General features: G+C 43.1%; 1 protein-coding gene across 2 annotated transcripts; it reads right to left on the bottom strand.

Moving 5' to 3' along the window:
- Window positions 1-16,289: 16,289 nt before the first annotated feature.
- LOC110536021 (anthrax toxin receptor 1) lies at window positions 16,290-67,278 on the bottom strand. Of its 2 annotated transcripts, none has more exons than XM_090190620.1 (18): window positions 66,683-67,278; window positions 53,771-53,842; window positions 51,405-51,476; window positions 50,366-50,447; window positions 50,155-50,188; window positions 49,921-50,000; window positions 49,066-49,134; window positions 48,849-48,929; window positions 46,036-46,096; window positions 45,295-45,393; window positions 39,396-39,465; window positions 39,199-39,277; window positions 38,912-39,007; window positions 37,560-37,601; window positions 35,760-35,855; window positions 34,560-34,727; window positions 33,250-33,330; window positions 16,290-19,546 (listed from the first exon to the last, which is right to left on the bottom strand). In XM_090190620.1, exons 1-18 carry the CDS (start codon window positions 66,841-66,843, stop codon window positions 19,133-19,135), a joined length of 1,857 nt encoding a protein of 618 aa, XP_090046746.1. In that variant the 5' UTR covers window positions 66,844-67,278; the 3' UTR covers window positions 16,290-19,132. The 2 variants fall into 2 exon arrangements, with proteins under 2 accessions (XP_090046746.1, XP_036791750.1); XM_036935855.2 differs by lacking the exon at window positions 66,683-67,278 and adding an exon at window positions 65,845-66,242.
- Between the last annotated feature and the right edge of the window lie 4,718 nt (window positions 67,279-71,996).

Below are 71,996 nucleotides of genomic sequence, written 5' to 3'. Positions count from 1 at the left end.
GTCGGAACGTAACTATGATGTAGGAAACCGCGAACTGCTCGCCATCCGCTTAGCCCTAGGCGAATGGCGACAGTGGTTGGAGGGGGCGACCGTTCCTTTTGTCGTTTGGACTGACCATAGGAACCTTGAGTACATCCGTTCTGCCAAACGACTTAATGCGCGTCAGGCGCGCTGGGCGCTGTTTTTCGCTCGTTTCGAGTTCGTGATTTCTTATCGTCCGGGCTCTAAGAACACCAAGCCTGATGCTTTATCTCGTCTCTTCAGTTCTTCAGTAGCCTCCACTGACCCCGAGGGGATTCTCCCTGAGGGGCGTGTTGTCGGGTTGACTGTCTGGGGAATTGAGAGGCAGGTAAAGCAAGCACTCACTCAAACTCCGTCGCCGCGCGCTTGTCCTAGGAACCTTCTTTTCGTTCCCGTTCCTACTCGTCTGGCCGTTCTTCAGTGGGCTCACTCTGCCAAGTTAGCCGGCCACCCTGGCGTTCGGGGTACGCTTGCTTCCATTCGCCAGCGTTTTTGGTGGCCCACCCGGGAGCATGACACGCGTCGCTTCGTGGCTGCTTGTTCGGTCTGCGCGCAGACTAAGTCCGGTAACTCTCCTCCTGCCGGCCGTCTCAGGCCGCTTCCCATTCCCTCTCGACCGTGGTCTCACATCGCCTTAGATTTTGTCACCGGACTGCCTTCGTCAGCGGGGAAGACTGTTATTCTTATGGTTGTCGACAGGTTCTCTAAGGCGGCTCATTTTATTCCCCTTGCTAAGCTTCCTTCTGCTAAAGAGACGGCACAAATCATCATCGAGAATGTTTTCAGAATTCATGGCCTTCCGTCAGACGTCGTTTCGGACAGAGGTCCGCAATTCACGTCTCAATTTTGGAGGGAGTTTTGCCGTTTGATTGGGGCTTCCGTCAGTCTCTCTTCCGGCTTTCACCCCCAGTCTAACGGTCAAGCAGAACGGGCCAATCAGACTATTGGTCGCATCTTACGCAGTCTTTCTTTTCGCAACCCTGCGTCTTGGTCAGAACAGCTCCCCTGGGCAGAATACGCCCACAACTCGCTTCCTTCGTCTGCGACCGGGCTATCTCCTTTTCAGAGTAGCCTCGGGTACCAGCCTCCGCTGTTCTCATCTCAGTTCGCCGAGTCCAGCGTCCCCTCCGCTCAGGCTTTTGTCCAACGTTGCGAGCGCACCTGGAAGAGGGTCAGGTCTGCACTTTGCCGTTATAGGGCGCAGACTGTGAGAGCTGCTAATAAGCGTAGAACTAAGAGTCCTAGATATTGTCGCGGTCAGAGAGTTTGGCTCTCCACTCAGAACCTTCCCCTTAAGACCGCTTCTCGCAAGTTGACCCCGCGGTTCATTGGTCCGTTCCGTATTTCTCGGATCATTAATCCTGTCGCAGTGCGACTTCTTCTTCCGCGATATCTTCGTCGCGTCCACCCGGTCTTCCATGTCTCCTGTGTCAAGCCCGTTCTTCGCGCCCCCGCTCGTCTTCCCCCCCCCCCCCCCATCCTTGTCGAGGGCGCACCCATCTACAGGGTCCGTAGGATTTTGGACATGCGTCCTCGGGGCCGTGGTCATCAGTACCTAGTAGATTGGGAGGGGTACGGTCCTGAGGAGAGGAGTTGGGTTCCCTCTCGGGACGTGCTGGACCGTGCGCTGATCGATGATTTCCTCCGTTGCCGCCAGGTTTCCTCGAGTGCGCCAGGAGGCGCTCGGTGAGTGGGGGGGTACTGTCATGTATTGTCATGTTGTGTCTTGTTTCTGTCCTTTCCCTTCACCCTGTCTCCCTCTGCTGGTCGTTATTAGGTTACCTTTTCTCCCCCTCTTTCCCCCCAGCTGTTCCTTGTCTCCTCCTAACTACCTCGTCACCCCTTTTCCCACCTGTTCCCTTTTTCCCTCTGATTAGTCCTCTATATCTCTCTCTGTTTTTGTTTCTGTCTTTGTCGGATTCTTGTTTGTGTTAGTCATGCCTGAACCAGACTATCGTCATGTTTGCTGCAACCTTGTCCTGTCCTGTCGGAATCTGCCGGTCCATCTGAGCCTACCTTTGTTTGGTTATTAAAGAAGCTCTGTTTACATTAATTCGCTTTTGGGTCCTCATTCACGCACCGTAACAGGATGGTGCACAACAACAAAAAACTTTTATCACAGCAACTGGTTTGATACATTCACCTCTAAAGATAAATAATGTACTTACATTCAGTAATCTTGTTCTGATTTGTCATCCTGAGTGTCCCAGAGATGAAATGTAGCATAGTTTTGTTTGATAAAATACATTTTTATATTCAAATGTAGGAGCTGGGTTCTACAGTTTGAACCCCTGCTGTCTTTGGCTCCACACTCACCCTGCCCGGCCATCTAGATGTGTAAAAGTTAGCGTATAAGCTTATGATCCATCATGTATGACATTCCTGGGAATGTGTAAACGTACAAAAATGATATGGTAATAAAATATGTATGTTCTTTATAGTTATGTGCTTGAAAATGTATCAATTGACCAATTCGGCACATTTGGGCTGACTTAATATAAAAACAATATTGTCCAGTATTGCAATGCTTCACTGGATCAATCTGGAACTTTGCACACACAGTGCAAAACAACGCCCCCTGACAGGCACTCCAGGTGAGGGAGAAGCTGACCACCTACTTCTCATCCCCAGCAGGTTAAGTCCCATGGCAGTGTGCCGTGGAGTGAAACGGCTCTTTTAAGACATGGCCATAAAGAAAGAGTGGGTGGGGCACTGGAGATCTGAGGTGCAGAGAGGAGTGGAGGAGGAGTGTGTGTCTGAAAAAACTAAAAGTTCATGTGTAGCCAACATTTAGGTCAACACAAATTTCACCTTTAGTTTCATAAAATAACAACAAGAGTATCTGAATTCTCCGGTGTGTGAGTTTTAATTCAGTCAATTTTCATGCAATCGATGTTCAAGTAATAATGATTGCTATCCTAAGTATTGAGTAACTATTTACGTTATTTTATACTCAAAAAGCCTACTAACAAGGACATAGGTAAGGTTTAAGGTAAGGTAAGTTGGAAAATCTCAATTGAGGTCATTTAGAAAATCTCAGTTGCATTTCCTTGATTCCTCGGGTTCTCTCCTCACCTCCCGCTCAAAACCCATTGGAGGAGGTCAGTATGAATGAACCTGACATTCCCTCTCTCTAAGCCTTCCTCCAATGGTCTTTGAGAAGGAGGCGAGGAGAAAGAGGACATGAGGAGTCAAGGAAATACAGTTTGTATTACTCTCTCTCCAAAGGAGAATCTAGACAGTCAACACACCCCATCACCAGTCTGCCTGCCTTCTACCCTCTACCTGCATCTGCTCCATCCCTATGGTTAGCCACCACCATTCATCTCAACAGCTACCTCAGGCAGAGGGAGATAAAAGGGAGGGGCACTGAAAATGTGAGGTGCCTCGAGGAGAAGAGCAGTGTGCGTGTGTGTCTCTGTCTCTGAAAAAAAATAAAGAATGTGTAGCCATAACACAGCTAAACAAACAAATGGCCCCTGGACGTCATGGACCAGTCGATGGAATGAATTCTCAGGTGTGTGTGTTTAAATTCAGTCAATTCAGAAATCTATGTAACATTAATAATGAATGCTATCTTAAGAATTTAGTAACAATTTACTTTATGAATTGAAACGGAATTGACTCATGTGTGAAAGGAAAGGGAGGGTGATCAAAACATAAACCTGACAACTCCTCTCCTCTTGTCCTTCCTGTGAGCTGGTCGGCTAATTTGACTCCATCTCTGGAATGGAAAAGAAAAACAACACATTCACGCATTACATAATATAACACCATAGAAGGTGAGATTTGTGTTGACAAATACTGCTTGTATAGTGTAGTTAGTGGCATAAATATTGGAGCAGTGTAGTAAAGTTGGGAACTCTTGCTGTTTACTCATGGAATTTGTATTTCAGATTAAAAAATATGATAGGCAAATATTTAGACAGCAAATTGTTGTTTCAGGGTATTTTCTAATCCAGAAACAACAGCTATAAACTTGCCTCATATTATTCCTTTGTACAGTGCATTCAGAAAGTATTCAGACCACTTTCCCTTTTCCACATTTTGTTATGTTACAGCCTTAATCTAAAATGGATGAAATAAAACATTTTCCTTATCAGTCTACAAACAATATCCCATCATGACAAAGTGAAAACAGGTTTTTAGACATTTTTGCAAATGTATTAAAAATAAAAAACAGAAATACCTTATTTACGTAAGTATTCAGGCGTTTTAATATGAGACTCGAAATTGAGCTCAGGTGCATCCTGTTTCCATTAATCATCCTTGAGATGTTTCTACAACTTGATTGCCTGTGGTAAATTCAATTGATTGGACATGATTTGGAAAGGCACAGTCGTCATCTATATAAGGTCCCACAGTTGACAGTGCATGTCAGAGCAAAAACCAAGCCATGAGGTTGAAGGAACTGTCCATAGAGTTCCGAGACAGGATTGTGTCCAGGCACAGATCTGGGGAAGGGTACCAAAAGATGTCTGCAGCATTGAAGTTCCCCAAGAATAAAGTGGCCTCCATCACTCTTAAATGGAAGAAGTTTAGAACCACCAAGACACTTCCCAGAGCTGGCCGCCCTGCCAAACTGTTAAATCGGGGGAGAAGGTCCTTGATCAGGGAGGTGACCAAGAACTCGATGGTCACTGACAGAGCTCCAGAATTCCTCTGTGGAGATGGGAGAACCTTCCAGAAGGACAACCATCTCTGCAGCACTCCACCAATCAGGCCGTTATGGCAGAGTGGCCAGACGGATGCCACTCCTCAGTAAAAGGAACATGATTGCCTGCTTGGAGTTTGCCAAAAGGCAACTAAAGGACTCTAAGATTATGGGAAACAAGATTCTCTGGTCTGATGAAACCACGATTGAAGTATTTGGCCTGAATACAAAGTGCCACGTCTGGAGGAAACCTGGCCCCATCCCTACGATGAAGCATGGTGGTGGCAGCATCATGAGGTGGAGATGTTTTATTGTGGCAGGGACTGGGAGACGAGATGAACAGAGAAAAGTACAGAGATATCCTTCATGAAAACCTGCTCCAGAGTGCTGTGGACCTCAGAATGGGGGGAATGTTCAACTTCCAACAGGACAATGACCCTAATCACACAGCCAAGACAACCCAGGAGTGGCTTCGGGACAAATCTCTGAATGTCCTTGAGTGGCCCAGCCAAAGCCCAGTCTTGAACCCGATAGAACATCTCTGGAGAGACCTGAAAATAACTGTGCACCCCATCCAACCTGACAGAGCTTGAGAGGATCTGCAGAGAAGAATGGGAGAAATCCCCAAATACAGTTGTGCCGAACTTGTACCACCCAAGAAGACTCGAGGCTGTAATCGCTGCCAAAGGTGCTTCAACAAAGTACTGAGTAAAGGGTCTAAATACTTATGTAAATGTAATATTCCAGTATGTAATTTTTTATAATTGTGCAAAAATGTCTAAAAACCTGTTTTTGCTTTGTCGTTATGGGGTGTAGATTGATGGGAGGAAAAAAACTATTTAATCATTTTTAGAGTAAGGCTGTAACGGAACAAACTCTGGAAAAAGTCAAGAGATCTGAATACATTCCCCAATGCCCTGTATACTTCTAAAATGACCCACTTAACTGTCGCATTACCAATCACACTACCTGTGTTGTGGAAAAAAAAGACCATTGAATGACCAGCTGAGGAATTTTAACCTTGACCGCTGCTTTTCTTGCTGAGACAGCCTCTTCAGGGTTGGCACCAGGCTCATGGCAAAAATTGGTCTCTACCATCCTCCTTCCTGTGAGGATCAGATCCGGCTGCATCTCTCTCAATGGCTTGGAGGAGCCTCTGCTGAAATGAGTTGAGTTGATCTTGGGGCTGGTACATCTGATGATGCCTGGTGGGACGTTGTTCCTCTTCATTTCTCTCCATGGCCACATTCTGTTCAACAAGGTCCTCAGTGGTCACTTCCGTGAGGGCCATAATACTCTAACCAGGTCCTAGATCTAGAGGTGCTTCCTCCATTTATTCTACATAGAGATGAACATGATAAGCCAAATCATCACCTAGCATAACTAAAGTCATTAGATAGCTATCATGGACATGTCACCTACGGTACACACAGACACACACACACAGTTATCTGACCAAATGATCAGGGGTAGTTTCTACCATAATTTCTATTACTATATATCTGTCTTAAACACACACACACACTTCATTGGCTAGGTTAGCAAGCTAGCTAGCTAGCCACATCTACAACAAGCTCATTACTGAACTGATCTGGCAATCCTATTATCGTGGACACTTGTCACCAAGCAGCATTTTTTGTGTTTATGTCCCTGTAGCTGTCAGCAGTTGTGTCAAAATGACACGGTTTTGAGGATACTTTTGAGGTATCTACACATGTGTGTAGATACCTGCATTCAGTATAGTTGCATAGCTGCGCAAAATGTCATGCAGCATTGATGCAATGACACTGTCTTTGTGATCACGGCATTAGGCTGCGGGACCTAGAATGAGTGAACATGGGAAGATCATGAAACACACCGGGCCCGCAGTTTGCAATACATGCTAGTGTTGTCTGATAATGTTTTTAATGTAAGGAGTGTATGAGGTACAGCACACCACAGAAATGTATTACTTTTTTTCTTATTGCATTTGCCTTGTAATGTGTCACACTGGTCCATAGCCCGGACCTGCTGTGGAGTAACCTCTGTGATGGAAATCCAATAACTATTTATTTGCTTCCATGATAAAATCCTAATTTCAAGTGCAGATGCGTCTGATGTGTAAGAATTGGTTGTATTGCAAGGCCCTCTTCAAAGAGCCAGAGTGGTAGCTTGATGCGTGAAGGAGGCTGTTTTTATCCTTCGGTTTGACATAGAGGGTAGTGTGAAACGAATTGTCAAAAATTGCATGTGTCTAGAAAATGTATCTCGGCAGGGTCCCATTCCAAACTGAAGTTAATAGAATCAAACAATCAAACAATAGAATCAATAGAATCAAACAATAGAATCAAGCCCTATCATTCTTGTTCAGCTTTAGTTCTGATAACTGATGAAATTACCTGTGTTTCTTAGGTAGGTAGATGTCTGATGTGGAAATCAATTAAATTAGACAAATGTTCGGATAGAAAGTCATTAATTGCCACAATTGGATGTCCAGGGGGAAACTCCTGGTAATCCTTTTGTGCTTTTGGTAAAACATTTATAATGGCCGTGGTGGGCTGCTTGTTGGTGAGGTAACCCCACTCCCTGTCAGTCAGATAGCCTGCCTCATGAGCTCTGCTGAGAAAAAAATTAATGTTGGTTTTATACACACAGGTAGGGTCACCTTTGAGTTTGCGGTAAGAGTAAGTGACAAACAATTGTCTATGGATTTCTCCATCATAATAAGATCTATTAATGATTGCCAATCCACCTCCTTTATCACAGCCCTTGAAGATAAGGTTGGGATTTTTAGAGCTGGAATGAAGCATTTCGCTTTGTATCTTGCTGCAGTTGGAAACATATTTTGTATTTTCATTAGCAACAAATAATTTAACAGCATCTCTCTCCACAAGTTGGCAAAACATATCAATAGCCAAGTTATTTACAGGGTGGTCGAATGTGCTCTTTGATCTGAATACTGGATGGTTATTGTCATTAGCATTTCAGACCTCAAGAGGTAATTCAGCTTAATGGAATAAAAAAAACTTGAAAAGTTCTACCTTGGTTTGAAAGGTGTTGGTTCTCTGTGTAGGGACAAAGGAAAGTCCCTTGCTAAACATAGTCTCTTCATCTTCACTGAGAGTATCAACAGATAGGTTGACTAGTAGTGGGTCTGGACCCTGTTCGCGCCGTGCTGGTTGCGTCTGCGTGGTGCCCTTGCCTCTTTTCCTTCTCCTCCTGTGTTTTTTGAGCCCCTGGTCTGGTAGCGATGGTAAAGTTTGGTCAAGTAGAGAGATCAAAAAATAATGATCTGCATCAGATTGAGGGCAATTCTTATGCACTAGATTCAAAGGTTTGGATGTCTTATCTAAAACGGATCTGTTTAGACAGGGAGGAAGTTTTAGGTTTCTGTCTGGGTACCAGTAAGTTCCTTCTGTGTGAGGTCAATGACAAGGACAGTTAGGTCCAGAGAAGCCGTATTAAGGATCTCCCACCATTTAGTGCAATACTACAACAGTGGGTTGTGTCGGACCACTGTAGGCTCTTTCTGTTTTCAGAGTCCTCTCTGTATTATTTTAGTGCGCACATACTAACTAAGAGTGGAACCATGAAGAAATTGCCTTGACTTCTTTTGGGACAGAAACTTGAGTTTGCAGGTGATATCATCAGTAGTCACAGATGGAGTATCGAGGGTCCCATCGCACGGAAAAAGGATTGTAACAATGTCTTCTTTTGTAAAAGTACACTATATATGTGTAACAGTGCCTCTTCAACCTCAGGAGGCTGAATAATTTTGGCTTGACACCTAAAACCCTCACAAAAGTTTACAGATGCACAATTGAGAGCATCCAAGCTGTATCACCTTTTGGTATGGCAACTGCACCTCCCGCAACCGCAAGATTCTCCGGAGGGTGGTGCGGTCTGCCCAATGCATCACCTGGGAAAAACTAACTACCCTCCAGGACACCTACAGCACCCGATGTCATAGGAAGGCCAAAAAGATAATCAAGGACAACAACCACCCGAGCCACTGCCTGTTCACCCCACTATTACCCAGAAGGTGAGGTCACTAAAGGTGTATCAAAGCTGAGACCGAGACACAGAAAAACAGCTTCTATCTCAAGGCCATTAGACTGTTAAATAGCAATCACTAGCACTTTAGAGGCTGCTGCCCTATATACATAGACTTGAAATCACTGGCCAATTTAATAATGGAACACTAGTCACTTTAGTAATGTTTACATATTTTACATTACTCATATCATATGTACGTATTCTATTCTATTCTACTGTATTTTAGTCTATGCCCCTCGGACATTGCTCGTCCAAATATTTAGATATTCTTAATTCCATTCCTTCACTTTAGATTTGTGTCTATTGTTGTGAAATTGTTACATATTACTTGTTAGATACTACTGCACTGTTGGAGCTATAAACAATAATTTCGCTACACCCGTAATAACATCTGCTAAACATGTGTATGTGACCAATACAATTTGATTTGATTTGTGGACACCCCTTCAAAGAGGTGGATTCGGCTATTTCAGCCACACCCTTTGCAAAAATCAAGGATACAGCCATGCAATCTCCATAGACAAAAATTGGCAGTAGAATGGCCTTACTGAGCTCAGTGACTTTCAACGTGGCACCGTCATAGGATGCCACCTTTCCAAGTCAGGTCGTTAAATTTATGCCATGCTAAAGCTGCCCCGGTCAACTGTAAGTGCTGTTAGTGTGGAAATGTCTAGGAGCAACAACGTCTCAGGCGCAAAGTGGTAGGCCACACAAGCTCACAGAACGGAACCGCCGAGTGCTGAAAATTGTCTGTCCTCGGTTGCAACACTCACTACTGTCATGACGTTGGCCTCTTTTCTTATAGCAAGCCCCATCCCCCTCTCCCTGCCTCCCCCTTGCCTCCTTCAACTAGGTTGCTGTGGTCAGAGAGGTCGGAATTTCTGAGGATCTCCTTATGGACACAGTATAGAGAGAGTAGATTTTCATGGAGAACAAAGGAAATCCTTCCACCTCACAGAACTTGAGGTACGAACAAATTTCATGTTCCGAAGAAAGTATAAAAGATCGGTGAAGAATCCAGCTACGAATTGGTCCGTTTGTCACAACTTGGGGAAGCTCATGGGAGACGGTGTGGCCACATTACCATAACGCTGTTTATATAATAGCCTCAGGTATGAGGTTGAATGAGTGAGGATGATACTGTTTGTATAATTGTGTAATATGATTGTGGACTGTTTAATGAAGAAAAATACAATTCCCTTTTGATTTGAACTAAATCAGAGGACCGCCCCTGAGCCCAGTTAGGGTCAGGCCTCCTGGGACAGCCCTTTTTCAGCCCTTCCGAATAAAACCCTAACTCGGGTTTTCAATCAGCAGACCGAGCTTACCTCAATTACGAGATGGCTAAAGGTTGCAGACCATATTTTTCTCCGTTAGGGGAAACAAAGGTTGTAGACAATTGCTGAATCTTTTAACCATACCACGTGGTTAAACTCTTAGACTATCGATACCGACAGAATAGAATAAGAAATGAATGAATGTCACTCTGAACCATCACTATAACCACGACAGAGAGAGAGAGGGAGAGAGACGGACAATTCTACAAAATAAATGAACTTTTCACCAGCGATCAAGATGACACACTGAGCGTAAATATATATATATATATTGATTGCAGTTGTTCCCGAATGAGTGAGCGTTCATGTGCAAAGGATTAACATTTCAATTGTTATAATTATCACTCTGTAGTGACTTCTTAGTCGACCCCCACTTCTCCTTTTGTCTAACAAGCAGCCATGCCGGTTTAGCCCACTAAGGCACATTCTCATTTCATGTAACCACATTTACCATATTTAATGTTTGTTTATGCATTTCTGTGAATTACTTAGTTAGTAATAAATAAATGATTTAAGACAATTGATGTATGGATGACTCATAGTGAAGACTGAGTTCGAGCAGATTTACCTAACGTGAGGTAAAGTAAATAATTAATTAATCAGAAGAAAAGTTATTTTAGGAAATTATTACTTTGTAATCTGAATATTTTTCCTTGGTGCCCCGACTTCCTAGTAATTACGGTTACATGATTAATCGGTCTAATCGCGTAATAACTCATTGCAGAGAATCTTTGATAAAAACTATCAGTCTTCAGTTAATGATAGCAAAGACACGACACTTCCGAGTTCCAAAGGTACAGGGGGGCAGGCAGGCTCGAGGTCTGAGGAGACCTCTAAACAATTCAGATCAAGTCTGAGAAATGTAAGTTTGTAATGTTGTCTACCCGGCCAAAAACGGAGTCTGCAAGAGCAGGCCACTGCAAGCCCGTGCCCTCTCCTGATTTACCCCCGCCACTGGATGATGCGGCAAATGTCGGCCCCACGGGGACACTGACTGTGTAGCTGCTATAATCCATGATGAGCACCCTCTATACCAATCTCAGGTCAGAAATATCAATGGTCAAAGACAAGCTTAAAAATCTATTGAGAACATACAGAATAAGCTTGACGCACACGGAAAGGCCTTATCGGAGCTCGAGCGCGGTGCTACAGACCACAGCACTCGCATTAGCGAGTTAGAGGCTAACGTTGGCTCATTAACAACTAGGGTCGCATACCTCGACAATAGATGGAAAGTAGAATGCGGAGGAACAACATTCGTCTTCTGGGAATACCGGAGGGAGTGGAGGGCCCAAGACCGACAGAGTTCATGGCCCAGCTGCTTCAGGAGCTGCTCGGCCTGGCTGAGAAGCCGCTGCTAGACAGGGTCCACCACACCCTGCATAGCCGACCCCGGGATGGAGAACCCCCGTGACCATTTGTCATCGGGGTGCATTTCTTTCATATCCGCATCTCCTCTCCTCTACAAGGGTAAAAGAGTCTTGATATTTGCGGACTACACCACGGCTGTGGCTAAGAAGCGGGTTAGCTTCGGAGCTGTGAAGCACCAGCTATGTGCCTGCCCGGGCGGGAAGTTCAGCCTCATCTACCCTACCCTTCTGAGACTGATTTTACCGGACGGCTCCACGCACAGATTCGAGGACCCGGCTCTAGCAGCCGATTTCATCAACAAGAACGTGAAAGCGGCTGTTGTACCGCATGTTGTGTAACAAATGGTTGGTTAGCTGGTCTTGTTAGCAGGCTAGTTAGCAGGCCAGCTGGCAGACTGGTTATGATAGCGTAACCAACTTTTCTGGGTTCATTGACACTTGAATGTCGTTATTTTTTCTTTTCATTACCAACCCATGTTGGTGAGTATACAGTTGCCTCCCCACTATAATGTGATACAATGCAGATATGCATATATTTATATATATATATATATATATATATATATATATATATATTCTTTATTCCACTCACTTTATTGCTTGTTATTTGTATCATTACTATTTTACTTTGTTCTAAGCCGCCTCAAATGCCAATATCTGGCTGTTTTCATGGTTCAGTTGCAGTTTTTCCACTTTTATTGCTCTTAAATCACTCTTAACCGAGGTTAGTTTTCCTTAGACTCTATGCATGGCTGGTTTACTCTTGTTAATTGGTCACAAATCTCAGGTAGCACGGTGTAAGAGTTATCATGCTTTACTCAAAACTTTTTTTTGCATTTAGGGTTTTGCTAGCATCTCAGTTGGGGAGATGCTTTGGCAAGGGAGGTTGTGAGGGAAGTGGTTTTTCCCTCTTTATTTGTATATAGTTTTTATATGTTTTTTGCGCTTTGTTGCTTGTCTTTGTTTTTTAAATTTGCTCTATTAGGGTCAACTAGACTTGCAGCTGTAATTGCTGCAAAAGGTGTCTCTACAAAGTATTGACTTTCGGGGTGAATAGTTATGCAGTCTCTAGTTTTAATTTTTTTGTCTTGTTTCTTGTTTGTTTCACAATAAAAACATTTGCATCTTCAAAGTGGTAGGCATGTTGTGTAAATCAAATGATACAACCCCTCAAAAAAATCTATTTTAATTCCAGGTTGTAAAGGCAACAAAATAGGAAAAATGCCCAGGGGTGAATACTTTTGCAAGCCACTGTAGTTCCATCAAGTGTGTTTACGTAAGACTCATTATCTCCTACTGGCAAGAGGAAGTGTTACATAATACCACTGGTGCATTAAATCTTTTGGCCCATAGACTGCCTAAGACTTACATGCTGACCACACCGCTCACGTTGTGTGTGCGAGCATTGCAATATAAATGAACACATACAGGTTATTCAATCATTGCACCCACACTGCTTGCACGCGTCAACGAGTGTGTGCGTAACCAGGAACTTGGTTCTATTTGTGACGCTTGACACGCTGCAAGTTCTGCCTCTCCCATCTCCTCATTGGTTTTTATGTACAAATCTCTCCAGGATCTTTGATGGTATACTGAGGATAGATGCAGGCCTATAATTCCCAGGGTCAGACTTTATCCCCTTATACAGAGGTATAACTTTAGCTTGTTTCGTCCCACGTGGGTGATTGAAAGATGAACTGAGGTCCACATTCCAGTCCAGTTGGTGGTGGTAATACACCTTAAAGTTGATTGCCAACCACCATATAAAGTCCAAAGAAGGAAAATAAGCCTGAAGGAGGAGAGATTGAGTTTATTATTTGAGTTTGTTTTATTTTTACAGGGACAGTGCACATTAATCAACGTTTCAGTAAAAGTGCCGGTTTTAGCCAGCCGGCTAATTTTCAACCGCAGTCCCTGGGCAGGTGGACCTCAGTTCATCTTTCAAATAAACCCTTTTATCTGTGGATTAATTGTCAGAGTAGAGAAACTTCAGGTCAAATAACAACCCAATGATTATATCCCAGGATAAATTCGCTAGCAACAGCAAGCTACAGTGCCTTGCGAAAGTATTCGGCCCCCTTGAACTTTGCGACCTTTTGCCACATTTCAGGCTTCAAACATAAAGATATAAAACTGTATTTTTTTGTGAAGAATCAACATCAAGTGGGACACAATCATGAAGTGGAACGACATTTATTGGATATTTCAAACTTTTTTAACAAATCAAAAACTGAAAAATTGGGCGTGCAAAATTATTCAGCCCCTTTACTTTCAGTGCAGCAAACTCTCTCCAGAAGTTCAGTGAGGATCTCTGAATGATCCAATGTTGACCTAAATGACTAATGATGATAAATACAATCCACCTTTGTGTAATCAAGTCTCCGTATAAATGCACCTGCACTGTGATATTCTCAGAGGTCCGTTAAAAGCGCAGAGAGCATCATGAAGAACAAGGAACACACCAAGCAGGTCCGAGATACTGTTGTGAAGAAGTTTAAAGCCGGATTTGGATACAAAAAGATTTCCCAAGCTTTAAACATCCCAAGGAGCACTGTGCAAGCGATAATATTGAAATGGAAGGAGTATCAGACCAGATCAGACCCCATGATCACTCTGGATGAACTGCAGAGATCTACAGCTGAGGTGGGAGACTCTGTCCTTAGGACAACAATCAGTTGTATATTGCACAAATCTGGCCTTTATGGAAGAGTGGCAAGAAGAAAGCCATTTCTTAAAGATATCCATAAAAAGTGTCGTTTAAAGTTTGCCACAAGCCACCTGGGAGACACACCAAACATGTGGAAGAAGGTGCTCTGGTCAGATGAAACCAAAATTGAACTTTTTGGCAACAATGCAAAACGTTATGTTTGGCGTAAAAGCAACACAGCTGAACACACCATCCCCACTGTCAAACATGGTGGTGGCAGCATCATGGTTTGGGCCTGCTTTTCTTCATCAGGGACAGGGAAGATGGTTAAAATTGATGGGAAGATGGATGGAGCCAAATACAGGACCATTCTGGAAGAAAACCTGATGGAGTCTGCAAAAGACCTGAGACTGGGACGGAGATTTGTCTTCCAACAAGACAATGATCCAAAACATAAAGCAAAATCTACAATGGAATGGTTCAAAAATAAACATATCCAGGTGTTAGAATGGCCAAGTCAAAGTCCAGACCTGAATCCAATCGAGAATCTGTGGAAAGAACTGAAAACTGCTGTTCACAAATGCTCTCCATCCAACCTCACTGAGCTCGAGCTGTTTTGCAAGGAGGAATGGGAAAAAATGTCTCTCGATGTGCAAAACTGATAGAGACATACCCCAAGCGACTTACAGCTGTAATCGCAGCAAAAGGTGGCGCTACAAAGTATTAACTTAAGGGGGCTGAATAATTTTGCACGCCCAATTTTTCAGTTTTTGATTTGTTAAAAAAGTTTGAAATATCCAATAAATGTCGTTCCACTTCATGATTGTGTCCCACTTGTTGTTGATTCTTCACAAAAAAATACAGTTTTATATCTTTATGTTTGAAGCCTGAAATGTGGCAAAAGGTCGCAAAGTTCAAGGGGGCCGAATACTTTCACAAGGCACTGTATTTAGCTAAATTGCAATACTTTTTTAATGCTTTTTGACCTGTCCCCAAATTAATGTAGTTGGTTCAGAGTTCGTTTTGATATTTCAACCTGCGTGTTCTGATCAGGTGTGAGTGGACAAAATCATCAGGCGCACGATGGCGCGAGCGGTCTAGTCAGCATGTTAGTATCAATGGGTGAAGTCGTCATAGCCTGGTTTAGAGGCTTACCTTCAATACACTATGGTCTTTTTGGTCAAGAAATTGTAAGGAGCAACAATGACAAAATACCATGTGAACCCTGAAAGGCACAGCTTGAAGAATCTACTGTAAGGCCAAGGATATGTTTGTCAGCAATTTTATTGATTCAATTTACACTACCAAAGGTATGTGGACACCTGCTCTTCGAACATCTCATTCCTAAATCATGGAGATTAATATGGAGTTGGTCGTCTAGAATGGCATTGTATGCTATAGCATTAAGATTTCCCTTCACTGGAACTAAGAGGCCTAGCCCGAACCATGAAACAGCCCCAGACCATTATTACTCCTTCACCAAACATTACAGTTGACACTATGCATTAGGGCAGGTAGCGTATTTGTCCGTCAGACTGCCAGATGGTGAAGCATGATCCATCACTCTAGAGAATCTCATTTCCACTGCTCCAGAGTCCAATAGCAGCAAGCTTTACACCACTCCAGCCGATGCTTGCATTGATGCTGCTCAGCCATGGAAACCCATGGAAACCCATTTAATGAAGCTCCCGATGAGCAGTTCTTGTGCTTATGTTTCTTCCAGATGCAGTTTGGAACTCTTTAGTGAGTTTTGCAACTCAGTAGTAGGTGTTGCATCCATGGACAGACAATTTTTTACACGCTTCAGCACTTGGTGGCCCCATTCTGTGAGCTTGTGTGGCCTACCACTTCGTGGCTGAGCTGTTGTTGCTCCTAGACCTTTCCACTTCACAATAACAGCACTTACAGTTGACCAGGGAAACTCTAGCGGGGCAGAAATTTGACTGACTTGTTAAGGTGACATCCTATGACGATGCCACGTTGAAAGTCACTGAGCTCTTCAGTAAGGCCATTCTCCTGCCAATGTTTGTCTATCAAGATTGCATGGCTGTGTGCACGATTTTATACATCTGTTAGCAACGGGTGTGGCTGAAATATCCATATCCACTCATTTGAAGGGGTGTCCACAAACTTTTGTATATATAGCGTATACAAAATGAAACCCAACTATGTCACATTAACCATTGATACTGCTGACAGGAATTTCATATAATTGTGAGGACTTGTTTGCACACATTTACGTTCATTTATTTGCAATAATGAATTTGTTCACTGTGACTACCATACTCCAATGCTGAGTGAACAATACAAAGACACAGACATTTGTACACAATGTATAAAAAAAAAATGTTATGAATGATAAACTAACAAACACCCATTAATTAATCACACACTGTTACATGCATTAACAAATTACTTAAACCACGGGAATGTAATTGCTCTCAGATAACATTGTGTTTTTAATTAAAGCCCCCATGCAGTCTTTTGAATTTTATATCATCAATGTATGTCTAATAAATCACTGTGTGTTTATTGAAAATAACTCCAAATATACAGTACCAGTCAAACGTTTGGAAATACCTACATACACTATTCAAGGGTTTCTCTTTATTTTTACTATTTTCTACATTGTAGAATAATAGCAAAAACATCAAACTATGAAATAACACATATGGAATCATGTAGTAACCAAAAAAAAATAATTAAACAAATAAAAATATATTTGAAATTCCTAAAAAAGTAGCCAGACTTTACCTTAATGACATCTTTGCACACTCTTGGCATTCTCTGAACCAGCTTCACATGGAATGCTTTTACAAACCTCTTGAAGGAGTTCCCACATATGCTGAGCACTTGTTGGCTGCTTTTCCTTCACTCTGCAGTCCAACTCATCCCAAACCATCTCAATTGGGTTGAGGTCAGGTGATTGTGCAGGCCAGGTCATCTGATGCAGCACTCCATCACTCTCCTTCTTGGTCAAATAGCCCTTACACAGCCTGGAGGTGTGTTGGGTCATTGTCCTGTTCAAAAACAAACAATAGTCCCACTAAGTGCAAATCAGAAGGGATGGCATATGGCTGCAGAATGCTGTGGTAGCCATGCTGGTTATGTGTGCCTTGAGTTCTAAAAAAAATCGCTGACAGTGTCACCAACAAAGCACCCCCACACAATCACGCCTCTTCCATGCTTCACCGTGGGAACCACACATGCAGAGATCATCCATTCACCTACTCTGCGTCTCATAAAGACACGGAGGTTGGAACCAAAAATCTAAAATTTGGACTCATCAGACCAAAGAACAGATTTCCACCAGTCTAATGTCCATTGCTTGTGTTTCTTGGCCCAAGCAAGTCTCGTCTTCTTGTTCAGTAGTGGTTTCTTTGCAGCAATTCGACCATGAAGGTCTTATTCACGCAGTCTCCTCTTAACAGTTGATGTTGAGATCTGTCTGTTACTTGAACTCTGTGATGCATTTATTTGGTCTGCGATCTGAGGTGCAATTAACTCTAATGAACTTATCCTCTGCAGCAGAGGTGACTCTGGGTCTTCCTTTCCTCTGGCGTCCCCATGAGAGCCAGTTTCATCATAACCCTTGATGGTTTTTGCGACTGCACTTGAGGAACCTTTCAAAGTTCTTAATTTTTCACATTGACTTAAAGTAATGACGGACTGGCGTTTCTCTTTGCTTATTTTAGCTGTTCTTGCCGTAATATGGACTTGGCCTTTTACGAAATAGGGCTATCTTCTGTATTCCACCCCTACCTTGTCACAACACAACTGATTGGCACAAACGCATTAAGGAAAGTAATTCCACAAATTAACAAGGCACATCTGTTAATTGAAATGCATTGCATGTGACTACATCATGAAGCTGGTTGAGAGAATGCCTTTGACAGCTTTGCACTCTTGGCAAAGGGTGGCTACTTTGAAGAATCTCAAATATATTTTGATTTGTTTAACACTTTTTTTGGTTACTACATGATTCCATGTGTTATTTAATAGTTTTGATGTCTTCACTATTATTCTACAATGTAGAAAATAGTAAACAAAGAAAAACCCTGGAATAACTAGGTGTGTCCAAGCTTTTGACTGGTACTGTATGTTCTATCATGTATTTCCCTGAGCCTCCTTTTGCCATTGAAATGCTCAGACTGATCGTGTGGGTGTGTAGATAAAAAAAAAAAAAAGGTTTATCAGTTCTTACACAAAAAGGACATTATAATCATTTCAGAGTGTACTTTCGACATTAGTGTAGAATACTAAAAATACAAAAAAAACCTGGAAAAATCACATTAACTACACTGCCCATTTTTAAAGGCTCAATAAGGCACTAAATCATCCTCTATGCTGACATTATGCATACCTGCCATTGACTTGACAATTGTGCAGTGCAGCAGGGTGATTGGCACTGGGACGTTGGGATTCATTGAGATATTACATTTACTGGATTTAGTTTGGCTAATCTCTAAAGAAAACTACCACTGGCAAAAAATCATTCCGCTGCTCATAATAACTCATTTGTCTGTGAGAAACAAATATTAAATGTATAAAATTCAGACTGATACATTATTGGAATGTCATTTGGAGACATCTCTCCATTCTTTTCTGAATATAATACCTAATATAATACCAACTCTCTAGAACCTTAATTTTTTTGAAAAAGAGGCAAACATCCAACACTTGGCTTTGCTTTGTCACGATGATATCCATCCATTCTTGTTGGTTCTAGAATGGAAGAGATGAGCTTAGCCCTCATGACCTTGACAAGGTAACAGACCTGGCCATCTATGGACAACATAGACGTATTTCTATGAGGAAAGCTGTCCATCAGGAGACGTCTGTAGAACCTTAAGTACAACTTATCTTTGTACTGTTGACCTAGATGTGTACATGGGCCACTGTAGACAAATAGTTGACAGGTCATCAGCTGGTTGTTTGTGGTGTGAGCCACACAGATATCCTGACTGGCAGTGGAATGAGGGGACAGTCAAAGACTTAGGGGAGACAGGACAAATTCCTGTTGATCTTCCTTGTCCTAGTCATCCCGTGTCCCTCTCTCTTCCAATCACTACTGAGGATCTACAGATGGGCATGGTGGTGGGCGGGTAGGAGGTGGTGGCAGGGAGCCTCGTCCTGGTGGAGGGGGTAGAGCGCCGGTTGGGGATGCAGGTGGTGGAGGGGAGGGGGGGCACATAGGAGGAGGGGATATATACAGAGTGGTTGGAGGAAGGGCTCGAGTTGGAGGAGGAGTGTAAGGTGGAGGTGTAATGGTAAAAAAAGGAGGGGGTGTTGAGGGCAGTGTGGAGGTGGAGGATGGTGAAGGGGATGCTGGGGGGCTGTTGGGGGGAGGGGGGAGCATGCCTTGGGGAGGCGGTGGACTAGATCCTCTTGGAGGTGTGTAGATGGGGGCTGAGTGATGGTTGTAGTGGGGGTAGCGAGGAGAAGGATTGAATTTGACCCGGGTGAAGTTCATGCATCGGCCCTGAAACGTAAGACAGAGACAAGGTGAGAAAAACGCAATGTACTACTTCTGAATCCACTGGTCTGTTGTAGCGGTGGTGTGCTTCATAGTAAAAGGCATTAAAAAGGTATGCATTATCCAGTCTCCATACATATCTAAAGCCCTGTTTATATCTGCCGCTAACATGAGTCCTTCATCTTGCCCATTTATACTTATAAGATCTGATCAAAATCAGTTCCCAATGTGTCTTTTAACTACACCTGACAAAAATTGTGGGCACATCAGAATGAGGACAAGATCAGGGCAAATGACGCATGTTAGAACCAGGTATAAAAGTGGCTTGAGAGACAGAGCTCAGGATTAAAATTAGGAAAGTCAGTCACATTGATGTTCCACAGACACCAGTGACAAGACACATCACAGGAGGTTGGTAAAACCTTAAATTGGGAAGGACGGGCTCGTGGTAATGGCTGGAGCGGAATCAGTAGAATGGTATCAAATACGTCAAGCACGTTTGCTGCCATTCCATTCGCGCCGTTCCAGCCATTATTATGAGCTGTCCTCCCCTCAGCAGCCTCCACTGACACACTTTTATTTTATTGCTTTGTCAGGTGAGCTGGTCAGTTGAATTTGCTGTTAAATAAAATAAATCTGGAGGCATAACAACGTGGAATGGACTGATTGCTACACTAGATGTTCCTACATTATGGCAACCAACCATGTACATTGTCCGTCGTCTACACTTCTGTTTCATATCGCTGGGTTGGGGAGACAAACACACATTCTCTGATTCCCCTCATGATTCATGTCTGCATAGTGTCAGCGCTAAATCCAAAGAAATATCCTTGCTGCAAAAAAAAATTCTAAAAAGAAGATATTTGTGATGCTATCCCATGCTAAACAATGTCAAAGTCCTAATCCTTAAAAGGACAAAGATCAGAGAGTACCTATGATTTAATATTCATGCATTTATATTCTAAACAATAGCCAGTGGTTTGGAACATTAGGAAACGGCAACATAAAAGTGTCTTAATAGGGTGTTGCGTCACCACAAGCCAGAACAGCTTCAATGCACCTTGGGATAGATTCTACACGTTTCTGGAACGCTATTAGGATGTCTACTGCTGACTACCAGAATTATGGTATCTTATAAGGATTGTATGTAATTATCACAAGACATCTAGTGTTTAGTTTATTAATTCAAACATTTTAAAAAACAGGCACATACAAAACTTAAAGCCATAAATGCACATAAGTAAAATCATTGAGGATAAAGTCTGGGACTTATTTCCATTGTGGTCTTCTTGAGACAAGATGGCTAGGCAAGATCCAACATTGTTGAACACAGTATGACAGCGAGATGATTATAAAACAAAAACAAAGCAGAAGAACATATCTTATCATTACAATTACATCGTATGGTACATTCTAAATGGGCAGAAGGCATCAAACAGTTTTTTTACTTTATTTTTAAAGCTGCCCACACTGGACAGTTTTTATGGGCAGAGGCAATTCCTCTCCGAGGCTCTAGTATACAAGAAAATACCTTTCCCAGCATTACTCCTGAACCTGTATAAGCACACATTTGCAACACCTGAAGTGAGTGAGTGTGCATCCCTAATATGGAGGAAGTAATCAGTTAGACATCTGGGCGCAGAACCATAAATACTCCTGTAAACCAAACCTAGTCCATGGACTCACTTTCAGTACTACCCTGATCAGCTTGTTCTGGGCAATCTGAAGCTTCCCCTTCAGAAGCTTAGATAAGCCCCCAAACCAGGAAGTACTAGCGTAGTCAAAATGGCATTGAATGAGGGCAGTGGCTAACATTCATGGAGTCCTTGTCAAACCACTTGGACTTTTTAGCCAAAAACGCAGTCCTGGCCGCCTTAACCTTCCCTAGCACTTTAGTGGCCATGCTCACAGGTAGCTAACAGAGATTTTAGTAGTCAGCACCTCACCCCCTAACTCCACTCTGATTTCAGAGGACCTGCACAATTTAGGTCTGGACCCAAAAATAACTGCGTCAGTTTTACTTAAGTGCAGTGTATCATCTCTAAACCATTTGCTAATGTTAGTAAGCTCTGTGCTAAGTATGCTCTCCAACATATTTGTACTTTTATGAGACAACATAAATGTATAGTCATCCGCATAAAGGAAAAGACGGCAAGAACAAGCATCGTTCATATCGTTTATAACAGTAGAGGCCCAAGCACGCTTCCTTGCGGAATGCCAAAACTCATTGGTTTTGTCAGAGACAGTGAACCACTAACCTCTTCCACTTGCTCCCTACCTGACAAATAGGACTTTACCTAGCCTATAGGGATGCTGCTTAACCCTAGTGCCTCTAGTTTGGAGATTAGGAGACAGTGGTTAACTGTATCAAAGGCCTTCTGTTGGTCAAGCAGTACCATTCCACACAGATTTCCCTCATCAATCTCTTTCCTGATGAAGTCAGTCAAGTAAAGTAGATGTGAATATGAATACAGTGCCTTGCGAAAGTATTCGGCCCCCTTGAACTTTGCGACCTTTTGCCACATTTCAGGCTTCAAACATAAAGATATAAAACTGTATTTTTTTGTGAAGAATCAACAACAAGTGGGACACAATCATGAAGTGGAACGACATTTATTGTATATTTCAAACTTTTTTAACAAATCAAAAACTGAAAAATTGGGCGTGCAAAATTATTCAGCCCCTCTACTTTCAGTGCAGCAAACTCTCTCCAGAAGTTCAGTGAGGATCTCTGAATGATCCAATGTTGACCTAAATGACTAATGATGATAAATACAATCCACCTGTGTGTAATCAAGTCTCCGTATAAATGCACCTGCACTGTGATAAGTCTCAGAGGTCCGTTAAAAGCGCAGAGAGCATCATGAAGAACAAGGAACACACCAGGCAGGTCCGAGATACTGTTGTGAAGAAGTTTAAAGCCGGATTTGGATACAAAAAGATTTCCCAAGCTTTAAACATCCCAAGGAGCACTGTGCAAGCGATAATATTGAAATGGAAGGAGTATCAGACCACTGCAAATCTACCAAGACCTGGCCGTCCCTCTAAACTTTCAGCTCATACAAGGAGAAGACTGATCAGAGATGCAGCCAAGAGGCCCATGATCACTCTGGATGAACTGCAGAGATCTACAGCTGAGGTGGGAGACTCTGTCCATAGGACAACAATCAGTCGTATATTGCACAAATCTGGCCTTTATGGAAGAGTGGCAAGAAGAAAGACATTTCTTAAAGATATCCATAAAAAGTGTCGTTTAAAGTTTGCCACAAGCCACCTGGGAGACACACCAAACTGTGGAAGAAGGTGCTCCGGTCAGATGAAACCAAAATGTAACTTTCTGGCAACAATGCAAAACGTTATGTTTGGCGTAAAAGCAACACAGCTGAACACCATCCCCACTGTCAAACATGGTGGTGGCAGCATCATGGTTTGGGCCTGCTTTTCTTCAGCAGGGACAGGGAAGATGGTTAAAATTGATGGGAAGATGGATGGAGCCAAATACAGGACCATTCTGGAAGAAAACCTGATGGAGTCTGCAAAAGACCTGAGACTGGGATGGAGATTTGTCTTCCAACAAGACAATGATCCAAAACATAAAGCAAAATCTACAATGGAATGGTTCAAAAATAAACATATCCAGGTGTTAGAATGGCCAAGTCAAAGTCCAGACCTGAATCCAATCGAGAATCTGTGGAAAGAACTGAAAACTGCTGTTCACAAATGCTCTCCATCCAACCTCACTGAGCTCGAGCTGTTTTGCAAGGAGGAATGGGAAAAAATGTCAGTCTCTCGATGTGCAAAACTGATAGAGACATACCCCAAGCGACTTACAGCTGTAATCGCAGCAAAAGGTGGTGCTACAAAGTATTAACTTAAGGGGGCTGAATAATTTTGCACGCCCAATTTTTCAGTTTTTGATTTGTTAAAAAAGTTTGAAATATCCAATAAATGTCGTTCCACTTCATGATTGTGTCCCACTTGTTGTTGATTCTTCACAAAAAAATACAGTTTTATATCTTTATGTTTGAAGCCTGAAATGTGGCAAAAGGTCGCAAAGTTCAAGGGGGCCGAATACTTTCGCAAGGCACTGTATGTTTCTCTGAACCCTGACTGAAAATCATACATTAGACTTGGTTGACATATTCATAAATTTGCTTATGTACAAATCTCTCCAGGATCTTTGATGGTATACCGAGGATAGATACAGGCCTATAATTCCCAGGGTCAGACCTTATACAGAGGTATAGCTTTAGCTTGTTTCGTCCCTGGGAAAGATGCCTTGTTCAACAGAAAGATTAACAATATAGGTAATAATCTCAGCAGAATCTCTAAGAAACCTCACAGGAATATTATCCAGGCCTGTGGTTTTTGAGCATTTAAGCTTCGCTAGTGTACTGGCTATTTTAGCTGTTGCTACCTTTACAAAAGAGAACGTTTGGCTCTGCATAATACTTATTGACTTGATTGTTTCCATACAAACCAGAACTGGTGGGCAGCTTGCTTACCAGCTTACTGGCAACAGAAGTTAAAATAAATCAAATAAAATGTTCCCCCTGATGTTCAGTTCAATACTGTTTAGTTTGTTTTTGGTAGAACTACTACACCATAGTTCCTTAAAATGATTTCCAAAGCTTTTTAGGGTAATTTTTGCTCTCAATGATTTTAAAAATCAGCAAAGTAACCCCACTTAGCTTCATCCATCCTTCTCTGTGCTTCATTTGTGACGTTTATATAGGAGAAAAATCAGGCTGCTCTTGAGTCTAGAATGTCATGATTAAACCAAGGGCTAGATCTCTGCTTTACCCTGACCCGTCTTAGGGGAGCCATCACATTCACCACATCAAGGAATCTACATTTCTCTTCCCAGGCACTGTCTACCCCTACACTATCCCGCATAGGTGACCAGTCAAGTTTACCCACTTGCTCCCTAAACATTTCAACACTGTTGTCTAACAGTTTAGTGACACCTAAATATATCTTTAAAAACTCTCCTTGTGCAAAATGTAATAAAAATATATATTACTATTACTCTGAAAAATGTTGGATTTATCAGACATCAATATTAAGTCAATCATACTTTGTACTGTTTCACATACCCTGGTGGGATCTTTTATCTTTTGGGTCAGAGCAAATGATATACAGAAGTGCATAAATATAGTCATCCACGTCGGGCTATCCATTTTGCAGACATCAGTATTGAAATCACCTAACAAAATGATTTCCTTCACCAGGGAATCACTACAGTTTGACAATTTAGAGACCTTAATAGAATGCATTCTGATTGGCAGGCCGTAACACACCCAACAAAAATCGTCTTGTTATTGGGAAACCAGACATCCAGCCAGACAATGTCCACATCATCGATTAAATCCAAACTGACTTTATAAGCAATATTCGAGCTTACAAAGGCAAATAAACCCCCACCGTTCTGATTCCGATCCTTCCTGACAGAGTAATTGCCCATCTCAATTTCTGAGTCACGAACAGATGAATCCCACCGTCTCTGTAAAACATAAGTCACCCACCTCTGATTTGCGAACCAATAGGCATATCTCATCAATCTTCGGTAGTAGGCTTCTGACGTTTAAATGTAAACCTCGCTGAATTCCCGATCCACTTGTAACCGACTCCCGCTGCACTGCCTCTGCTGCTATGGAGCACCCCTCCCCAGGTGCACGCATTGCCAGCTCACCTACCGCTGCTCTGTCGTCCTCACCACCACGTCCCCCGCCTCTGATGGCCTGTGCGCTGCTGTGGAGCCCCCCTCCTCTGGTGCGCTCTCCATCCTAGGTGAGTCCTCTGGTCCCACTCCACCTTCGATGCTCACACACCCCGCGGTACAGCACACCGACAGCGAAGGTAAGTTTCATTGACCCCATGCCCAAAACTAGGACAGCTGCATTTTAGATTAATCAACTGCACGCATTCCAAACATACCAAAGCTTTGCAGTTAGTCTTAACCCAACGTTTGCAGGAGGTGCATAGGCCATTTGATGGTGTTTGTGATAAACTGAGGTGGAGGGCATTGATGGATATCACTCAATAGGAGAAGGCATGGAGTTATTACAAGATCTCCACAATTAATTTGTGATTTCTTACTGGCCTTGGATGATCGTTTTGGTTTGCGCCATGGTCTAATGAAAGTTTGGTATATAACATTCCTTCCAAATCCGAAGTGTTGGATGCAATCAAAAGTGTTGGCAGGACTGAGAAGTTGCTGAGAATGTACCATTCTTTCATCTAGATGCAGATGCAATTATTTCCAGTGATGTTTTAAACAAACAAATGAAAAGTGCTGCCACCATGCTAAATTTTTTAAAATAATAGGTAAGACAAAGACGTAAAACATTATCCTAAATATAAACCAGCAACTTAGTGAATACCATTGGTGTTTGATATGAGGGTTTAAGCATGAAATATACTTTAAAAATGCACATGCACCATGTCAATATGCGTCACACTGGTGGCATACTATATATGGATACATTTTATTTTATTTTTTAAGATGGGTAATTAACAAGAAATCAATGGCAAAATTACTGAAGATTCTGGTAAGTTTGATAAATGACCAGTAGCTTTGCAACCCTAATGTCACCACATCAATGTTTTCCTTGTCTCTAATTGGGCTCAGCTCTCTCCCGACTAGCCCTGTCAGGGCACTGGAAAATTGGATAAAGGGCATCGGACTGAGTAGGTCATGTCCCGAGGCAGTATTGCTTGTGTCCTGACCAGATTCTGTCCCTCGCAGATGCATTGATTTGAGGGGAACTAAAAACAAATGCCTTGACTTGAGATCTTAATTGCAACCAGAGCAGCCTTGTTCACTGAGAGTCAACAAAAAAACTAGAGCTCTCCGCCTAGCTTCCTGTGTACTAATTAACAGCTTTCTGAAGGTAGAACTCCTACTGTTAATTATGAAAGGCTTAGTGGTGATTAAAGCCAGCAGTCATCTATAGTGTGATAGGCAATAGAGTGTCATTTTTATTTTGTAGCTTTTTTCTCTTGTGTGCTATCCTTTGCTGAAGGCAATGTCATGAGTCATGACAACATTCCACATTTTCTGATGTCTCTGTGTCATTTCCACTGTCTCTCGTCAACATCTTACGGTGGAGAGTGCAGGCCAATGGAGCTGCAGTAATCAGTTCTACCTAAGAAGACTACATTGGTCATTGTTTGCAGTCAGGGTCCAAAATCTTTCATGTGCCCCCTGCATGCCCCAGTGCTTACCCTCGCCCTGCTGGGTACCTTACACTCTTAGAAAAAAGGGTTCCAAAAGGGTTCTGCGGCTGTCCCCATAGGAGAACTCTTTTTGGTTCCATGTAGAAACCTCTGTGGAAAGGGAACCCAAAAGGGTTCTACATGGAACAAAAAAGGGGTTATTTTTGGTTCTAGATAGCACCTTTTTTTCTAAGCGTGTACTGTAATATCCTCACACTCATGAACAAGTCACACAAAAACCCACATGGCGTTATATACACAGAAGAAAACTAATGAATCAGCCACATTGCACAATATTGCCAAAATCTTTGGAAAATGCAAATATCTTTGCAGAAATCATTGTTTGTGCCCATCTCTCAGATGACATGATTGAAGAACTTTGCTGACAATGCACTTCAGTTCCATCCACCCTGAATAGCTAAACATTAATTCAGGTTTAAGTGAAGGAGGAAGTAGAGTCTACAGAATCAATATTCCTCTCTGTTCTCCCTCCCAGCCCCCAGCCCAGTCACACCGGACCACAGCTCTTATCACAAGCCTGTAACTCTCCAAGGACAGGCTCTGAACAGTAGAGGTCAGCCAGTCTGGGAGGAGGAGTTGTCAAGAGGGGTTATATTTAATTTACCTTCTGTTAAAAACATCTGAGGTCGATGTCCGTGGCCGCGCTAAAAATTGTTGACATCAACACCTTTTATTAAATAAAACCCTGTGTGTTTACACTGGAGACTTCCTGTTTTTGCATGGGCTGCATCGCATCAAGGCCCAGGATTCCGGTCTGGAAGCACGCTTTCGAATTACCAGAGGATAGTTAACTAACCTACGGCCCAGCAAGACAATTCCCATAGACGGCCCCATAGAGAAGCCAAATTAGAAAATTCCTAAGAGACTTTGTTCATCACATGCATTGAATTATTCAAATGATTGTCGCTGATGCCGCCCTCCCCCATCACTCATAGCCGAAGATATGAACATTTTATATTCATACTCTGACGTTGTGAGCCCAGCTGGCGAGGGGGAAGTGGCGGTTGGTTTGTTTAGCTGTCCACATGCTTGGCACACTCCCTGAGCTGGCTGAGTTCCCGGAGAATGTTCGCGTGATCCAGCTGTCTGTCCACATGCGTAGTAATCCCAGTAAAACCGGATCTAGAAAGATGGCAGCAAATTCGAAATGGCGTATGTGAGTGTGAGTAGAGTACGTTGAAAACAACGGTTGGTCATCTTGGACGCTGTGTCCATTTCCTTAATAGCTCAATGGTCGCAATCCACTGAATCAGAATTGTTTGAGCTAGTAACTATTTGGATCTCACTATCGAAACCTGAGACTCAGAGGCTCCACAAGAGTCGTCTGAAGGTAACCCGGTACTGGGTGGTAGAAATGAATATGGGGTAGAATGTGCCAAAACATGTAATGTAATGTAATGTAATATAATATATATATATATATATATATATATATATAACATAACCTTAGCTTTCGCATATCGCTCAGATACAGGACAAACACTTAAAAACAAACATTCTTCCTTTTGATTTGTTTTTTTTACTGTTTTCCAATGTATGAATGTGTTATTCAATGCATTTCTATAGGTTAACAGCAGTAAGGCCAAATTCAATGTTTCATCAAATAATGTTTTTATACTTTGTTTATGCATACAGGGGTTCTAAAATAAAATAGCAAAATGATCAATGGTATAACCATCTGAAAACAATTCCATATGTTAGCTTAGTAGATATCACCCTCTAAAGTGAGTTGAGCGGACGGGGGTGAATTCATTAAATTGGGATACATTATGTCTAGTTTCTGAAGTCAGTTTTCCCTTCAGTTCTCTCTTTCTATGTCTGCTTTATTGCTAACAGCTGTGACCATTTCGGTTGCTACATTTTCTGTTGTTTCAAAATGTACTCCTGCCAACCCCTATGCAAAGCCTGATTCATGAGTCCCCAAATAAAAACAGACTGGCTTTATGGAGATGGTGGGAGTGATGGGGTTAATTATATTGCCTCCCGAGTCTATTGCCTCCCGAATGGCGCAGTGGTCTAAGGCATTGCAGTGCTAGCTGTGCAACTAGAGATTCTGGGTTCGAGTCCAGGCTCTGTCGCAGCTGGCCGTGACCGGGAGGCCCATGGGGCGGCGCACAACTGGCCCAGCGTCGTCCGGGTTAGGGAGGGTTTGGCCTTGTCTCACCGCGCACTAGCGACTCCTGTGGCGGGCCGGGCGCAGTGCACGCTGACACGGTCACGGTGTTTCCTCCGACATATTGGTGCGGCTGGCTTCCGGATTGGATGGGCATTGAGTCAAGAAGCAGTGCGGTTTCGGAGGACGCATGGCTCTCGACCTTCGCCTCTCCCGAGTCCGTACGGGAGTTGCAGCGATGAGACAAGACTGTAACTACCAATTGGATACCACAAAAAAAGGGGTGAAAATAAAATAATAAAATGGTCAATTTTCTAACCAATATACCTAAATTACAAGTTAAAATGCAAGAAAGGCATGTGACATTAAAAACCCAATTCCCTTTTTGCTTGGATTTCATAGTTCCCTATTAAAATATAACATACATACTCTACCAGTCAAAAGTTTTAGAACACCTGCCCTCTACCAAATTATGGCTCAGTGAATTGGCAAACACTGTACACTTAGAAAGAATTAGATATATTCTGAACAATAAATTATCAACATTTGATCAAATCTGGCAGCCTTTCCTCTCCTACTTGGACGAGTTGGCGCTGTGAATTTGTACTTATTAACGCACTCTCAATTGTAATATTTTAATCTACCTTTGGGCAGCATGTGCTGGTCCTGCCACCCGAGCAGTTGGGAGGGGGGTGGGGGGGGGAGGGAATAGGGGGGAATAAGGGGGGGGGGGCATCTTCCCTCTTTCTTTATACGTGTCCTTGTTTTGTATGTCGTGTTTTCTATTATTTGTTTTGCACCCAGAACTCTGGGTCTTGTTGTTCCTGTATGCTCTTTTATGTTTAGATAAGAATTGTATACCTGTCTTTTATACCTATACACCATTCTTGTGTGTGTTTAATAAAAAATATTTGAAACAGAAAAGTTTTAGAACACCTACTCATTCAAGGGTTTTTCTTTATTTTTACTATTTTCTACATTGTAGAATAATAGAAGACATCAAAACTATGAAATAACTCATGAACGTTTTAAACAAATATTTTGTATTTGAGATTCTTCAAAGCTTTGCACACTCTTGGCATTCTCTCAAACAGCTTCATGAAGTAGTCACCTGGAATGCATTTCAATTAACAGGTGTGAGCCAATCAGTTGTGTTGTGAGAAGGCAGAGGTGGTATTCAGAAGATAGCCCTATTTGGTAAAAGACCAAGTCCATATTATGGCAAGAACAGCTCAAATAAGCAAAGAGAAACGACAGTCCATCATTACTTTAAGACATGAAGGTCAGTCAATCTGGAACATTTCAAGAAATTCGAAAGTTTCTTCAAGAGCAGTTGCAAAAATCATCAAGCTCTATGATGAAACTGTCTCTCATGAGGACCGACACAGGAAAGGAAGACCCAGAGTTACCTCTGCTGCAGAGGATAAGTTAGAGCTATCAGCCTCAGAAAGTTCAAGTAACAGACAGATCTCAACATCAACTGTTCAGAGGAGACTGCGCGAATCTGGCCTTCATGGTCAAATTGCTGCAAAGAAATCACTAACAAGACACCAATAACAAGAAGAGACTTGATTGGGCCAAGAAACACGAGCAAGGGACATTAGACCTGTGGAAATCTGTCCTTTGGTCTGATGAGTCCAAATTTTAGATTTTTTGTTCCAACCGCTGTGTCTTTGTGAGATGCAGAGTAGGTGAACGGATGATCTCCGCATGTGTGGTTCCCATAGTGAAGCATGGAGGTGGTGGTGTGATGGTGCTTTGCAGGTTACACGGTCTGTGATTTATTTAGAATTCAAGGCACACTTTACCAGCATGTCTACCACAGCATTCTACAGCAATATATCATCCCATCTGATTTGCGCTTAGTGGGACTATCATTTGTTATTCAACAGGACAATGACCCAACACACCTCTAGGCTGTGTAAGGGCTATTTGACCAAGAAGGAGAGTGATGGAGTGCTGCATCAGATGACCTGCCGCACAATCACCTGACCTCAAACCAATTGAGATGGTTTGGGATGAGTTGGACCGCAGAGAAGGAAAAGCAGCCAACAAGTGCTCAGCATATGTTCCTCATGAAGCTGGTTGAGAGAATGCAAAGAGTGTGCAAAGCTGTCATCAAGGCAAAGGGTGGCTACTTTGAATAATCTAAAATGGCTACTTTCCATATGTGTTATTTCCTAGTTGATGTCTTCACGATTATTCCACAATCTAGAAAATAGTAAAAAAATAAATAAAGAAAAACCCTTGAATGAGTAGGTGTCCAAACCTTTGACTGGTACTGTCTATATACAGCTCCAGAATAAATTGAGACCACTGCAAAATTATCAGTTTCTCTGGTTTTACTATTTATAGGTATGTGTTTGGGTAAAATTGTTTTATTCTATAAACTACTGACAACATTTCTCCCAAATTCCTAATAAATATAGTCATTTAGAGCATTTATTTGCAGAAAATGACAACTGGTCAAAATAAATTATATGCAGTATTGTCAGACCTTGAATAATGCAAAGACATTTTTAAACAGCACAATACTAATGTTTTAATTTAAGAAGAGTTCAGAAATAAATATTTGGTGGAATAACCCTGATTTTCAAACACAGCTTCCATGCATCTTGGCATGCTCTCCACCAGTCTTTCACATCGATGTTGGGTGACTTTATGCTTCTCCTGGCGCAAAAGAAATTCAAGCAGCTCGGCTTTGTTTGATGGCTTGTGACCATCCATCTTCCTCTTGATCACATTCCAGAGGTTTTCAAAGGGGTTCAGGTCTGGAGATTGGGCTGGTTCAGGGTCTTGATCTGGTGGTCCTCCATCCACACCTTGATTGACCTGGCTGTGTGGTATGGAGCATTGTCCTGCTGGAAAAAACAATCCTCAGAGTTTGGGAACATTGTCAGAGCAGAAGGAAGCAAGTTTCCTTCCAGGACAACATTGCACGTGGCATCATTCATGCATCCTTCACAAAGACAAATCTGCCCGATTCCAGCCTTGCTGAAGCACCCCAGATCATCACCGATCCACCAGATTTCAGTGGGTGTGAGACCTGGAGAGGCCTACAAGCCACAGTGTCTTGCACCCACTGTGATGATCTGGGGGAGTCGCCTCTTCACTGTTGACATTGAGACTGGTGCTTTGCGGGTACTATTTATTGAAGCTGACAGTTGAGGACTTGGTGAGGATTCTGTTTCTCAAACTAGACACTAATGTACTTGTCCTCTTGCTCAGTTGTGCACCGGGGCCTCCCACTCCTCTTTCTATTCTGGTTAGCGCCAGTTTGCACTGTTCTGTGAAGGGAGTAGTACACAGCGTTGTACAAGATCTTCAGTTTCTTGGCAATTTCTCACGTGGAATAGCCTTCATTTCTCAGAACAAGAATAGACTGATAAGTTTCAGAAGAAAGTTATTTGTTTCTGGCCATTTTGAGCCTGTAATCGAATCTGCACCAGATACTCAACTAGTCTAAAGAAGTACAGTTTTAATTCTTCTTTAATCAGCACAAGTTTCCAGCTGTGCTAACATAATTTTAAAAGGGTAATTGATCATTAGAAAACCCTTTTGCAATTATCAACTTGGATAACACAACGTGCCATTGGAACACAGGAGTGATGGTTGTTGATAATGGGCCTCTGTACGCCTACGTAAATATTCCCTTAAACAAATCTGACGTTTCCAGCCATAGTCATTTACAACATTAACAATGTCTACACTGTATTTCTGATCAATTTGATGTTATTTTAAATGGACAAAAAAATCAAGTTTTTATTTGAAAAAGAAGGACATTTCTAAGTGACCCCAAACTTTTGAATGGTAGTGTATATAGTTACTTGATTTATTTCATTTCATTGTCATTTAGCAGACACTCTTATCAAGAGCGACTTACATTAGTGCATTCATCTGTAGATAGCTAGGTGAGACAACAAAATATCACAATCGTAGCAAGTACCTTTCCCCCAACAAAGTTGTTCAGCAAAGTCAGTGCAAGTAGGAAAAGACAAGCACTCGGTAGGTAAAACCTTCTTGTTAAATAGTTGAACTTCAGAACCTTTCGGTCTGAGAGATGTAAACAGGTCAATAAACATCATGTGGTGATATAATAGTATAGCTAAAGTACTGTATGTTTTAGAGACTGCTGTACATAACAATTGTGTTACTGCACTGTTACTGTTGGTTACAGGTTTCTGGATCAGGAAAAGTGCAAAGAGAAGTCATTTTCCTGCCATGGAAACCATGATGTATTTCAGAGAGCATCGGGTTCAATCTGAAGCAGTCAGAGTTGGCTTGTATAAGTGGGCCTGATTATTGTCCTCACATGAGCCTTGCTCGGTCTACATGTATCCAGCTTGTTGGCTCTTACCTTGTCTCCTGGGTGTGGTCTCAACACAGACACGCGGTTATAGCCTTTCGACAGCAACACCCACAGAGCGTCCAATTTGCCCTGCAATCACAGAGCAGTACACAATACCAATAAGAACCTTTAAGATGCTTTTTATTTTTTTTGTGGGTTTGTGTGTATTGTGACTAAGTCACTATACAGCATGTATATTTACACTCCATAGTCATACTTTCGAACTCAAACCACCACTCCACAATTGTGTCATTGAATGCCTATCTGTCACCAACAAGAGGATTCACTTTGTAGATCGTAATCCGATTTAATGATAAAACATCTGACTCAGATTATTTCAATTTTCCTCCTCAAAGCCAGAGCCTGAACAAATGATATTTGATCATTGTGAATTCTGCATAGACCCAGCCACTGCTAAGAGGTTGGAAAATGATCTGTTTTTCTTCACAAAACTGCTAGCTCTGCAGCCCTTGTCTCTTGGAGGTCAGTCAAGTGTGTATCTGGTTTATATTAGCTATCCCCTGCTGACTGTCAGGATGTATAGAACAATGCCTTTAACTACCTCCTGGATCTGTGTGTAGGGGCACCATGCCAGTGGTCACCTAAGGACTGGGACACCAACACTCAAATATTCCACATGAAATTCCTACATAGTCAACTCCAGCTTCAACCCATCCCATCAGTCTATACACAAGATATACAAAACATTAAGAACACCTTCCTAATATTGACTTGCACCCCCCCCCCCCCCCCATCCCCTCTGGACACCTTCAAATCTTTGGGGCATGGACTCTACAAGGTGTCAAAAGCGTTCCACAGGGATGCTGGCCCATGTTGACTCCAGTGCTTCCCACAGTTGTGTCAAGTTGGCTGGATGTTATTTGGGTGGTGGACCATTCTTGATACACATGGGAAACTGTTGAGCGTGAAAAACCCAGCAGCATTGCTGTTCTTGACACAAGCCTGTGTGCCTGGCACATACAGTACTACCATACTCTGTTCAAAGGCACTTACATATTTTGTTTTGCACATTCACCCTCTGAATGGCCCACATACACAATCCATGTCTCAATTGTCTCAAGGCTTAAGAATCCTTTTTAACCTGTCTCCTCCCCTTCACTAAATTGAAGTAAGTGGATTTAACAAGTAACAACAATAAGGGATCATAGCTTTCACCTGTATTCACCTGGTCAGTCTATGCCAAGTTCATAATGTTTTGTACACTCAGTGTATATAATATCGGAAGCCATGTTGTGTATGTGATTGAACTTGACAGCTTTGTGTGCAATGAGTTTCTTTTATATTGGCCATGTCAATACCTTGATTGGTGAGTACCACTTGTGAGGACCTGGAGGCTTGCGCATGCCATTATTGAGAATGCGGGTGGGGGACTGTATGAACTCCTGCTCAGGCATTTTCACCCTGGCATTCTTTGCCTTCTCCAGTTTGGCTCCCTCCTCAGTAGAGCCTTTCTCACCCCAACGCACCTGACAAATAATAACAAGCAGATATTTTTTAAACATGTCTAGCTTCATTTCAACCTGGCACATTCAATTTGTCACAGTCTACACCTTTTGTTTATGAAGCATAACAGTGAAATGCTTACCTAAGGGCCCTTCCCAACAACGCAGAGAGAAAAATGGAGAAAAAATAACACAAGGAACAAATACACAATGAGTAACGATAACTTGGCTATATACAGGGAGTACCAGTACCGAGTCGAGGTGCAGGAGTACGAGGTAATTGAGGTAAATATTTATAGATAATGAACAGTAGCAGCAGCGTATGTGAGGAGTCGAAAAAGTTAGTGCAAAAAGGGTCAATGCAGATAGTCTGACCAGCTCTTTGGTTAACTATTTAGCAGTCTTATGGCTTTGGGGTAGAAGCTATTCAGGGTTTGTTGGTTCCAGACTTGGTGCATTGGTACTGCTTGCCATGCCATAGCAGAGCGAACAGTCTATGACTTGGGTGGCTGGAGTCTGACAATTTTTAGGTGCTTCCCCTGACAGCGCCTGGTATAGAGGTCCTGCGTACTGGTGCGTACTGGGCCGTATGCACCACCCTCTGTAGCGCCTTGCGTTCAGATGCAGAGCAGTTGCCATACCAGGCGGTGATCCAGCCAGTCAAACTCTCTATGGTGCAGCTGTCAAACTTTATGAGGAGCTAAGGGCCCATGCCAAATCTTTTCAGCCTTCTGAGGGGGAAGAGGCATTATCGTGCCCTCTTCACAACTGTGTTGGTGTGTTTGGACCATGATAAGTCCTTGGTGATGTGGACACCGAGGAACTTTAAGCTCTCAACCCGCACCACTACAGCCCCGTCGATGTGAATGGGGGCGCGCTCGGCCAACCACTTAGTGTGTGCTTGGTTGTTTGCCATTGCAGATCTGTCAAACATAGTTCCTAGATCAAATAGCATGGAGAGAACAGCTGTAGATTGACAGGCGATTGAGGGCAAGTACAGTATTATGAAATCAGCTTGTCAGAGCTTAAATACAGCAGGGTTCCAGCGAAGCTCACCTCCATCCTTTTGATTCCACCCACACCTCTGCCCCCATAGTAGGAGGCATCGACCGTGGGCCACTTCTTCTTAGGCATCCCATCTTCTTCCTCATCCTGGGGGGGGGGGGGATAGTGTAAAGATCCCACTCTTTGCACAATGTCCCAGACAGGGTTAATAAAAATTCAGGGTGTGAGATAATTAATCATTTCATACAACACTGGTACTGTCGGTTCTGAGGTACAGCCTATACACCAAGCACTCTGCCTCTCCATCTCTCATATACCCTACTCACAATCTAATATTTCAAGCCCTGGGTATGATTTCCTTTTTGTGTCTAAATTAGTCTCCTTCTCCTCTCTCTCCCCCTCGCCTCCTCCCGTCCAGTCCATGGCATGCGTCAGATCAGAGGAAATGACCGAGCCCACAGCCCCCCTCATGTTTCAGCTCTTTAATAGACCCAGATTCACACTAATCGAATCCATCAGGCCTGTGATCAGGGCCTGCCAGAGAGGAGGCGGAAATAACAACAGGCTGACGCCATCGCCCTCACAGAGACACGGACAATGGGCAAAAAGCTTCACAGAAAACTGGAGGAGATACCTCCTGTATGATTTCATTGAATTAGAGGAGTGGGGGAGATGATTACTTCACACTTTTTGTGTACATTCCATGTGCTTGTTAATGAGGGGATTTTATGACAATATCTTACAAAAACGTCTAAAAAGACAGGTAAATCTATGATATACAAGTTGAGAAGAAAAGTACATTGGACTGTCACTATACACCTTTTTGGCTGCCTCTCTATTCTTTCCTGACTTTACAACCAAAGTTGCATCCAAAAAATGGAACAAAGGATTTATACTAAAAGGAAAATAATTTCAACATTATTAAATGAGTATGGGCTGTAAAAACTGTGTCATTAAAATGAGTCACATATGACCTGGATAGAATTCCGTTGCTAGTTGAGAATGTTTTGTAACTAGAGTCATTTGCGATGCTGTATTATTGTGAAGAAAATATTATATAAGAATTATTTGATTAATCAGATTAGTCAGTGAATTCCCAGTGGGATCTCAAGAAAGGGACTCCAAAACAGATGGCTCTTAAATAAGGCCTTAATTGAAAGCTTAAACTAAAACAGGAATCCCATATAGTGATCTAAACAGACAATTATTCTCAGCTTTATTATCATCATACAGGGGAGGTATAGAAATGGATTATCAGTTTGTACAGTGACCAGAGAAGGGTCTGTTCAAAGAAGCTCTCATGCCTTTTTATCAGAATGTGTTTGCTGAGAGTAAGGGGTGGTTTAGGACAAGATGAGCTGAGGGGAAAGACAGGGCTTCACAGTGGGAGGGTGTTGTCCTCATGACATGGGTGGAGAAACATCTTGGTCATATGTCAGTCTATAAAATCCAGGGGAATACTAAAAAGGTCAGTGAGTTGAGGTTATTGAAGAAAATGGACCATACGTAATGGGTTCCTACACCTATTAACACTCCAAATGGATGTGCTACATGTCAGCCAGTCCACTATCCTTGTAGCCTAGTTTTTTCTCTCTCGTGGATAGGAAATATACATCAAGGATAACTGTTGTTCAGTAAAAAAAAAAAAAAAAAAGAATGTGACTACTTTAACTATAAAACAAATGGCTGCAAGTGTATTTATGTTCTGCTTAATGGCCATTACACAATTTAACAGCCATATCATTGTGTAACAGTGAGTGAATGGAAACTTTTCTTCTGGAGACTAATAGAAGATATAAAATATATTAACCCCACCCCCCCAAAAGTAATCAACATCAAGGGTTTACCTACCGAACTGTCTTCCACTACCGCTGGTGGGGGCTCATGGATAATCTATGAAGAGAGAGAGAGGGGAGGGGGGGGGGGGGGGTTACACTCGTGACATGAATGTAAAAAACAAATGTACTTCAAAAACACATTAAAATATATGTCACAGTGATGTGTGCCAAAAACAGGGTTGCATGAAAACACATGGCTCAGGAATTGTTTTTCTCTCTCCTTTTTCCTACTATTTACAGGGGGGTGGGGGAATAGTAAAAGGCATGCGAGTCTATGCTCCACGCTCACTTGTTTTTCTGTTTTTAGCTATGAGGAAATTCAAGAAACCCTGTGTAAAATGTGTTCCAGAAAAAAGGACCTCTTCACAGACATGTAGGCTTTTAACTACCAGCTCCTCCTGTTGGATTTTGGCAGAGCTCTATGATGATGTAGAAGAATATTAAAATCATTGAGATGTTTAGTAAATATTGATAATCTGTATTTTCCTCATTCACTTTGCTCAATCTATAGGAAAATACATGCTTGGTGTGTCCATGGCTAACAAAACGTTGAGCAACTATAACTAAGAAATGAACCCGGTCAAGGCAATGAATATTCATTACTTGAAATTAGACTTATTTTTCCCTGTGCTTCCCAATCCCAAAGGCTGGGATGCTCTCTGATTTCCCATGGTAAAATAGCATCACTCTCCTAAACAGTGCTAGGCAAGGGTGTCCACTGAAAATAACTGACAAGAACTAAACATATAAAAAAATACAATTTTCTGCGTCTTTCCAACTTTTCTGTTTCCAGGCTTGATGGGAAATTGGTTAAAAAAAAGTGGTTAAATTGTGATCCATTTTGTCAGGCCTGGCTGGGACGGTTTATGTCTAAATACAAGAACAGCATAAAGAAGCTATATCGTCCTCGACCTTGGAGTTGAGAACCACTGTCCTGTGACCTCCAGTGGAACAAACTACTTCAACAGAGGGACTAAGTACTTCAGCACACCTTTACTACTGACCTCTGGTGGCCTCGGGGCATAATGGACTAATAAAATCAATTGGAGGCCAAAAAGGCCAAAGAGTCTCATCCTTCACTGACTCATAGAACCCCTCTCACCATGGAAATACTGTTTAGATTAGCAAGATGACTTGAGTGTGATTTATTCAGATAAAATAACTCCGTAAAATACATCCGTGATCATCTGTGAGCATTATGCCAGTGTATAAAGGACATAGAGTTCTCTCAGAAAATGCTTCAAGCTACACATAGGTCTACCATATAGGGCAATTTGTATTTAATAAAATAAAAGTTTAAAAAGGTTCACGCTTGTAAGACACTGTCCATGAGTGTGAATGTGACATGTAGTTTATGTGACTCACCACAGTGCAGCAAAGAGGCCAGAACCACCAGAGAATCATGAGGATTAAAAGCAGCATGAGGATGAGCAGGGCAATGGCCAGGATGGTTCCATCAGACTGGGACAAAGAGAGAGAGAAAGAGAGAGAGAGAGACACAGGTCAAACTGAGTCTCCACTGACCTGCATGTTCCACCAGTGCAAAGGCTGAGACCCATCAGAAAGTTAAAGTGCCTGTAATCATGTAACTACAGGGGACTAACTGTCATAGTTTGGGGGTGCAACAACATGCACCACCCCACTATACTTACACAGCCCACTGTTGTAATGGTGACTGAACTGGAGATAAAACTGAGACCTTCATTCATGCTGACATAGAGGTTGGCTGCCCTGGAACACAACAGGGGTGTAAAGAGATAGCGTGTGGTTAGGATGTGACAGAAACATCAGCAGATAAACAGCAGATAAAGAGAAAAACTGATATTCTTTCAGTGATTATAGTACTTACATTCCCTCTTCCTGGAGAATGGGTGCAGGACAGAGGAGATACGTATCTTCCACTATTAATGGCTTCACACCTAGGAGTACAGGAGAACAAAGGGTCACAACATTGACTCATACACAAACATATTGGTTCTGCTCTAGTCATAGTGTAATTCAGACTGCACAGATCAGAACCCATTGACCTTTTGAGAAGTGGAGCAACTGTATACCTACCGTACCAGTCAAAGGTTTGGACACACCTACACATTCAAGGGTTTTTCTTTATTTTTACTATTTTCTACATTGTAGAATAATAGTGAAGACATCAAAACTATGAAATAACACATAAGGAATCGTGTAGTAATCCCCCCAAAAAGTGTTAAAATATTTTATATTTGACATTCTTCAAAGTAGCTACCCGTTGCCTTGATGACAACTTTGCACAATATTGGCACTCTCAACCAGCTTCACGAGGTAGCCACCTGGAATGCATTTCAATTAACAGGTGTGCCTTGTAAAAGTTGAGGAACTTCTTTCCTCTTAATGTGTTTGAGCCAATCAGTTGTGTTGTGAAAAGGTAGAGGAGGCATACAGCGGATAGCCCTACCTGGTAAAAGACCAAGTCCATATTATGGCAAGAACAGCTCAAATAATCAAAGAGAAGCGACAGTCCCTCATTACTTTAAGACATGAAGGTTAGTCAATGTGGAAAATTTCAAGAACTTTGAAAGTTTCTTCAAGTGCAGTCGCAAAAAACATCAAGTGCCATGATGAAACTTGCTCGCATGAGGACTGCCACAGGAAAGGAAGACCCAGAGTTACCTCTGCTGCAGAGGATAAGTTCATTAAATGTTAACCACCTCAGATTAACCACCTCAAATAAATGCTTCACAGAGTTCAAGTAAGACACATCTCAACTGTTCAGAGGAGACTGTGTGAATCCGGCCTTCATGGTTGAATTGCTGCAAAGAAACCACTACTAAAGGACACCAATAAGAAGAAAAGACTTGATTGGGCCAAGAAACACGAGCAATGGACATTAGACCGGTGGAAATCTGTGTCCTTTGGTGTTAACCTCTGTCTGTGAGACGCAGAGTAGGTGAACGGATGATGTCCACATGTGTGGTTCCCACAGTGAAGCATAGAAGAGGAAGTGTGATGGTCCTTTTCTGGTGACACGGTCAGTGATTTAACCAGCACGGCTACCACAGCATTCTGCAGCGATATGCCATCCCATCTGGTTTGTGCTTAGCGTGTGCTGCATCAGATGACCTAGCCTGCACAATAACCTGACCTCAATCCAATTGAGGTGGTTTGGGATGAGTTGGACCGCAGAGTGAAATAAAAATAAGTGCTCAGCATATGCGGGAACTCCTTCAAGACTGTTGGAAAAGCATTCCTCATGATGCTGGTTGAGAAAATGCCAAGATTGTGCAAAGCTGTCATCAAGGCTGTCATTAAGGCAAAGGGTGGCTACTTTGAAGAATCTCAAATACAAAAATATATTTAGATTTGTTTAATACTATTTTGGTTACTACATGATTCCATGTGTTATTTCATAGTTTTGATGTCCTCACAATTATTCTACAATGTAGAAAATAGTACAAATAAAGAAAAACCTTGGAATAAGTAGGTGTGTCTAAACTTTTGACTGGTATTGTGTATCATGTCCCAAATCTTTCTTCAACTGATGTCTGGAGTTCATTGACTAATGATCATGAAATGTCATCATCTAAATTGGATTATTGGTATTGGACTGTGACAGTACAATCTGATTAATGAGGACAACAGAACGGATGTCATACAGTATCTGACGGTAACTCAAGACCAATCTAACATAATACAGAGATGTTGGAGGACTGATTTCAATACCAAATGGGTGTACATGTACACCCATTTGACCAGTGGTGGAAAAAGTACACAATTGTTATACTTGAGTAAAAGTATAGATACCTTAATAGAAAGTTACTCAAGTAAAAGTGAAAGTCACCCAGTAAAATACTTGAATAAAAGTCAAAGTATTTGGTTCTAAATATAATTAAGTATCAAAAGCAAATGTAATTTCTAAAATATACTTAGGTATCATTTAAAATTCCTAATATTAAAGTAATCCAGACACTGCCTTTTTCTTGTTTTTAAAATGTATAGATAGCCAGGGGTACACACTAACACTCAGACATAATTTACAAACTATGCATGTGTGTTTAGTGAGTCTGCCAGATCAGAGGCAGTAGGGATGACCATGTGTCATCTTGATAAGTGTGTGAATTGGACCATTTTCCTGTCCTGCTAAGCACTCAACATGTAATGAGTACTTTTGGGTGTCAGGGAAAATGTTTGGAGTAAAAAAGTACATTATTTTCTTTAGGAATGTAGTGAAGTAAAAGTTGTCAAACTATAAATAAAGTACAGATACACCAAAAAACTACTTAAGTAGTACTTTAAAATATTTTTACACCACTGCATTTGACAGAGCAAAGAAAAAAGATTATTAAAAGCTTAATCTTCGTTTTTAAAGAGAACCTTGATTTTTCCTGTGTCCAACTTATGAAACTTTTGAAAACAGATCCAGTGAGCATCATCGTTGCCCAAGCAGCCTGTTTACCCTGGCTCAGGTTGAACATACCCCGGCACTGAGGAAATGAACATGAGCACTCCACAGCAAACGGATGACAGCTCCACTCCTCTAACACCCCGCAGGATGGAGGGGAGGAGTGGGGAGCAGGGAGCAGGAGATCAATACTGCTGCCTGCCAAGCTAAGCTCAGAGCCAACACAAACTCAGCCAGATATCCCACTCAGAGTTCAACTGAGCAGTCACCCACCTTACACTCTGCATGGACTTAAACTATCAAATGGGACCGAGAGAGCTGAGAGCCTTTTTCAGGCAGATTGACTGGCTGGTTGCCTGACTGGCTAGCTGACTACAAAGGACTCTGGTCATTCTCTCAGCTGAAGGGTTATCGGGGCCCAAATCTCTGCAGTAGTCATGTTTCTACCATGCACTCTTACAAAATATCTAGAACCTAAAAGGGTTCTTCAGCTGTTCCCATATGAGAACCCTTTGAAAAATGTTTTTTGATTCCAGGTAGAACCCTAGGCATTCAGGCCAAAGAGTTCAATCTTGTTTCTCATTGTCTGAGAGTCCTTTAGGTGCCTTTTTGTAAACTTCAAGTGAACTGTCATGTGCCTTTTATTGAGGAGTGACTTCCGTCTGGCCACCCTACCATAAAGGCCTGATTGCAGCACTCCACCAGAGATGGTTGTCCTTCTGGAAGGTTCTCCCATCTCCACAGATGAACTATGGAGCTCTGTCAGACTGACCATCGGGATCTTGGTCACCTCCCTGACCAAGGCCCTTCTTCCCCGATTACACAGTTTGGCCTGGCGGCCAGCTCTAAGAAGAGTCTTGGTGGTTCCAAACTTATTCTGTAAAAGAATGATTGAGGCCACTGTGTTCTTAGGGACCTTCAATGCTGCAGAAATGTTTTGGTACCCTTCCCCAGATCAGTGCCTCGACATAATCCTGTCTCGGAGCTCTACAGACAATTCCTTCGATCTCATGGCTTGGTTTTTGCTCTGACATGCACTGTCAACTGTGGGATCTTATATAGACAGGTGTGTGCCTTTCCAAATAATGTCCAATCAATTGAATTTACCACAGGTGGACTCCAATCAAGTTGAAGAAACATCAAGGATGATCAATGGAAACAGGATGCACCTGAGCTCAATTTCAAGTACTTATGTAAATAAGATATTTCTGTTTCTTATTTGTGCTAAATAAAATAAAATTAACAAATGTTTTCACTGTCATTATGGGGTATTGTGTGTAGAAAATAAATAATTTTATCAATTTTAGAATGAGGCTGTGACGTAACAAAATGAGGAAAAAGTCAAGGTGTCAATACTTTCCGAATGCACTGTAGAACCCTTTCCACAGAGGGTTCTATATGGAACCCAAAAGGGTTCTACCTGGAATCAAAAAGAGTTCTCCAATGGGGACAGCTGAAGAATGTTTTTGGAACTCTTTTTTTCTAAGAGTGTAGGGATCTAGATGCTGGCCAACAGCTTTGCTTCATCTTACACTTTATTAAACTGTTTACTCTGTGCACATGAGAAAAGGTCATGCTTTACTGCTGAGTGTAGACATGCTCACAGTCTAATATTACTCAATAAATTACAGTCTGTGCTGATCAGTAACTAGCCTCTCAGTGAGATGACTGTGTTCGGTAGGATCCCTCCGATCAGGCACATGAGGTCAAATCCATTTGACTTGCAGTAATCTATTTGTATAATCTGAATTAATTGCACTAGTTCATACCATCTCAAAATGTTATTCAACTAATACTGGGACAATACAACAACTGGACATAGCTAATACCATAATGTGGCTGCGAAATAAATCTTGCTGTCATTCAACACAGATTTCTGGAGGACTATGCAATCTCAATAAAATGACTTTTTCCTAATCCACCTCTTTTTATCACGTCACTAGGTGTGGACTCTTATTCTTCACATATCTCAATGCTGCTGCTCACTAGCCATCAGGGCAACATTGTCACCGAGAGGAAAGAATACCCATGACGTGTCTTCACTGCCAAAGCTCAGAGGGCCTATATTTGCTCCTGCTGGTTTCTGGAGACATCCATTCAGCTGCTGAACACATGTAGCTACACATTGCTCCTTTCCTACGAGGTCCCAAAACTTTTGTAGGTTATGGAGAGGCTATGATGGTGTTTGTGGTGGTTAGGGGTTCTGCAGATTACAGGAGAGCCCATCATGGGGCAAGGTGAATCAGTCATATGACACCAATGACACTCAACCACAGGAAACAATAATCCAATAGCGATTTATAGGTGGCCCCTGTTGTGTCTGAAATGACTAAACAGTTTAGGGCTAAACATGCTCTACTGGACAGTTGGTACACAGCTGTCTATCCTTTTTTCCTAAATCGTTTCCATGTCTTCCGCTTGTTTGTGGGGAGTTGTGCGTTTAACTACATACAAACAATTAACATTCTGGGTCACCGTAAACCAGTCTCTTCATCACTCTACTTCAGACTAGGAGAAATGTGTTAGCAGTCCCTAGGTCATTCATGCTAAGCAGCACCATACTGTAAAGGTTATTCAACCGTAATATTGAACGGCGCTGAAGACTGCGCTTTGATCTGCTATCAAATTCCAAGGATGAAATCCTTCATTGCAATTCAGACCTTCTGAATGAAGGCCAATAACTTACTTTAGAACGGACATCAACTTGGTGCCTGTGTCTTTTCTCCAGACCCTGTTCTGACATTGAGGGTAAAACCTCTTCCAACCTAGGCATCCTATTCTTCTCTTCCCTTCAGGCCCAGACTCCAGACTTGCTTATGCATCAGCGCTGGCTATTTTCTATTAGAGCATGGCCTCCAACAGCTACATGTTGGCATGCATCAGAGGGGGCTGGTCTCACACATCCATTAGGCCACATCTAAAGATCACAGGGGAACTTGGATGTGCCTCTAGGACTATCCCCCTCACTAACTTCTGTGTGGCACTGTTTTCCCTTGATCTTCTGGCTCTGGCACAGTCCCAGGCCATTAAAGCACAATGTACCTTTCAAAAGACACAAACCAGTAATACCAGGAACAAATGGCATGAGCACTTGTTTGGGCATAGAGAACCTCTGCTGACTCTGCACTCCTGAAGAGCACTTTTGGGAAGCACTGTGAGACATCAATTGGTAAACATTGACTTTTTACCGTGTCCAACTCATACAGTAACTCACCACGTTGGTCACACATTTCCTGAGCAGTTTGCAGCTGCAGGAATGGCGTCTTTGTGTTTGTTATTACATGATTAGCAAATTACGTACGCATTAGGAACAAGCCATTGAAACCGAAAAGAGCACCATTGTCTATTTACTTTCAGTTCGTATTCCACTTACTCTTGGTGAGTGTGTCGTTGATTCGGAAACTGCACAGGACCTTATGGACATTCCGAGCATGGAGGAAGCCGTTTCCTCTCACCACCACCTGGAACGTTTCTGGAGGGAGAAGAGAGGAGCACAGTGACTGAATTTGTCCCACCACATGTAATACTGTAGCTGTTCAGGCTAACATCTGAGTCTATCATCTCAGCATCTCACACTCTGGTTACATTCTGCCAACAAACTGCCCTGACCATAGTAGTTGTTGAAAATAAAGTATTTCTCTGGATTCCTGGATAATTGAGATCTTGCGGTCAATGAAACTTAAACTGCAGTTGTTCAGACATGTGGATATATAGTGGCTCTCTGGAGCCAATACCACAGAACCCAGAAAACATGAAGCGTAAATACTTATCTTTACAGTGGGGAAAGTGGTGGGTTGTAAGACTGTAGAATGGACAATGACTGATCAGCATTACACAGCGGAAAAAGACAGCTATGATTTGTGTCCTTAGTACAGTAGTTAAATGGAGTGGAGACCAGGCCTGGGTTGAATCGTTCATGACAAATGAAGTTGCTGCTACTGTGTGTAGGAGATACTGTATATACTGCACACCAGGCTCCTGCCCCTGCCAAGGTACATTTTTCTTCTCTTCCTGTTGTGAGCTCCAATGTGGGGGGCCTTTAAATGTATGATTTAGTGAAGACCTGAGAGACTAGAGAGGATAAATGGGTTGGGCCAAAGGTCTATCAACTTACCTCCTGCACAGATACTGGAGGGCTCAGCCGCCAGGATCTCAATACAGGACTTCTTTAATATCTGAGGGAGGGAGGTGAGTGGTGAGAAGTAGGGAGACAGGGGGGGGGGGGGGGGGGTTGGGACCAAGGTCTAGACATTCTCACAGTATCTCACACTTGTTACAGAAGGTTGTGTGTTTATTTGTTGAGAGTATTGGTTTACAATATAATCCCTATACTCCTTTTCCTGTCAATTACAGTAACAGTGTGTACCAGTGCACCTCGATACTATGATCTGCTTGATGTCTCCTGTTGTCATCTCTGTGCTCCTCGCGGTCCTTGTGCTCTGGGTGTATATCTCTCTCTCTATACCCCCACTGTCCAGGGAAAGTATGTGTTGTATTCCTGAAGATCAGACTGACTTACAATATGCTCCCCTTCTTCCCTGACTCTGAGCCAAGAGCTTTCAGCATGCTGTTAATGGAATCCAGATGACAGTCAACTGGTCTGACCCCTATCTCTGCTAGAGAAACTGCCCGGAAGACAGTGGCCTCTCCACCACGACTCTCCTTTTCTTTCATCCGTTCGCTTTTTCAATCGGCCGAGTGGATACAACAATATAAGTACATTCCTTTGAGGTGGAAGCTAGAAGATATAATGAATTCATTCACTGATCCTATTTGGTAAGAGCTTGGATCAAAAGCTGGGAAGTCACAGCATGTTTTCCTGGAATGTTGTTCCTGGTGAGTTTTGATGGCCAGAATATCTGTTTAGTGTTTTCATTTGTCCTATTTTCCCTCGTTTCCTATTTGAGTAATGTGTTAATGGATTGAGAGCGATGTACTGCAGTGAGGATATGAGTTCCATGTGGAACCATTTTCTGTGACCTCCTAGAACAGGTATAATTATCAAACACCAGTGTGCATATTAAAAATGCTGTTATAAACTGGGTGGTTTGAGCCCTGAATGCTGATTGGCTGAAAGCTGTGGTATATCAGACCGTATACCATGGGTATGACAAAACATTTATTTTTACTGCTCCAATTACGTTGGTAGCCAGTTTAGATACAGTGGGGCAAAAAAGTATTTAGTCAGCCACCAATTGTGCAAGTTCTCCCACTTAAAAAGATGAGAGAGGCCTATAATTGTCATCATAGGTACACTTCAACTATGACAGACAAAATGAGAAGGAAAAATATCCAGAAAATCACATTGTAGGATTTTTCATGAATTTATTTGCAAATTATGGCGGAAATTAAGTATTTGGTCAATAACAAAAGTTTCTCAATACTTTGTTATATACCCTTTGTTGGCAATGACAGAGGTCAAACGTTTTCTGTAAGTCTTCACAAGGTTTTCACACACTGTTGCTGGTATTTTGGCCCATTCCTCCATGCAGATCTCCTCTAGAGCAGTGATGTTTTGGGGCTGTTGCTGGGCAACACAGACTTTCAACTCCCTCCAAAGATTTTCTATAGGGTTGAGATCTGGAGACTAGCTAGGCCACTCCAGGACCTTGAAATGCTTCTTACAAAGCCACTCCTTCGTTGCCCGGGCGGTGTGTTTGGGATCATTGTCATGCTGAAAGACCCAGCCACGTTTCATCTTCAATGCCCTTGCTGATGGAAGGAGGTTTTCACTCAAAATCTCACGATACATGGCCCCATTCATTCTTTCCTTTACCCTGATCAGTCGTCCTGGTCCCTTTGCAGAAAAACAGCCCCAAAGCATGATGTTTCCACCCCCATGCTTCACAGTAGGTATGGTGCTCTTTGGATGCAACTCAGCATTCTTTGTCCTCCAAACACGACGAGTTGAGTTTTTACCAAAAAGTTATATTTTGGTTTCATCATGACCATATGACATTCTCCCAATCTTCTTCTGGATCATCCAAATGCTCTCTAGCAAACTTCAGACGGGCCTGGACATGTACTGGCTTAAGCAGGGGGACACATCTGGCACTGCAGGATTTGAGTCCCTGGCGGCGTAGTGTGTTTCTGATGGTAGGTATTGTTACTTTGGTCCCAGCTCTCTGCAGGTCATTCACTAGGTTCCCCTGTGTGGTTCTGGGATTTTTGCTCACCGTTCTTGTGATCATTTTGACCCCACAGGGTGAGATCTTACGTGGAGCCCCAGATCAAGGGAGATTATCAGTGGTTTTGTATGTCTTCCATTTCCTAATAATTGCTCCCACAGTTGATTTCTTCAAACCAAGCTGCTTACCTATTGCAGATTCAGTCTTCCCAGCCTGGTGCAGTTCTACAATTTTGTTTCTGGTGTCCTTTGACAGCTCTTTGGTCTTGGCCATAGTGGAGTTTAGAGTGTGACTGTTTGAGGTTGTGGACAGGTGTCTTTTATACTGATAACAAGTTCAAACAGGTGCCATTAATACAGGTAACGAGTGGAGGACAGAGGAGCCTCTTAAAGAAGAAGTTACAGGTCTGTGAGAGCCAGAAATCTTGCTTGTTTGTAGGTGACCAAATACTTATTTTCCACCATAATTTGCAAATAAATTAATGAATCCTACAATGAGATTTTCTGGATTTTTTTCTCTCATTTTGTCTGTCATAGTTGATGTGTACCTATGATGAAAATTACAGGCCTCCCTCATCTTTTTAAGTGGGAGAACTTGCACAATTGGTGGCTGACTAAATACTTTTTTGCCCCACTGTATAGCAAATATACCACGGCTAAGGGCTGTGTACTAGCAATCTGCGTTGCGTCGTGCGTAAGCACAGCCCTTAGCCGTGGTATTTTGGCCATATACTACACCCCCCCGGGCCTTATTGCTTAATTATTCTAGCTTTCCTTGTGTTGGTAGTCAGATCTCTTACCGAATCAATGACCCCCTGCAGTGCTTCAAAGCCATCGTTCACTGGGAATACATGGTCCTTGCTATCAGCAATCTTTGCCAGCTAAGGAAGAAAAAAAAAGTTTCATTCAGTTCATGCTGAACTTTCACAAACCCACCAACCTCCTTTTCATCTTATGTTTGGGACACAGTGTGAGATGTCAAATCAGAGCACACAGAAGCAAGACGTGTCAACAAACCTGTGTCTCATTGAAGTCCTTCACCCCCACACAGTATACGGAGGCACCCAGACTCCGCGAGCGGTTGGCCTGTCAGGTATTCACAGAGGAGAGCAAAAACAAGAAAAACTGCCAAGACCTGGAATCTATTAAAGCACTGCATTGCACAACATGAACCAACACACAACCACAGAAAACCCTCCAGATCGCTCCTCTGGACCCATGGTGACTCTGAGCCATAGATTTGAGTAATAGTTAAGAGATCACACAGCACTGAGTTCTTGTTGACTGACATTCAATATTGTTTCTAAAAATAATTAAAAATCTGATGGAAACACTTGAGTGGCTAGAGCCAATAGAGCTCACGATTCAAATGTTACATTTCATGAGCATCTGAAAGAAGGCCCTTTAGAGCTGAGCTGACAATTTTATTCAATATGAGTGACAGCATAAAGCTTCAAGTTATTGCTCCGAGGCTCCCTGTTCAGGGTAAATGGCATTTCCCCACAACATTTTGAAAGCTACTGAGAAAGATACCGTATCTGCATCACTTCCTCAAGTGTGTCCAAGGGTGCTCAGAACTGATTAAAACAGCCCTAGCTTGGAACGCCTGCTGCACCTGCACTCCCAACTAAACCATTGGTTCCTTGTGCAGATGTGCGGTGAATGACTCTGCCTTCTTTATTCATGGGCAGATGGGAGACATAAATCTGACAGAAACAATGGCCCCCCTTTTCCTTCACTGAAAATAATGGATCAAAGTGCTACTGAGGTGATGTATATGGTGCTGCCGTTTGATCTGTGCCAACAGGAGTGCCGCTTCTGTTTACAATTTGTGGGCTCGTCTTTCTCCCTCTGGCTATATTTACTGTTTACCTCTCTCTCAGCATAGTAGAAGAGGTCCTCATGCAACTCTCCATCTGTGAGAGCTATGATGACACTGGCAGTACGGTATCCTATCAACAGACAGAAAACCTTTGATTAGGATGTAATTGCTGCCACAGCGCTATCTAAATAATAATGTCAGACTAACAGATAGACAGGAGAAATTAATATATCATGCACAACTTCCAGCAGGAAACAATTGAAAAATTAAATGTAACTACACACCTTCTGAGTTTCCATAATATATCTGCTCACTGGCCTGTAAAAAAAAGATGAATTGGATTGAAACAGAACAATGGCTAAAGTGGTCCTGTGAATACAGTCACTCTTCCATACTGATACAGGTGCCATTTTGGCTCCAAACCATGTTCTTTGTTCTTAAGCCAGAATGGAGATAGATTCCAGCTCAGAGCTCAGCTAAAAGCAGACAGCTCACCCTCTGGATGCCCTCGTGCATAAAGGTGTCTCCACCTGGAAGTACCTTCTGGAGCTCCTCCAGACCTTTGCGAATCTGCTCCCTGAGCAAGCAAACAGATAAAAGGGCAGTTCATATTCATCATGTCTCACCCCTCACCCTGCAAAAGTCCGCACAGATGTCAATTCAACATATATTCCAAGTCGGTTCAACGTCATTTCATTGAAATGTGGAAACAACGTTGATTCAGACAGAGTTTGCCCAGTCTTATAGATCTAAGTGCAGCTAAAAAGCTATTACAACTAAATTACCTAGATCTTCAAATGAGAAGTAGCTTTAGGTTCTGCTAAAATTATAAATGTGTGACGTTCTACTACCAAATCATAATGTCAAACTCAAACATTGAGTACAGCATTGAACTGCATGCATGCACACCCATAATCATCAACAAGTGAGTTGTTTTGAGCCCTCAAATCTAACAGATTTTCCTTTTGACTGATTTCTTGTACAACGCATAGTCTTCCCCCTAAACTAAAAGCTGACAGACAGATATGATGTGACAAAGACCATAGGCACAGAAACAAAGACCTATCATGATCTCTCTGTTGAAGTGGTATTCCATTTCAGAGAGTAGTGAGGGGCTTTATGTGTGCTTCGGGTTTTAAGAGTGTCCTATTGGCACAGGACATTGTCTAGCAGATGGTGGGGGAAATGAGTCCTGTGTGAAATGAGACAGCAGGAAGACCATAAACATTGAAAATGTTTCAGTGCCTGCGTGGACAATGCACCTAAGGAAAGATTAGACCCATATGCGACATGTAATATATTGTGAGCCACATGCTGAAGCTTACAGTTTGCCAAAGAAATGACAGCATTGTCAGTCAAACTCAATGTGAGGGTATTGTTCTCTGTGATTCTTATGTCTCTAATTCAATGAACCTTAAATCCTGCATGTTTCTCTGGATTCTTGATAATCAACTCAGTTCAGAATCAGAAAATACCTGACATCTTGTGGAGAGGTAATACCCCAAATCCTAAGAAAGAAAGATTGTTCCCTCACCTGTCTTCTGTGAGCCGCATCAAAATCCTTCCCTCAGTGGAGAACACAATGAAGGACATGCGCAGCTGTGGACTGGAGAGAAATTGACAACATTCATACAGTATATTAACTTTCTTTACATTTTAGTCATATAGCAGACACTCTTATCCAGAGCGACTACAGTTAGTGCATACATCTGTAGATAGCTAGGTGGGACAACCACATATAACAGGCATAGAAAGTACATTTTTAGTAGTCAGCGATAGAAGGGGGTGGGGGGGGGGGGGTAATCTGGTATCTTTGTCTGGTAGACATGCATACCCACACACATTTTTTTTTTGTTCACCTTTATTTAACCAGGTAGGCTAGTTGAGAACAAGTTCTCATTTACAACTGCGACCTGGCCAAGATAAAGCATAGCAGTGTGAACAGACAGAGTTACACATGGAGTAAACAATTAACAAGTCAATAACACAGTAGAAAAAGAGAGTCTATATACATTGTGTGCAAAAGGCATGAGGAGGTAGGCGAATAATTACAATTTTGCAGATTAACACTGGAGTGATAAATGATCAGATGGTCATGTACTGGTGTGCAAAAGAGCAGAAAAGTAAATAAATATAAACAGTATGGGGATGAGGCAGGTAAATTGGGTGGGCTATTTACCGATAGACTATGTACAGCTGCAACGATCGGTTAGCTGCTCAGATAGCAGATGTTTGAAGTTGGTGAGGGAGATAAAAGTCTCCAACTTCAGCGATTTTTGCAATTAGTTCTAGTCACAGGCAGCAGAGAACTGGAACGAAAGGCGGCCAAATGAGGTGTTGGCTTTAGGGATGATCAGTGAGATACACCTGCTGGAGCACGTGCTACGGGTGGGTGTTGCCATCGTGACCAGTGAACTGAGATAAGGTGGAGCTTTACCTAGCATGGACTTGTAGATGACCTGGAGCCAGTGGGTCTGGCGACGAATATGTAGCGAGGGCAGCCGACTAGAGCATACAGGTCGCAGTGGTGGGTGGTATAAGGTGCTTTAGTAACAAAACGGATGGCACTGTGATAAAATGCATCCAGTTTGCTGAGTATTGGAAGCTATTTTGTAGATGACATCGCCGAAGTCGAGGATCGGTAGGATAGTCAGTTTTACTAGGGTAAGTTTGACGGCGTGAGTGAAGGAGGCTTTGTTGCCGAATAGAAAGCCGACTCTAGATTTAATTTTAGATTGGAGATGTTTGATATGAGTCTGTAAGGAGAGTTTACATTCTAGCCAGACACCTAGGTACTTATAGATGTCCACATATTCTAGGTCGGAACCATCCAGGGTGGTGATGCTAGTCGGGCGTGCGGGTGCAGGCAGCGAACGGTTGAAAAGCATGCATTTGGTTTTACTAGCATTTAAGAGCAGTTGGAGGCCACGGAAGGAGTGTTGTATGGCGTTGAAGCTCGTTTGGAGGTTAGATAGCACAGTGTCCAAGGAAGGGCCGGAAGTATACAGAATGGTGTCGTCTGCGTAGAGGTGAATCAGGGAATCGCCCGCAGCAAGAGCAACATCATTGATATATACAGAGAAAAGAGTCGGCCCGAGAATTGAACCCTGTGGCACCCCCATAGAGACTGCCAGAGGACCGGACAACATGCCCTCCGATTTGACACACTGAACTCTGTCTGCAAAGTAGTTGGTGAACCAGGCAAGGCAGTCATTAGAAAAACCGAGGCTACTAAGTCTGCCGATAAGAATATGGTGATTGACAGTCGAAAGCCTTGGCCAGGTCGATGAAGACGGCTGCACAGTACTGTCTTTTATCGATGGCAGTTATGATATCGTTTAGTACCTTGAGTGTGGCTGAGGTGCACCGGTGACCGGCTCGGAAACCAGATTGCACAGCGGAGAAGGTACGGTGGGATTCGAGATGGTCAGTGACCTGTTTGTTGACTTGGCTTTCGAAGACCTTAGATAGGCAGGCAGGATGGATATAGGTCTGTAACAGTTTGGGTCCAGGGTGTCTCCCCCTTTGAAGAGGGGGAAGACTGCGGCAGCTTTCCTATCCTTAGGGATCTCAGATGATATGAGAGGTTGAACAGGATGGTAATAGGGGTTGCGACAATGGCGGCGGATAGTTTCAGAAATAGAGGGTCCAGATTGTCAAGCCCAGCTGATTTGTACGGGTCCAGGTTTTGCAGCTCTTTCAGAACATCTGCTATCTGGATTTGGGTAAAGGAGAACCTGGAGAGGCTTGGACGAGTAGCTGCGGGGGGGGGGGGGGGGCTGTTGGCCGAGGTTGGAGTAGCCAGGAGGAAGGCATGGCCAGCCGGTTAACAGTTGAAAGTTTAGTTAATATTGAATTTATATAACTTTACATTACAGGGTCTTTGCAAATTATTCTCACCTTATGAACTTATGAGCCAGATGTTCCACAAAGTGATAGATTTCAATCCAGTGGTGCTGCACACTCCCAGATCTGTAAAGAGAGATAACATATTGATGAGTGTTTTGTATAAACAGTCTGGAGGAAGTGGAGAGGTTAAGGACTATCTGACTACTGCATCTATCTGTATTGTAGAAGGGTAGCATCTGCTTTAAACATTTTCACTATTATGTGAATCCTATAGCACAGTAAAAGACTGTTTGACACAAAGGGGAAAGGGGATACCTAGTAAGTTGCACTACTGAATGCATTAAACTGAAAGGTGTCTGCCTTAAATTGAAGTCTGCATCGTCGGCGCCAAGGGAGCAGTTGTTGTTGGGGGTTAACTGCCATGCTCAAGGGCAGAACGACAGATTTTGTCCACCTTGCAGGCTCTGGGATTCAAACCAGTAACCTTTTGGTTACTGGCCCAACAGTATTAACCTCTAGGCTAGATGCCGCCAGGTAATAGATGCACACCTTTCTACAATCTTTTTTTTTTGCACTCAAGACTTTTTACTTGACTTTGTGCTACTTCTTCTGCACATCACGCTGTATCCTATGCTTAACACCCCGGCCGTCCTACAATCTGAGCTAGATGCCCTCAAATCTCACACAAATGATCAATGAACCCACCAGGTACAACCCCAAATCTGTAAACACGAGCACCCTCATAGATATCATCCTGACCAACCTGCCCTCTAAAAATACCTCTGATGTCTTCAAACAGGATCCCAGCAATCACTGCCTCAATGCCTGCATCCGTAATGGGTCTGCGGTCAAATGACCAGCCCTCATTACTGTCAAACGCTCCCTAAAAACACTTCTGCGAGCAGGCCTTTCTAATCGACCTGGTATCCTGGAAGGATATTGACCTCATTCTGTCAGTAAAGGATGCCTGGTTATTCTTTAAAAGTGCTTTCCTCACCATCTTAAATAAGCATGCCCCATTCAAAAAATGTGGAACCAGGAACAGATTTAGCCCTTGGTTCACTCCAGACCTGAATGCCCTTGACCAGCACAAAAACATCCTGTGGTGTACTGCATTAGCATCGAATAGCCCCCGCGATATGCAACTTCTCAGGGAAGTTAGGAACTAATATACACAGGCAGTTAGGAAAGCAAAGGACAGCTTTTTCAAATTTGCATCCTGTAGCACAAACTCCAAGAGGTTCTGGGACAATGTAAAGTCCATGGAGAATAACAGCACCTACTCCCAGCTGCCCACTGCACTGGGGCTAGGAAACACTGTCACCACCGAAGAATACGCGATAATTGAGAATTTCAATAAGCATTTCTCTACGGCTGGCCATTCTTTCCACCTGGCTATGACCACACAACAGCCCTGCACCCCCACAGCAACTTGCACAAACTTCCCCAATTTCTCCTTCACCCAAATCCAGATAGCTGATGTTCTGAAAGAGTTGCAAAATCTGGACCCCTACAAATTAGCTGGGCTAGACAATCTGGACCCTCTCTTTCTAAAATTATCTGCCGCAATTGTTGCAACCCCTATTACTAGCCTGTTCAACCTCTTCCGTATCGTCTGAGATCCCCAAAGATGGGGATGACTGCGGCAGCTTACCACTCTTCAAAGGGGGGCGACACTCTAAACCCAAACTGTTACAGACCTATATCTATTCTACCCTGCCTTTCTAAAGTCTTCGAAAGCCAAGTTAACAAACAGATCACCGACCATTTCGAATCCCACCGTACCTTCTCCGCTATGCAATCTGGTTTCCGAGCTGGTCATGGGTGCACCTCAGCCACGCTCAAGGTCCTAAACGAGATCATAACCGCCATTGATAAAAGACAATACTGTGCAGCCGTATTCAATCGACCTGGCCAAGGCTGTCAATCACCACATTGTTATCGGCAGACTCGACAGCCTTGGTTTCTCAAATGATTGCCTTGCCTGGTTCACCAACTACTTCTCAGACAGAGTTCAGTGTGTCAAATCGGAGGGCCTGTTGTACGGACCTCTGGCAGTCTCTATGGGGGTGCCACAGGGTTCAATCCTCGGGCTCTTTTCTCTGTATACAGTACATCAATGATGTCGCTCTTGCTGCTGGTGATTCTCTGATCCACCTCTACGCAGACGACACCATTCTGTATACTTCTGGCCTGTCTTTGGACACTGTTAACTAACCTCCAGACAAGCTTCAATGTCATACAACTCTCCTTCCGTGTCCTCCAAATGCTCTTAAATGCAAGTAAAACTAAATGCATGCTCTTCAACCAATCACTGCCCGCACCTGCCCGCCCGTCCAGCATCACTGCTCTGGATGGTTCTGACTTAGAATATATGGACAACTACAAATACCTGGGTGTCTGGTTAGACTGTAAACTCTCCTTCCAGACTCACATTAAGCATCTCCAATCCAAAATGAAATCTAGAATTGGCTTCCCATTTTGCAAAAAGGCATCCTTCACTCATGCTGCCAAACATACCCTGGTAAAACTGACTATCCTACCGATCCTTCACTTCAGCGATGTAATTTACAAAATAGCCTCCAACACTCTACTCAGCCAATTGGATGCAGTCTATCACAGTGCCATACGTTTTGTCACCAAAGCCCCATTTACTACCCACCACTGCGACCTGTATGCTCTCGTTGGCTGGCCCTCACTTCATTTTCGTCGCCAAACCCACTGGCTCCACCTCATCTATAAGTCTTTGCTAGGTAAAGACCTGCCTTATCTCAGCTCACTGGTCACCATAGCAAATCAAATCAATTTGTCACATACACATGGTTAGCAGATGTTAATGCGAGTGTAGCGAAATGCTTGTGCTTCTAGTTCCGACAATGCAGTAATAATCAACAAGTAATCTAGCTAACAATTCCAAAACTACTACCTTATACACACAAGTGTAAGGGGATAAAGAATATGTACATAAAGATATATGAATGAGTGATGGTACAGAGCGTCATAGGCAAGATACAGTAGATGGTATTGAGTACAGTATATACATATGAGATGAGTATGTAAACAAAGTGGCATAGTTAGTGGCTAGTGATACATGTATTACATAAAGATGCAGTAGATGATATAGAGTACAGTATATACGTATACATATGAGATGAGTAATGTAGGGTGTTAACATTATATTAGGTAGCATTGTTTAAAGTGGCTAGTGATATATTTTACATCATTTCCCATCAATTCCCATTATTAAAGTGGCTGGAGTTGAGTCAGTGTGTTGGCAGCAGCCACTCAATGTTAGTGGTGGCTGTTTAACAGTCTGATGGCCTTGAGATAGAAGCTGTTTTTCAGTCTCTCGGTCCCAGCTTTGATGCACCTGTACTGACCTCGCCTTCTGGATGATAGCGGGGTAAACAGACAGTGGCTCGGGTGGTTGTTGTCCTTGATGATCTTTATGGCCTTCCTGTGACATCGGGTGGTGTAGGTGTCCTGGAGGGCAGGTAGTTTGCCCCCGGTGATGCGTTGTGCAGACCTCACTACCCTCTGGAGAGCCTTACGGTTGTGGGCGGAGCAGTTGCCGTACCAGGCGGTGATACAGCCCGACAGGATGCTCTCGATTGTGCATCTGTAGAAGTTTGTGAGTGCTTTTGGTGACAAGCCAAATTTCTTCAGCCTCCTGAGGTTGAAGAGGCGCTGCTGCGCCTTCTTCACGATGCTGTCTGTGTGGGTGGACCAATTCAGTTTGTCTGTGATGTGTACGCCGAGGAACTTAAAACTTACTACCCTCTCCACTACTGTTCCATCGATGTGGATAGGGGGGTGTTCCCTCTGCTTTTTCCTGAAGTCATTTATCACTCCAGGGTTTAATTGCTAAATTGTAATTACTTCGCCACTACGGCCTATTTATTGCCTTACCTCCCTAATCTCACCTCATTTGCACACACTGTATAAAGATTCCCATTGTGTTATTGACTGTACGTTTGTGTTTTCCATATGTAACTCTGTGTTGTTGTTTGTGTTGCACTGCTTTGCTTTATCTTGGCCAGGTCGCAGTTGTAAATGAGAACTTGTTCTCAACTGGCCTACCTGGTTAAATAAAGGTGAAATACATTTTTATTTTTATTTTATCCCATCCAACCATTACAGTTCGACGATATATTAATCTTGGCTGAATGTAGTCTTTCCCTGCCGGTGTGTACTGTGGCAACACTCCTGTATGCCTCTTCTTTCCCGAAAAGGAGGGTATTGCTTCGGAAGCACCCATTCTATTAGAACACGCAAACACCTTGGTTGGAAAGCAACAACGTAGCCTATAACTCTGATTGATTAGATAGTTGCCATCTTTGGACTGCACCAATGATCTCATGCTGATGCAGATCAGTGAAATCCTTCTTCTCAGATTACTGTCAATGTGTTTATAATGCAGCCCCAGTAATGATCTCCGTCTTATTGGAGTCAAGTAAATGATCAGCCATTATGTGTTACTAGAGTCAGGTAAATTATCAGTCATTATGCCTAAGTTATGTATTTGAATTAGGCCAGTCTAACGGGGCTGTAGTACCGTATTCAACATCACTACGTATGCATAGCTGACCGATTCATTACAGATTTTTGTGGTTTAAATCTCCTTGTCCTTATTTGATGATTATGTTTTCTTAACTCACTCCAGTCTCCTTCTCGCCTCATTTAACACCTGATTTAGTTAACAAAAGGCACATCTCAATAGGTGGTCCAGGTAAGTCATGACATCACAAGTAGGGGGGTGGGTCTGTCCTCTTTTGCTCCTCAATGGAGGGGGAGGCCGATGACACCACAACTACCCATCAGACCAACTCATTGAATGCCCTACTCCTTGAAGTTTTCAGTTGTGTCTAAAAAAATATATTTTTTAAACACTATTTTGCTCAAAACATTTTTTTTTTACTCATGAGTGTATGTACTTTACGGTATTTATACTTGGGCTGTCACTTTTCAACAGTTCAAAAATCACTGAACTCTAACCTTGATAATGGTTTCTTACAATTAAATGTTGTTGACAGTAGGTTGACCGGCCATATGACTTCGTCTTTCTTTCTGTGTGTCATTCTTTTAATTCCTGTCTTTACTCCCATCCTCTTACTTCACTGTCCTCTTCTTTCTCCCACTCAGAGCATTTCTCAAAACACCTCTTTATCCACTGTTACCAGGATACGAGTCTCAGCACAGACAGCGCAGCCAAAAGGCTGAAACATTGGAACATCTGGACCTAATGGAGAAAGGGTTCTGCAGACACACAGAGGAGTTGATACAGAGAGTAGTGATGATCAGACAGAGAATACAGAAGGACAGTTATGGTAAAAAGGGATATCAGTTCAGTCAAAGAGAGGTAGAGGAAAGCAGCCAGAGAATGACTACATAGACCCATGAATGACCACATGGAACACTTCCACATCAGCGAATGGAGATCCTAATAAAAAATAAAATACTACATATAATGCAGAATCAGAGGAGACAGTTCAAAATAATGGCTGGAACGGAGCAAATGGAATGTGTTTGATGTATTTGATAGCATTCCACCTATTCCACTCCAGCCATTACCACGAGCCCGCCCTCCCCAATTAAGGGGCCACCAACCTCCTGGTGTCTAACATTCTCCTTTTTTTGATGCATTTTCTGTTAGCAAAACATTGTGCGCACACACAGCAGTATGTTCATCATACTCCCTACATCAGTCTTTTGAATCTTACAATTCGAGATGTCTACCTGAATTTCCACTTAGCTAAAATGTTATGCCACCACAGAAATGTCTGCCTGGAGTTGGCATTCTGATGTAGGGCAAAAGTAGAAAAAAAAAACAATCTTCATCCACGAGTAAGAGACTAAACAATGGAGGAGAGGAAAAGGCAGACTCAAATGATAGAGGCTGAAGCCTGCTCACCCACATTAGACAAATAATCATGCAGGCAATAATGAGTGTTGTCATTTGAAAGTATGGGAGTTCAGAGGGTAGCAATATATATTGAAACCAGAAGAGGCTCTATTTTACCCTATTAGGTATGCCCCAAAAGATCCACTGCCCTCACCCACCTGGAAAAAGGGAATGCACAAGTGAAGATGCTTGAAATCGACTACAGCTTGGTCTTCAATACCATAGTACTCTCTAAGCTCACCACAAAGCTCTCGGCCCTGGGACTTAACTCCTCCATATAGAACTGGGTCCTGAACTTCCTGACGGCCACCCCCAGGTGGTGAAGGTAGGTAACATCACCTCCTCCACACTGACCCTCAACATGGGGGTACAGTTCCAATTCCATCAAAATCGCTGATGACACGACAGTAGTAGGCATGATTAGCAACAACGACGAGAGGGCCTACAGAGATGAGGTAGGCACTCTGATGGCGTGGCTCAAGGTAAACAACTTCTCCCTCAAAGTAAGCAAATCAAAGGAGCCGATTGTGAACTTCAGGAGGAACCAAGCTAGGCACACCCCCATCAACGGGGCTGCCGTGGAGACGGTCAGAAACTTTTAAAGTTTCTCTGTGTCCACATCTCAGAGGAGCTGAAATGGTCAAACCACAAAGACGCTGTGGTGAAGAAAGCAGGAGGTTTATGAAATTTGGCCTGTTCCCGAGGGCCCTCACAGTGTTGGACAGGTGCACCATCGAGATCGCACTGTTGGGCTGCATCAGCCTGGTATTACTCCTGACCACAAGGTTCTACAGATGTTGCACACCATCTGCCCTCCTGGACACCTACAACACCAGGTGTCGCAGGAAGATCAAGAAAATCATCAGGGACCTCAGCCACCCGAGCCACAGCCTGTTCTCACCGCTTTCATCACACAGACAATATAGGAGCATTATGGTAGAAATAAACTGCCCAATAGCTTCTACCCCCCCCCCCCCCCCCCCTTACCCCCTAATGGACATTTATCCTTGTAAATCTCACACTATGGACAAATAGCCTTATTTACACAAGTTGCCACTTAACTGCAACAACTGTATAGAACTTAAAACTAGTTATAAATAAATACACACACACTGAACAAAAATATAAAATGCAACAATTTCAAGATTTGACTGCGTTACAGTTCATATAAGCAAATCAGTCAATCTAAATGACTTCATTAGGCCCTAACCTACAGATTTCACATGACTGGGCAGGAGCGCAGCCATGGGTAGGCCTGGGAGAGCCCACTGGGGTTTCATCAGCTGTCCGGGTGGCTGGTGAAGGAGCCAGATGTGGAGGTCCTGGGCTGGCGTGGTTACACGTGGTTGCTGTTGTGAGGCCGGTTGGACGCACTGCCAAATTCTCTAAAATGTCTTTGGAGGTGGCTTATGGTAGAGAAAGGAACATTCAATTATCTGGCAACAGCTCTGGTGGACATTCCTGCAGTTAGCATGCCAATTGCACGCTCCCTCAAAACTGTGGCATTGTGCTGTGTGACAAAACTGCACATTTGAGTGGCCTTTTATTGTCCCCGGCACAAGGTGCACCTGTGTAATGATCATGCTGTTTAATCGGCCCTTGATATGCCACACCTGTCAGGTGGATGGATTATCTTGGAAAAGGACAAATGCTCACTAACAGGGATGCAAACACATTTTTGCACAACATTGGAGAAAAATAAGCTTTTGTGCATCTGGAAAACATCTGGAATCTTTTACTTCAGCTTATGAAACATGGCACCAACACTTTACTTTTTACCTTTATTTAACTAGGCAAGTCAGTTAAGAACAAATTCGTATTTACAACGACTGCCTATCCCGACCAAACCTGGACAACGCTGGGCCAATTGTGCGCCGCCCTATGGGACTCCCAATCACAACCGGATGTGATATAGCCTGGATAGAGATACATACACACATGCCTTTTTCTATTATTTTACTTAGTATTATTGTTTCACTCACTTCTCTGACCTGCATTGTTGGAGCATAAGAATTTCGCTGTACCCTGCAATTACATCTGCGACCCTGTGCATATGACTCAAACTGATTTGATTTGCCTTTGCTCACAATAATTAGGCCCTTTTGAAGGAGGATAAGGAAGGAATTTGGGTGAACTAACAATAAGGAGAACTAGTGCGGAAGTGACAGAGAAAGGCTACCTACAGTATAAATACATCTGAGAATATCATAGGGTGGCATAAATGAGATATTATTGGTTGTGGTTGAAATGCTAAAAACTGGGGCAGCTCCATGAAACAGACGGTACCAGTCTGAAACAGTCCAATGCCAACAACATGGCTGAGTGAAAATGAAAACATGCAAGAATCAGCAAGCTAGTTAGTTGCACGCAGGATTGATTTGTCCTCATGTTAGTCACACAGAGATAAACACGGGTTTGGAAATCTACAGTTCATTTGTAAAGTATTCAGACCCCTTGACTTGTTCCACATTTTGTGCCAGCCTAATTCTGAACTGGATTAAATAGTTTCCCCCCATCAATCTACACACAATACCTCATGATAAAAAACAAAAACAGTTTACAATTTTTGGCAAATTTATTTAAAAAAATGAAATATCACATTTCCATAAGTATTCAGACCCTTTACTCAGTACTTTGTTGAAGCACCGTTGGCACCGATTACAGCCTACAAGCTTGGCACACCTGCTTTTGGGGAGTTTCTCCCATTCTTCTCTGCAGATCCTCTCAAGCTCTGTCAGGTTGGATGGGGATCATCACTGCACAGCTATTTCCAGGTCTCTCCAGAGATGTTCGATCGGGTTCAAGTCCGGGCTCAGGCTGGGCCACTCAAAGACAATCAATGACTTATCCTGAAGCCACTCCTGCGTTGTCTTGGCTGTGTGCTTAGGGTTGTTGTCCTATTGGAAGGTGAACCTTCAACCCAGTCTGAAGTCCTGAGCGATCTGGAGTAGGTTTTCATGAAGGATCTCTCTGTACTTTGCGCCATTCAGCTTTCCCAACTAGTCTCCGAGTCCCTGCCGCTGAAAAACATCCCCACAGCATGATGCTGCCACCACCCTCTCTCACCATAGGGATGGTGCCAGGTGTCCACCAGACGTGACGCTTGGCATTCAGGCCAAAGAGTTCAATCAGAACAGAGAATCTTGTTTCTCATGGTCTGAGTCCTTTAGGTGCCTTTTGGCAAACTCAAAGCAGGCTGTCATGCGCCTTTTACTGAGGAGTGGCTTCCGTCTGGCAACTCTACCATAAAGGCCTGATTGGTGGAGTGCTGCAGAGATGGTTGTCCTTCTGGAAGGTTCTCCCATCTCCACAGAGGAATTGTGGCGCTCTGTCAGAGTGACCATCGGGTTATTGGTCACCACCTGAATCAAGGCCCTTCTGCCCTGATTGCTCAGTTTTGCTAGGCGGCCAGCTCTTGCACGAGTCTTGGTGGTTCCAAACTACTTCCATTTAACAATGGAAGTAGAACACTGTGTTCTTGGGGTGCTGCAATGCTGCAGACATTTTTTGGTACCCTTCTGTGCATCGACACAATCCTGTCTCGGAGCTCTACTGACAATTCCTTCAACCTCATGGCTTGGTTTTTGCTCTGATATGCACGGTCAACTGTGGGACCTTATATAGACAGGTGTGTGCCTTTCCAAATCATGTCCAGTCAATTGAATTTACCACAGGTGGACGCCAATCAAGTTGTAGTAACATCTCAAGGATGATCAATGGAAACAGGATGCACCTGAGCTCAATTTCGAGTTCCATAGCAAAGGGTCTGAATACTTACGGAAATAACGTATTTCTGTTTATTTCACTTCGTTGTTATGGGATATTGTGAGTAGATGGATTAAATAAAACATTTCCTCATCAATTTTAGAATAAGGCTGTAACGTAACAAAATGTGGTCTGAATACTTTTAGAATTCACTGTATGTAACTCAAGAAAGCAGCGGACATGTAAGCACTGCTTTTGTGAAGAGTTTTAAAGAGGCTCATGTCACCACCTTCTAAAGTGTGTTGCATTATGGGGATAACATCTTCAGAATTGTCCCAATGCTTGATCAATGCCCCTCAGGGGAAGTAAATACCACATATGTTTTGTAAGATGCAGGTTTTGAAAGACGTTGGAACTAAAAATATGTACTTTCCACATTAGGTTATATATATCTCATTTGCAACTGCGACCTGGCCAAGATAAAGCGTAGCAATTCGACACAAACAACAACACAGAGTTACACATGGAATAAACAAAACACAGTCAATAATACAGTAGAACAAAAGAAAACAAAAAGTATATATACAGTGAGTGCAAATGAGGTAAGTTAAGGAAATGAATAGGCCATGGTGGCGGAGTAATTACAATGTAGCAATTAAACACTGGAATGGTAGATGTGCAGAAGATGAATGTGCAGGAAGAGATACTGGGGTGCAAAGGAGCAAAATAAATAAATAAATACCCGTAAGGGGATGAGGTAGGTAGATAGATGGGCTGTTTACAGATAGGCTAAGTACAGGTGCAGTGATCTGTAAACTGCTCTGACAGCAGGTGCTTAAAGCTAGTGAGGGAGATGTGAGTCTTCAGCTTCAGAGATTTTTGCAATTCGTTCCAGTCATGGGCAGCAGAGAACTGGAAGGAAAGACGACCAAAGTAGGAATTGGCTTTGGGGGTGACCAGTGAGATATACCTGCTGGAGTGGGTGCTGCTATGGTGACCAGTGAGCTGAGATAAGGCGGGGCTTTACCTAGCAGAGACTTGTAGATAACCTGTAGCCAGTGGGTTTGGCGACGAGTATGAAGCGAGGGCCAGCCAACGGGAGCATACAAGTCGCAATGGTGGGTAGTGTATGGGGCTTTGGTGACAAAACGGATTGCACTGTGATAGACTGCATCCAGTTTGTTGAGTAGAGTGTTGGAGGCTATTTTATTGAGGACATCCCCGAAGTCGAGGATCGGTAGGATGGTCAGTTTTATGAGGGTGTTTGGCAGCATGAGTGAAGGATGCTTTGTTGCGATATAGGAAGCCGATTCTAGATTTAATTTTGGATTGGAGATGCTTAATGTGAGTATGGAAGGAGAGTTTACAGTCTAACCAGACACCCAGGTATTTGTAGTTGTCCACGTATTCTAAGCCAAAATAGAAATGGTTTCACCAGAGGTCTTGATAATAACAATAACATTCCTGAACATCAACCTATCAAGGCCTGATTACCAAACGGGCATGCAGGGCACATGCCCTGGGATCCCAAACCCCCACACAATATGTTGGGGGGACCCCCATATATCAAAATGTGTAGAATTTGAGCAAATGTTCTTTAAAACTGCAACATTTTCTCTCAGCCACATGGTAAAGTGTGTTGAATAGCAATAAATTAGTTTTAAAACTGCAAAGATGTCTCTCAGCCTCATGGCAAAATGTCAACAAAAGCATGAGATGAGCTATAAAACAGCAACAACAACAAAATCTCTGCCCCATGACAAAAAGTGTATAATTGCAGCAAATTAGCTTAAAACTGCAACATTTTATCTTAGCCTCATGACAAATGCTGTAAGTTAGCTGCCCCCCCCTCGGTGTCCCGGGGCCCCAATGCGGTATCCTGGTCCTGCCAAGTATGACAACATTTGGATTACTTCTCTCAAGCCTTCCAAAGTGTGCTACATTATGGAGATAAAATTGTCCGTTTTGCGCCTACATGACTACTGCATAAACTTTACAAAAACCACGTGATCAAATGTCATTTTGACTGCAGTCGACTGAAAGTTTCTGCAGTTGCTCTTTACCAACTTCATCCTGCAGCCATAGATTGCATTGTGGGAGGCTCTATTGTCAACCTATAATTAGGGTGTTTTTGTTTGACACACAGAAACGTGACCAAACAGCAACGAACTTTGCCAAGATTCATGTACACCAGTGGTCACCAACCTTTGACTCAAGATCACTTTCTCAGTCAAAATGCAAGTCAATATGTACCACTCAGATTATGATTTTTATATTTTAAACATTTAACATTAACCTAATAAAAACAGTTCTATAAAGATTTTGATTTGTGCAGTAGGCCTAATACATTATCACAGCATATTGGCTATATACCTGGCCTGGCAATATTGTTCTTCTCAGACCATATTATATTTCAAAACTCGAGCTTTGATAAATTAGATTAGGTGTAGCACTTGCAAGGCACAGCTGAGCATAAATGTAAATAATTTGCCGTTTTATTTTACTGGATTAATGGTACCTGCATCTGTCATAGTGCTTTCAAGGCAACTGGGAACCAGGACAAATCATGACGTCAGTGATCTTCAGGTAGTGAAGTCGGAGTTCTAGAAAGATGCCCGAGTTTCCGACTTGGAATTCCGAGTTGGATGACTGTTCAAAATGATTTTCCCCAGTCAGATGTCGGAAGTATGAGGTTTCCAGTTGAACACAGCATTAGTCTCAGCCTCTCACGGTCACATTGTTCTAGAGAGACTTACACGCTTATCAAAACGTCATGCCAGGGTAAGCCTACATGAAACACAGGCCTTATTTTAAGTGTTTCTAAAATCCCCTGTGGGAAAAATTATTGGAACCATTTCCCTGTTTGACCGCTAGGTTTTATGGGTATTATGACGCATACTGTGGTACTCTATGCCTACCTGGTGTGCAGGGCTTCTGAATCAAGTACACCTTCCACCAACAGCGCAACACGAAAAAAAAGAGCAAACCTGTATCGTTGGCTTTTCTACAGAAATGTTTGATGGTCAACTAGGAACGTTTTAATTTATTTTTATTTCACCTTTATTTAACCAGGTAGGCCAGTTGAGAACAAGTTTTCATTGACAACTGCGACCTGGCCAAGATAAAGCAAAGCAGTGCGACAAAAACAACACAGAGTTACACATGGGTGTATTGTCTTGAAGATCGACCGGTTGGTGACCACTGATGTTATACAGTGAATATGTACAAATGAATGTGATATTTGAGTCTCTCTCTCACCAACTGATAGTACACACAGTTATGAACTCTGCCCCCAATAGTGTATGACAAGCAGTGGAGAGATAAGGTGGAAAGAGAATGATGAATGACAAACTCACTTGTCCAGGACAAAGTAGAGGTCAAAGCTCCCGAAGCAGGATGGTCCAGTCTCCCCCCTGTCCTGGTTGTGCCCAGCATTACCAGCTGTCAGCACCACCAGCACACTCACAACACCAAGCAGCACTGGTAACCAGGAGCCTCTGCACCCATATAAAGACATTATTCCAGTTTGGAGGAGCCTATTTCACATAAAAGGAAGAATAAAACCACTTTGGAAAACAGATGGATGAAAAACCTTTCCTTTGTACAAAAAAACTATTCCTTATTTCTGTATATTGATCCAGTATTCTTCAGCATTGAAAATAAGTTATCTGAAAGGGTGCAGTGGAAGGCAGAGAATGCACTGATGCTATGAATCTAGTCCGTCTCAACTGAGTCAGGAAGCTCTAATAACTGGGTGAGAGACAAGCAAGCACAGGCTACATGCACTGAGCCACATAACAGCAAACTCCTGGTCTTCCTTTGTCCTACTTCCCAACAGTAAGAAAATAGCTACAAAGTAAGTGCATTCCAGGCAGCTCCACAGAAAACGATGTAATTGTGTCTAACTTACAGTCAGTCAGTCCCTTTCCAAAACTCTGACTTTCTTTTTCATTTTTTTCACGTGGTTGAAGAGGGAATTAAAACAAGTGAGAAAGACAAACTCCACTTCTACTGCCATCTACTGGTTACAATCGGTGGTGACAATGTTCTTATTCAGGAGCTTATCTGGGGCCTCCTTTATCAACCATGCGTACATACAATTCATGTTTTTTAAAATTTCATTTAACCTTTTTTTAACCAGGTAGGCAAGTTGAGAACAAGTTCTTATTTGCAATTGCGACCTGGCCAAGATAAAACAAAGCTGTTCGACACATACAACGACACAACGACACATGGAGTAAAACAAACATACAGTCAATAATACAGTATAAACAAGTCTATATACGATGTGAGCAAATGAGGTGAGATAAGGGAGGTAAAGGCAAAAAAAAAAAGGCCATGGTGGAAAAGTAAATACAATATAGCAAGTAAAACACTGGAATGGTAGATTTGCAGTGGAAGAATGTGCAAAGTAGAAATAAAAATAATGGGGTGCAAAGGAGCAAAATAAATAAATAAATAAAATAAATGGTAGGGAAAGAGGTAGTTGTTTGGGCTAAATTATAGGTGGGCTATGTACAGGTGCAGTAATCTGTGAGCTGCTCTGACAGTTGGTGCTTAAAGCTAGTGAGGGAGATAAGTGTTTCCAGTTTCAGAGATTTTTGTAGTTCGTTCCAGTCATTGGCAGCAGAGAACTGGAAGGAGAGGAGGCCAAAGAAATAATTGGTTTTGGGGGTGACCAGAGAGATATACCTGCTGGAGCGCGTGCTACAGGTGCGTGATGCTATGGTGACCAGCGAGCTGAGATAAGGGGGGACTTTACCTAGCAGGGTCTTGTAGATGACATGGAGCCAGTGGGTTTGGCGACGAGTATGAAGCGAGGGCCAGCCAACGAGAGCGTACAGGTCGCAATGGTGGGTAGTATATGGGGCTTTGGTGACAAAACGGATTGCACTGTGATAGACTGCATCCAATTTGTTGAGTAGGGTATTGGAGGCTATTTTGTAAATGACATCGCCAAAGTTGAGGATTGGTAGGATGGTCAGTTTTACAAGGGTATGTTTGGCAGCATGAGTGAAGGATGCTTTGTTGCGAAATAGGAAGCCGATTCTAGATTTAACTTTGGATTGGAGATGTTTGATGTGGGTCTGGAAGGAGAGTTTACAGTCTAACCAGACACCTATGTATTTGTAGTTGTCCATGTATTCTAAGTCAGAGCTGTCCAGAGTAGTGATGTTGGACAGGTGGGCAGGTGCGGGCAGCGATCGGTTGAAGAGCATGCATTTAGTTTTACTTGTATTTAAGAGCAATTGGAGGCCACGGAAGGAGAGTTGTATGACATTGAAGCTTGCCTGGAGGGTTGTTAACACAGTGTCCAAAGAAGGGCCAGAAGTATACAGAATGGTGTCGTCTGCGTAGAGGTGGATCAGAGACTCAGCAAGAGCGACATCATTGATGTATACAGAGAAGAGAGTCGGTCCAAGAATTGAACCCTGTGGCACCCCCATAGAGACTGCCAGAGGTCCGGACAACAGACCCTCCGATTTTACACACTGAACTCTATCAGAGAAGTAGTTGGTGAACCAGGCGAGGCAATCATTTGAGAAACCAAGGCTGTCGAGTCTGCCGATGAGGATGCTGTGATTGACAGAGTCGAAAGCCTTGGCCAGATCAATGAGTACGGCTGCACAGTAATGTTTCTTATCGATGGCGGTTAAGATATCGTTTAGGACCTTGAGCGTGGCTGAGGTGCACCCATGACCAGCTCTGAAACCAGATTGCATAGCAGAGAAGGTATGGTGAGATTCAAAATGGTCGGTAATCTGTTTGTTGACTTGGCTTTCGAAGACCTTAGAAAGGCAGGGTAGGATAGATATAGGTCTGTAGCAGTTTGGGTCAAGAGTGTCCCCCCCTTTGAAGAGGGGGATGCAGCTGCTTTCCAATCTTTGGGAATCTCAGACGACACGAAAGAGAGGTTGAACAGGCTAGTAATAGGGGTGGCAACAATTTCGGCAGATAATTTTAGAAAGAGAGGGTCCAGATTATCTAGCCCGGCTGATTTGTAGGGGTCCAGATTTTGCAGTTCTTTCATTACATCAGCTGACTGGATTTGGGAGAAGGAGAAATGGGGAAGGCTTGGGCGAGTTGCTGTGGGGGGTGCAGTGCTGTTGACCGGGGTAGGAGTAGCCAGGTGGAAAGCATGGCCAGCAGTACAAAAATGCTTATTGAAATTCTCAATTATAGTGGATTTATCAGTGGTGACAGTGTTTCCTATCTTCAGTGCAGTGGGCAGCTGGGAGGAGGTGTTCTTATTCTCCATGGACTTTACTGTCATGTACTGTCATGTTGTGTCTTGTCTCTGTCCTTTCCCTTCACCCTGTCTCCCTCTGCTGGTCGTTGTTAGGTTACCTTTTCTCCCCCGCTTTCCCCCAGCTGTTCCTTGTCTCCTCTAACTACCCATTCACCCCGTTTCCCACCTGTTCCCTTTTTCCCTCTGATTAGGTCCCTATATCTCTCTCTGTTTCTGTTCCTGTCCTTGTCGGATTCTTGTTTGTTGTGTTTCATGCCTGAGCCAGACTATCGTCATGTTTGCTGTAACCTTGTCCTGTCCTGTCGGAATCTGCCGGTCTATCTGAGCCTACCTATGTTTGGTTATTAAAGAAGCTCTGTTTAAGTTAGTTCGCTTTTGGGTCCTCATTCACTCACCATAACAGAAGAATCCGACCAAGAATGGACCCAGCGACTTCGGATCCTCTCCACTCAGCCGTCGGGATCCAGGGAGCGATGCTAGGCAGACACGAGCAGGAAGTGTCTGCTGCTCGACATGCCGTTGAGACCCTGGCCACCCAAGTCTCCAACCTCACAGAACAGGTTCACCATCTCCGCCTCGATCCACCGGCCACTTCCAGGGCTTTCGAATCTCCGGAGCCCAGAATCAATAACCCGCCGTGTTACTCTGGGGAGCCCACTGAATGCCGCTCGTTCCTCACCCAGTGTGATATTGTGTTTTCTCTCCAGCCCAACACTTACTCCAGGAGCACTGCTCGTGTCGCCTACGTCATATCTCTCCTTATTGGACGGGCTCGTGAGTGGGGCACGGCAATCTGGGAGGCAAGGGCTGAGTGTACTAACCAGTATCAGGACTTTAAGGAGGAGATGATACGGGTTTTTGATCGATCTGTTTTTGGGGAGGAGGCTTCCAGGGCCCTGTCTTCCCTATGTCAAGGCAATCGATCCATAACAGACTACTCTATTGAGTTTCGCACTCTTGCTGTCTCCAGTGGCTGGAACGAGCCGGCCTTGCTCGCTCGTCTTCTGGAGGGTTTCCGCGCAGAGGTAAAGGATGAGATTCTCTCCCGGGAGGTTCCTTCCAGCGTGGATTCCTTGATTGAACTCGCTATTCGCATTGAGCGACGGGTTGATCTTCGTCACCGAGCTCGTGGAAAGGAGCTCGCGCTCTCCGTCGCCTCCCTCTCCGCATCACTACCATCTTCCTCTGCCGGCTCGGGTGCTGAGCCCATGCAGCTGGGAGGTATCCGCATCTCGACTAAGGAGAGGGAACGGAGAATCACCAACCGCCTCTGTCTCTATTGCGGTTCCGCTGGTCATTTTGTCACTTCATGTCCAGTAAAAGGCCAGAGCTCGTCAGTAAGCGGAGGGCTACTGGTGAGCGCTACTACTCCTGTCTCTCCTTCAAGATCCTGCACTACCTTGTCGGGCCATCTACGCTGGACCGGTTCGTCAGCTTCCTGCAGTGCCTTAATAGACTCTGAGGCGGAGGGCTGTTTTATGGACGAGACCTGGGCTCGGGAACATGACATTCCTCTCAGACAGTTAAAGGAGCCCACGGCCTTGTTCGCCCTGGATGGTAGTCCTCTCCCCAGGATTCAGCGTGAGACGCTACCTTTAACCCTCACTGTTTCTGGTAATCATAGTGAAACCATTTCTTTTTTAATTTTTCGTTCACCTTTTACACCTGTTGTTTTGGGCCATCCCTGGCTAGTTTGTCATAATCCTTCCATTAATTGGTCTAGTAATTCTATCCTCTCCTGGAACGTCTCTTGTCATGTGAAATGTTTAATGTCTGCTATCCCTCCTGTTTCCTCTGTCTCTTCTTCACAGGAGGAGCCTGGTGATTTGACAGGGGTGCCGGAGGAATATCACGATCTGCGCACGGTGTTCAGTCGGTCCAGGGCCACCTCTCTTCCTCCACACCGGTCGTATGATTGTAGTATTGATCTCCTTCCGGGAACCACCCCCCCCGGGGTAGACTATACTCTCTGTCGGCTCCCGAACGTAAGGCTCTCGAAGATTATTTGTCTGTAGCTCTTGACGCCGGTACCATAGTCCCCTCCTCCTCTCCCGCCGGAGCGGGGTTTTTTTTTGTCAAGAAGAAGGACGGGTCTCTGCGCCCCTGCATAGATTATCGAGGGCTGAATGACATAACAGTGAAGAATCGTTATCCGCTTCCTCTTATGTCTTCAGCCTTCGAGATCCTGCAGGGAGCCAGGTTTTTCACTAAGTTGGACCTTCGTAACGCTTACCATCTCGTGCGCATCAGGGAGGGGGACGAGTGGAAGACGGCGTTTAACACTCCGTTAGGGCACTTTGAATACCGGGTTCTTCCTTTCGGCCTCGCTAACGCTCCAGCTGTCTTTCAGGCATTAGTCAATGATGTCCTGAGAGACATGCTGAACATCTTTGTTTTCGTTTACCTTGACGATATCCTGA

Source organism: Oncorhynchus mykiss, chromosome 11, assembly GCF_057628025.1.
Source record: "Oncorhynchus mykiss isolate SJ-2025 chromosome 11, ASM5762802v1, whole genome shotgun sequence".
NCBI classification, from domain to species: Eukaryota; Metazoa; Chordata; class Actinopteri; order Salmoniformes; family Salmonidae; genus Oncorhynchus; species Oncorhynchus mykiss.
The sequence above is the reverse complement of the archived record's forward strand: the minus strand, read 5'-3'. Positions and strand labels throughout refer to the sequence as shown.

Excerpts from the sequence above, each read along its gene's own strand:
- LOC110536021 (XM_090190620.1), bottom strand. The coding sequence starts at position 66,843 with ATGTCTTTATATGGGTGCAGAGGCTCCTGGTTACCAGTGCTGCTTGGT. Across the intron at positions 45,394-46,035 it reads CTCCAGTATCTGTGCAGGAG|AAACGTTCCAGGTGGTGGTG; the intron begins GTAAGTTGATAG and ends TTCTCCCTCCAG. Across the intron at positions 19,547-33,249 it reads GACCACACCCAGGAGACAAG|GGCCGATGCATGAACTTCAC; the intron begins GTAAGAGCCAAC and ends CTTACGTTTCAG.